Source organism: Pleurodeles waltl, chromosome 4_2, assembly GCF_031143425.1.
Source record: "Pleurodeles waltl isolate 20211129_DDA chromosome 4_2, aPleWal1.hap1.20221129, whole genome shotgun sequence".
NCBI classification, from domain to species: domain Eukaryota; kingdom Metazoa; phylum Chordata; class Amphibia; order Caudata; family Salamandridae; genus Pleurodeles; species Pleurodeles waltl.
The window spans coordinates 1,045,483,285-1,045,555,373 of NC_090443.1; the positions used below are offsets into that span (position 1 = coordinate 1,045,483,285).

Consider the following 72,089-nt stretch of genomic DNA (forward strand, 5'->3'; position numbering starts at 1 on the left):
GCTGGCGGTGCGGGGACAGTGATGGAGGGACAGCTGGGGGTGCGGGGACAGTGATGGAGGGACAGCTGGGGGTGCGGGGACAGTGATGGAGGGACAGCTGGGGGTGCGGGGACAGTGATGGAGGGACAGCTGGGGGTGCGGGGACAGTGATGGAGGGACAGCTGGGGTTGCGGGGACAGTGATGGAGGGACAGCTGGGGATGTGGGACAGTGATGGAGGGACAGCTGGGGGTCCGGGGACAGTGATAGAGGGACAGCTGGGGGTTGCGGGGACAGTGATGGAGGGACAGCTGGGGGTGCGGGGACAGTGATGGACAGCTGGGGGTGCGGTGACAGTGATGGAGGGACAGCTGGGGTTGCGGGGACAGTGATGGAGGGACAGCTGGGGATGTGGGACAGTGATGGAGGGACAGCTGGGGATGTGGGACAGTGATGGAGGGACAGCTGGGGGTGCGGGGACAGTGATAGAGGGACAGCTGGGGGTGCGGGGACAGTGATGGAGGGACAGCTGGGGGTGCAGGGACAGTGTTGGAGGGACAGCTGGGGGTGCGGGGACAGTGATGGAGGGACAGCTGGCGGTGCGGGGACAGTGATGGAGGGACAGCTGGGGTTGTGGGGACAGTGATGGAGGGACAGCTGGGGGTGCAGGGACAGTGATGGAGGGACAGCTGGGGGTGCAGGGACAGTGATGGAGGGACAGCTGGCGGTGCGGGGACAGTGATGGACAGCTGGGGGTGTGGGGACAGTGATGGAGGGACAGATGGCACTGGCGGTGTGGGGACAGTGATGGAGGGACAGCTGGCACCTGGGGATGTGGGGACAGTGATGGAGGGACAGCTGGGGATGTGGGGACAGTGATGGAGGGACAGCTGGCACCTGGGGATGTGGGGACAGTGATGGAGGGACAGCTGGGGGTGCGGGGACAGTGATGGAGGGACAGCTGTGGGTGCGGGGACAGTGATGGAGGGACATCTGGGGATGTGGGGACAGTGATGGAGGGACAGCTGGGGTTGTGGGGACTGTGATGGAGGGACAGCTGGCGGTGCGGGGACAGTGATGGAGGGACAGCTGGGGGTTGCGGGACAGTGATGGAGGGACAGCTGGGGGTGCGGGGACAGTGATGGACAGCTGGGGGTGCGGTGACAGTGATGGAGGGACAGCTGGGGTTGCGGGGACAGTGATGGAGGGACAGCTGGGGATGTGGGACAGTGATGGAGGGACAGTTGGGGGTCCGGGGACAGTGATAGAGGGACAGCTGGGGGTGCGGGGACAGTGATGGAGGGACAGCTGGCACCGGGGGTGCGGGGACAGTGATGGAGGGACAGCTGAGGGTGCGGGACAGTGATGGAGGGACAGCTGGCACCTGGGGATGTGGGGAGAGTGATGGAGGGACAGCTGGCGGTGCGGGGACAGTGATGGAGGGACAGCTGGCACCTGGGGATGTGGGGACAGTGATGGAGGGACAGCTGAGGTTGTGGGGACTGTGATGGAGGGACAGCTGGCGGTGCGGGGACAGTGATGGAGGGACAGCTGGGGGTGCGGGGACAGTGATGGAGGGACAGCTGGGGGTGTGGGGACAGTGATGGAGGGACAGCTGGTGGTGCGGGGACAGTGATAGAGGGACAGCTGGGGGTGCGGGGACAGTGATGGAGGGACAGCTGGGGTTGCGGGGACAGTGATGGAGGGACAGTGATGGAGGGACAGCTGGGGATGTGGGTCAGTGATGGAGGGACAGCTGGGGGTGCGGGGACAGTGATGGAGGGACAGCTGGGGGTGCGGGGACAGTGATGGAGGGACAGCTGGGGATGTGGGGACAGTGATGGAGGGACAGCTGGGGTTGTGGGGACTGTGATGGAGGGACAGCTGGCGGTGCGGGGACAGTGATGGAGGGACAGCTGGGGGTGCGGGGACAGTGATGGAGGGACAGCTGGGGATGTGGGGACAGTGATGGAGGGACAGCTGGGGGTGCAGGGACAGTGGTGGAGGGACAGCTGGGGGTGCGGGGACAGTGATGGAGGGACAGCTGGGGGTGCAGGGACAGCTGGGGGTGCGGGGACAGTGATGGAGGAACAGCTGGGGGTCCCGGGACAGTGATGGAGGGACAGCTGGGGGTGCGGGGACAGTGATGGAGGGACAGCTGGGGATGTGGGGACAGTGATGGAGGGACAGCTGGGGTTGTGGGGACTGTGATGGAGGGACAGCTGGCGGTGCGGGGACAGTGATGGAGGGACAGCTGGGGGTGCGGGGACAGTGATGGAGGGACAGCTGGGGATGTGGGGACAGTGATGGAGGGACAGCTGGGGGTGCGGGGACAGTGATGGAGGGACAGCTGGGGGTGCAGGGACAGTGGTGGAGGGACAGCTGGGGGTGCGGGGACAGTGATGGAGGGACAGCTGGGGGTGCAGGGACAGCTGGGGGTGCGGGGACAGTGATGGAGGGACAGCTGGGGGTCCGGGGACAGTGATGGAGGGACAGCTGGGGGTGCGGGGACAGTGATGGAGGGACAGCTGGGGGTGCGGGGACAGTGATGGAGGGACAGCTGGGGATGTGGGGACAGTGATGGAGGGACAGCTGGCGGTGCGGGGACAGCGCCCTCTCCCTGTAGTCAGGGTCCGGTCAGCTGACACTCAGTCATAGCAGGGGACGCCCCGCGGTGCCTGGCAGTGGTGGAACTACAAGTCCCAGCAGTCTGTGCGCGCCGGGCCGCTGCCAGGGCCGCCCGGGCCGTGAGTCAGCGGGAGCCGCCGGCGCAGGGTGTCTGGTTGCAGCGGGAGGGCGGGGGCTGCTGGCGGACTACATCTCCCAGGGTGCCCCGCGCGGAGGGTGGTCCAGCCCCGCCCAGGCCAGGTGCAGAGGGCGCGCGCCGAGAAACTTTCAGCTTTTTGTTCTGCTGCCGCGCGCTCTGCAGGTGAGTGATCTTCTGTCCCTGGGGGGGGCACCGGGCCGTGTGCAGGACCCCCCCGGGGGTGGCGGAAGGTGGGGGCGGGGTGATCACGGGGAGTGTTCTTGGACTCCGGGGTGGGACACGGAGGGAGTGGGCCCCGGTGCCCCCACCCTAGAAAATGCGGGGGGAGGGGGGAGTACATGGTTCATGGAAAAATAATACCGATCGGCCTCTTTAGGGAACTTCCGAGCAAAACCCTAAACTACGGCCCCGTGCAAACAACTAATAAACTACGGCCCCGTGCAAACAACTAATAAACTACGGCCCCGTGCAAACAACTAATAAACTACGGCCCCGTGCAAACAACTAATAAACTACGGCCCCGTGCAAACAACTAATAAACTACAGCCCCGTGCAAACAACTAATAAACTACAGCCCCGTGCAAACAACTAATAAACTACGGCCCCGTGCAAACAACTAATAAACTACGGCCCCGTGCAAACAACTAATAAACTACGGCCCCGTGCAAACAACTAATAAACTACGGCCCCGTGCAAACAACTAATAAACTACGGCCCCGTGCAAACAACTAATAAACTACGGCCCCGTGCAAACAACTAATAAACTACGGCCCCGTGCAAACAACTAATAAACTACAGCCCCGTGCAAACAACTAATAAACTACGGCCCCGTGCAAACAACTAATAAACTACGGCCCCGTGCAAACAACTAATAAACTACAGCCCCGTGCAAACAACTAATAAACTACGGCCCCGTGCAAACAACTAATAAACTACGGCCCCGTGCAAACAACTAATAAACTACGGCCCCGTGCAAACAACTAATAAACTACGGCCCCGTGCAAACAACTAATAAACTACGGCCCCGTGCAAACAACTAATAAACTACGGCCCCGTGCAAACAACTAATAAACTACGGCCCCGTGCAAACAACTAATAAACTACAGCCCCGTGCAAACAACTAATAAACTACGGCCCCGTGCAAACAACTAATAAACTACGGCCCCGTGCAAACAACTAATAAACTACGGCCCCGTGCAAACAACTAATAAACTACGGCCCCGTGCAAACAACTAATAAACTACGGCCCCGTGCAAACAACTAATAAACTACAGCCCCGTGCAAACAACTAATAAACTACGGCCCCGTGCAAACAACTAATAAACTACGGCCCCGTGCAAACAACTAATAAACTACAGCCCCGTGCAAACAACTAATAAACTACGGCCCCGTGCAAACAACTAATAAACTACGGCCCCGTGCAAACAACTAATAAACTACGGCCCCGTGCAAACAACTAATAAACTACGGCCCCGTGCAAACAACTAATAAACTACGGCCCCCCGTGCAAACAACTAATAAACTACGGCCCCGTGCAAACAACTAATAAACTACGGCCCCGTGCAAACAACTAATAAACTACGGCCCCGTGCAAACAACTAATAAACTACGGCCCCGTGCAAACAACTAATAAACTACAGCCCCGTGCAAACAACTAATAAACTACGGCCCCGTGCAAACAACTAATAAACTACGGCCCCGTGCAAACAACTAATAAACTACAGCCCCGTGCAAACAACTAATAAACTACGGCCCCGTGCAAACAACTAATAAACTACGGCCCCGTGCAAACAACTAATAAACTACGGCCCCCCGTGCAAACAACTAATAAACTACGGCCCCCCGTGCAAACAACTAATAAACTACAGCCCCGTGCAAACAACTAATAAACTACGGCCCCCCGTGCAAACAACTAATAAACTACGGCCCCGTGCAAACAACTAATAAACTACGGCCCCGTGCAAACAACTAATAAACTACAGCCCCGTGCAAACAACTAATAAACTACAGCCCCGTGCAAACAACTAATAAACTACGGCCCCCCGTGCAAACAACTAATAAACTACGGCCCCCCGTGCAAACAACTAATAAACTACGGCCCCGTGCAAACAACTAATAAACTACGGCCCCGTGCAAACAACTAATAAACTACGGCCCCGTGCAAACAACTAATAAACTACGGCCCCGTGCAAACAACTAATAAACTACGGCCCCGTGCAAACAACTAATAAACTACAATACTGGGGGGGGGGGGGGGGGGGGCGGGAGTAAATGCATCATGGAAAGAAATACCAAACTGCCTATTTCAGGAACTGCAGCACCGCGGGAAGAAATAGAATTACAGCGCAGGGCAACAAATAAATAACTACTGTGCAAAAACCTAAACTACAGCCCCCCGTGAAAACACGAACAGCACCGCGCGTTAAAGGATAAATACAGGACGACAAAATACCCCCCATCCGGCCCCAGGAAATGCACCCGCCGAGGAGAGCGCTGTAGACTGAATATAGCGCCCACTCCTGTAGCACCCCTCGTTCTCGTGCGCCCCCTGTCTGGGCTTTAGAGGGACACTTGCCCCCCAAAGGGCGGGGTCTTGTGGGGCGCGGGGTGTGGACTCGGACTTGGTGTCTTTCACTTCCCTATCAACGGTGTAAATTTAAAAGTGATGTAAGGAGGGTGGGCAGGTCGATACTCAATGGTACAAGACGTCCAAACCCTTTGGGGTCAAGTTCTGACCCCCAAATTCAAGCATAGCAGTAGTAAGTTAGGGCCCTAGCTCACAACACCACCACCAGGCGCACCCCATGCCCCCAACCCCGAACCTTTACACCGCCAGACACCCCTGCCCCCCAAAAATAATACCGCCAGGAACCCCAGGCCCCCAACAGGACAGTGGTCGCACCCGATGTCCAGAGTGAAAAGTTAGGGTCCCCTGGGCCTGTCCACAGCCACCGAGCTAACAAGGGGCCCAGCAGTGCCCCCCCATGGCCCACTTAAGGCTGCACCTCATTTGACTGTTTAACACAGGGGTGCTTGTACAGTAGGATTCGGGGTAACCCCTGCGTGCCCCTGCTGGTGGTGCCAGGCACCAAGTCTACGCCAGCCTGTGCACGCAGCTCTCCTCTGTGGTGTTATACACTCATTGCTTAGCGCCTCACCTGCACATAGCGCCTGGTGCTTAGAGGGGCAGACAGCCGGCTTTTCTGATCCCTAAGCAAAGCGTGATGCCCTAGTTCGAGGCTCTCATGGTTTGGACAATTACTTCTCTGCACCGAAGTCCCACAGGAACCTGTCTCCAGGCTTCTTAGCAAGTTTGGTAAATGGGACACAAATTCTACCAAAGTGCCTCGTGCGAGACGGCGCAGGATCACCAGGACAGTTTAGAGCAAAAGGTCGCCTTATTAGGATAGTTAAGCAGCTGAAACCTCTGTGCATTTCTGCAGATGTCATAACCCCACCTCACTAATACATTTCTTCAAACTAACTCCCCGCCACAGGCCTGCACCCCAATATGAAAACCCCCAAATCCTGTCTCTCCATTCACTGATCTTTCACATGAGACCCAACCATCGCTCCCCTCTGCTCCCTGTGCCAACATCTGCCATGCAAGGCCCCCAACCCTCCCGGCCTAGTGTGTGCTCCCCATGCGTTTCTGCCACCCTGGAAAACTCCTGACAGAGCATGTTTCATGACCCTCCACCCTTTCATCTGGTCTTTAAACTTGTTTGCCAAGCGGGCTGTCGCCTCAATAGCCTGACCGCTGCCCAAGCGGGCTGTCGCCTCAATAGCCTGCCCGCTGCCCAAGCGGGCTGCCCCTTCAATAGCCTGCCCGCTGCCCAAGCGGGCTGTCCCCTCAATAGCCTGCCCGCTGCCCAAGCGGGCTGTCCCCTCAATAGCCTGCCCGCTGCCCAAGCGGGCTGTCCCCTCAATAGCCTGCCCGCTGCCCAAGCGGGCTCTCGCCTCAGTAGCCTGCCCACTGCCCAAGCGGGCTCTCGCCTCAGTAGCCTGCCCACTGCCCAAGCGGGCTGTCCCTTCAATAGCCTGCCCGCTGCCCAAGCGGGCTGTCCCCTCAATAGCCTGCCCGCTGCCCAAGCGGGCTGTCCCCTCAATAGCCTGCCCACTGCCCAAGCGGGCTGTCCCTTCAATAGCCTGCCCGCTGCCCAAGCGGGCTGTCGCCTCAATAGCCTGCCCACTGCCCAAGCGGGCTGTCGCCTCAATAGCCTGCCCGCTGCCCAAGCGGGCTGTCGCCTCAATAGCCTGCCCACTGCCCAAGCAGGCTGCCCCTTCAATAGCCTGCCCACTACCCAAGCGGGCTGTCCCCTCAATAGCCTGCCCGCTGCCCAAGCGGGCTGTCCCCTCAATAGCCTGCCCGCTGCCCAAGCGGGCTGTCCCCTCAATAGCCTGCCCGCTGCCCAAGCGGGCTCTCGCCTCAGTAGCCTGCCCACTGCCCAAGCGGGCTGTCCCTTCAATAGCCTGCCCACTGCCCAAGCTGGCTGTCGCCTCAATAGCCTGACCGCTGCCCAAGCGGGCTGTCGCCTCAATAGCCTGCCCGCTGCCCAAGTGGGCTGCCCCTTCAATAGCCTGCCCGCTGCCCAAGCGGGCTGTCGCCTCAATAGCCTGCCCACTGCCCAAGCGGGCTGTCGCCTCAATAGCCTGCCCGCTGCCCAAGCGGGCTGTCGCCTCAATAGCCTGCCCACTGCCCAAGCAGGCTGCCCCTTCAATAGCCTGACCGCTGCCCAAGCGGGCTGTCGCCTCAATAGCCTGCCCACTGCCCAAGCAGGCTGCCCCTTCAATAGCCTGCCCACTGCCCAAGCGGGCTGCCCCTTCAATAGCCTGCTCGCTGCCCAAGCGGGCTGTCGCTCCGTCAGCCTTAATGTCGATAGCGCCATCTGGATACGTCCGACTTCCTCAACCAGTCAGGCATTTCAAGCAAATAGGGCTTGTTTCCCATAAAAGAGAGTTGATCCCCCTCCTGCCTGTAGGACATGAAATGTTTTTCAATATCTCTGAGCTCCACCACTTGTACCCCGCCTTGACTTAAACGCTGCATTTATCTGTTGACCTTACGCCTTCTTTTTCAACTGCATTGTAATTTGCAGGTGCACACCCTCCTGGCCACCAAGGATGTCCAAAGCCCACCCATCCCCGACCACATTCTCCCTGTCATGTCCAGGTCTTTCTTCATTTATTTTATTAAACCCAAACCTGACGGTTGAAATAGATCATTCTCACCCAAATGAACGATCAGGACACGGACACAAAGTTAACAAATGTGCTAATCGTGGCAAAGGTTTACTCCACTTCCGCACCCCACCATTCAGTCTTAAAGTCCATTGATCTAGCAAATGGCCGATGATAGATATTGAAAATATTGCCAAAGATGCTCTACCACACATCCTGGGATCAAAGGAAGACCAAAGATGTTGAATTCACTGAGACCCCTTTAGCCGCCGAAGGTAACACAGACAACACGCAGCTGACCATCTACCCAGAGACATAACTTTAATGTGTACCCCAACCCGCTAGCTTCTGGTGCTGCCCAATCCTGAAAGAATGAGTACCAAAATCCTGTGGATTCTTCCCCAACTTCGGCAGTACGTTCCTCATTAGTGCCGCCACTTGTGATGCTAAAAACCTACTCCCATCCTCATGACAAAAAAAGCCTTCCCTTGTTTCTCCCGCTGCTGTAAATTGTTCCCGTACCTCTACGAGACACACGCTGCCCTGTATTCTGTTCAGCCGAATCTTTACTCCCTTCACTGTTTGATCGGCCTTGGATGTCCTCAAGAAAAGATGAAATTGATTTGACGATGCTTCTTGGTCAAACCTCAAAACAAACCTTTCCCCATAAGTTCTGAAATTCTGAATGCTCCGAAAAATAACGGTAACACACTTACCCTAAATAGCTGCATCTCCGAACCAGAGTAAAATGTTTCACACAAACGCACCAACCTCAACATCGTCACAGGTTCTCGTTGCAAACTTACTCCCCCTGCTCCTGTCCCTGCAATAGTCCCCTGCCCAGTTCTCTGCCGTTGGTTGGTATCCCCAGAAAAACATTCCACAGAAACCTATCCCAGGTAGTTTTCCTTCAATGCTGAAATTTTCCTATCAATATTCCCATGATGAAATGTACCAGAGGCAACACATCTTGACCTCTCTTACCTGCACCACTGCCCAAAAACTCTTCCCAAGCCTCCCCGTAACCGTTCTGGTACAAGAAGCACTAAAATTCTCAACAAGTTCCAAAATCCTCTCTCTCACAGTTCCTAGGTCTTCTCTGGGGACAGAACCGTGGAATCTCAGCCACTTTGAACCAGACAAGGCATCTGCAATATTATTGTCCATTCCTGGCACCTGTTTGGCTCTTAAGACAATATTGCACATTAAACTCCTGAGCATGAAATGTTGAAACACTTTAAGCAATTTTCTGTCCTTGGCTTTCTGATCATTCACCAGCTCAACAACTGTATAGTTATCAATATGAAAAATCACTGTTTTATTGGCGAGTTCCGTGGCCCACAAAGCAGTAACTAACAGCAGAGAAAATAATTGAAAAAAGGCAGTGCTCCTCTGTAGGAAGTTGGCTCTGTATGCGCTATTTCAAAGTAAGGAATAGCATGCACAGAGTCCAAGGGTTCCCCTTAGAGGTAAAATAGTGGTAAAAATAGATAATACTAATGCTCTATTTTGTGGTAGTGTGGTCGAGCAGTAGGCTTATCCCAGGAGTAGTGTTAAGCATTTGTTGTACATACACATAGACAATAAATGAGGTACACACACTCAGAGACAAATCCAGCCAATAGGTTTTTATATAGAAAAATATCTTTTCTTAGTTTATTTTAAGAACCACAGGTTCAAATTCTACATGTAATATCTCATTCGAAAGGTATTGCAGGTAAGTACTTTAGGAACTTCAAATCATCAAAATTGCATGTATACTTTTCAAGTTATTGACAAATAGCTGTTTTAAAAGTGGACACAGTGCAATTTTCACAGTTCCTAGGGGAGGTAAGTTTTGATTAGTTTTACCAGGTAAGTAGGACACTTACAGGGTTCAGTTCTTGGTCCAAGGTAGCCCACCGTTGGGGGTTCAGAGCAACCCCGAAGTCACCACACCAGCAGCTCAGGGCCGGTCAGGTGCAGAGTTCAACGTGGTGCCCAAAACACATAGGCTAGAATGGAGAGAAGGGGGTGCCCCGGTTCCAGTCTGCCAGCAGGTAAGTACCCGCGTCTTCGGAGGGCAGACCAGGGGGGTTTTGTAGGGCACCGGGGGGGACACAAGCCCACACAGAAATTTCACCCTCAGCGGCGCGGGGGCGGCCGGGTGCAGTGTTAGAACAAGCGTCGGGTTCGCAATGGAAGTCAATGAGAGATAAAGGGATCTCTTCAGCGCTGCAGGCAGGCAAGGGGGGGCTTCCTCGGGGAAACCTCCACTTGGGCAAGGGAGAGGGACTCCTGGGGGTCACTTCTGCAGTGAAAGTCCGGTCCTTCAGGTCCTGGGGGCTGCGGGTGCAGGGTCTTTTCCAGGCGTCGGGACTTAGGTTTCAGAGAGTCGCGGTCAGGGGAAGCCTCGGGATTCCCTCTGCAGGCGGCGCTGTGGGCGCTCAGGGGGGACAGGTTTTGGTACTCACAGTCGTAGAGTAGTCCGGGGGTCCTCCCTGAGGTGTTGGTTCTCCACCAGCCGAGTCGGGGTCGCCGGGTGCAGTGTTGCAAGTCTCACGCTTCTTGCGGGGAGATTGCAGGGTTCTTTAAAGCTGCTCCTTTGGATAAAGTTGCAGTCTTTTTGGAGCAGGTCCGCTGTCCTCGGGAGTTTCTTGTCGTCGTCGAAGCAGGGCAGTCCTCAGAGGATGCAGAGGTCGCTGGTCCCTTTGGAAGGCGTCGCTGGAGCAGAGTTCTTTGGAAGGCAGGAGACAGGCCGGTGAGTTTCTGGAGCCAAGGCAGTTGTTGTCTGCTGGTCTTCCTCTGCAGGGGTTTTCAGCTAGGCAGTCCTTCTTCTTGTTGTTGCAGGAATCTAGTTTCTAGGTTTAGGGAGAGCCCTTAAATACTAAATTTAAGGGCGTGTTTAGGTCTGGGGGGTTAGTAGCCAATGGCTACTAGCCCTGACGGTGGGTACACCCTCTTTGCGCCCCCTCCCAAGGGGAGGGGGTCACATCCCTAATCCTATTGGGGGAATCCTCCATCTGCAAGATGGAGGATTTCTAAAAGTCGGAGTCACCTCAGCTCAGGACACCTTAGGGGCTGTCCTGACTGGCCAGTGACTCCTCCTTGTTATTCTCATTATTTTCTCCGGCCTTGCCGCCAAAAGTGGGGGCCGGGGCCGGAGGGGGCGGGCAACTCCACTAGCTGGAGTGTCCTGCGGTGCTGTGACAAAGGGGTGAGCCTTTGAGGCTCACCGCCAGGTGTTACAGCTCCTGCCTGGGGGAGGTGTTAGCATCTCCACCCAGTGCAGGCTTTGTTACTGGCCTCAGAGTGACAAAGGCACTCTCCCCATGGGGCCAGCAACATGTCTCTAGTGTGGCAGGCTGCTGGAACCAGTCAGCCTACACAGATAGTCGGTTAAGTTTCAGGGGGCACCTCTAAGGTGCCCTCTGTGGTGTATTTTACAATAAAATGTACACTGGCATCAGTGTGCATTTATTGTGCTGAGAAGTTTGATACCAAACTTCTCAGTTTTCAGTGTAGCCATTATGGTGCTGTGGAGTTCGTGTAAAACAGACTCCCAGACCATATACTCTTATGGCTACCCTGCACTTACAATGTCTAAGGTTTTGCTTAGACACTGTAGGGGCACAGTGCTCATGCACTGGTACCCTCACCTATGGTATAGTGCACCCTGCCTTAGGGCTGTAAGGCCTGCTAGAGGGGTGTCTTACCTATACTGCATAGGCAGTGAGAGGCTGGCATGGCACCCTGAGGGGAGTGCCATGTCGACTTACTCATTTTGTTCTCACTAGCACACACAAGCTGGTAAGCAGTGTGTCTGTGCTGGGTGAGGGGTCTCTAGGGTGGCATAATACATGCTGCAGCCCTTAGAGACCTTCCCTGGCATCCGGGCCCTTGGTACCAGAGGTACCAGTTACAAGGGACTTATCTGGGTGCCAGGGTGTGCCAATTGTGGAATCAAAAGTACAGGTTAGGGAAAGAACACTGGTGCTGGGGCCTGGTTAGCAGGCCTCAGCACACTTTCAATTCAAAACATAGCATCAGCAAAGGCAAAAAGTCAGGGGGTAACCATGCCAAGGAGGCATTTCCTTACACAACCCCCCCCCCCACCAAACGAAAGAGGATGAGACTAACCTTTCCCAAGAGAGTCTTCATTTTCTAAGTGGAAGAACCTGGAAAGGCCATCTGCATTGGCATGGGCAGTCCCAGGTCTGTGTTCCACTATAAAGTCCATTCCCTGTAGGGAGATTGACCACCTCAACAGTTTTGGATTTTCACCTTTCATTTGCATCAGCCATCTGAGAGGTCTGTGGTCAGTCTGAACTAGGAAGTGAGTACCAAAGAGGTATGGTCTCAGCTTCTTCAGGGACCAAACCACAGCAAAGGCCTCCCTCTCAATGGCACTCCAACGCTGCTCCCTGGGGAGTAACCTCCTGCTAATGAAAGCAACAGGCTGGTCAAGGGCATCATCATTTGTTTGGGACAAAACTGCCCCTATCCCATGTTCAGAGGCATCTGTTTGCACAATGAATTGCTTGGAGTAATCTGGAGCTTTTAGAACTGGTGCTGTGCACATAGCTTGTTTCAGGGTGTCAAAGGCCTGTTGGCATTCTACAGTCCAGTTTACTTTCTTGGGCATTTTCTTGGAGGTGAGTTCTGTGAGGGCTGTCACAATGGATCCATATCCCTTCACAAACCTCCTGTAGTACCCAGTCAAGCCAAGGAATGCCCTGACTTGAGTCTGGGTTTTTGGAGCTGCCCAGTCCAGAATAGTCTGGATCTTAGGCTGGAGTGGCTGAACTTGGCCTCCACCTACAAGGTGTCCCAAGTAAACCACAGTTCCCTGCCCTATCTGGCATTTGGATGCCTTGATAGAGAGGCCTGCAGATTGCAGAGCCTTCAAAACCTTCTTCAGGTGGACCAGGTGATCCTGCCAGGTGGAGCTGAAGACAGCAATATCATCAAGATAAGCTGCACTAAAGGATTCCAGCCCAGCAAGGACTTGATTCACCAACCTTTGGAAGGTGGCAGGGGCATTCTTTAAACCAAAGGGCATAACAGTGAACTGATAATGCCCATCAGGTGTGGAGAATGCTGTCTTTTCTTTTGCTCCAGGGGCCATTTTGATTTGCCAGTACCCTGCTGTTAAGTCAAAGGTACTTAAGAATTTGGCAGCCCCTAAATTGTCTATTAGCTCATCAGCTCTAGGAATGGGATGAGCATCTGTCTTGGTGACAGAGTTGAGACCTCTGTAGTCCACACAAAACCTCATCTCTCTCTTTCCTTCTTTGGTGTGAGGTTTGGGGACTAAGACCACTGGGCTAGCCCAGGGGCTGTCAGAGTACTCAATTACTCCCAATTCCAGCATCTTGTGGACTTCCACCTTGATGCTTTCCTTAACTTGGTCAGACTGTCTAAAGATTTTGTTTTTGACAGGCATGCTGTCTCCTGTGTCCACATCATGGGTACACAGGGGTGTCTGACCAGGGGTTAGGGAAAAGAGTTCAGCAAACTGCTGCAGGACCTTCCTGAAGTCAGACTGCTGTTGGCTAGAGAGGGTGTCTGAGTAGATCACTCCATCTACTGAGCCATCTTTAGGGTCTGATGAGAGGAGATCAGGGAGAGGTTCACTCTCAGCTTCCTGGTCCTCATCTGTCACCATCAACAGATTTACATCAGCCCTGTCATGGAAGAGCTTAAGGCGGTTCACATGGATCACCCTCTTGGGGCTCCTGCTTGTGCCCAGGTCCACCAGGTAGGTGACCTGACTCTTCCTCTCTAGTACTGGGTAAGGGCCACTCCATTTGTCCTGGAGTGCCCTGGGAGCCACAGGCTCCAGAACCCAGACTTTCTGCCCTGGTTGAAATTCAACCAGTGCAGCCTTTTGGTCATACCACAACTTCTGGAGTTGTTGGCTGGCCTCAAGGTTTTTACTTGCCTTTTCCATGTACTCTGCCATCCTTGAGCGAAGGCCAAGTACATAGTCCACTATGTCTTGTTTAGGCTCATGAAGAGGTCTCTCCCAGCCTTCTTTAACAAGAGCAAGTGGTCCCCTTACAGGGTGGCCAAACAGAAGTTCAAAGGGTGAGAACCCTACTCCCTTCTGAGGCACCTCTCTGTAAGCGAAAAGCAGACATGGCAGGAGGACATCCCATCTCCTTTTGAGTTTTTCTGGGAGCCCCATGATCATGCCCTTTAATGTCTTGTTGAATCTCTCAACAAGGCCATTAGTTTGTGGATGATATGGTGTAGTGAATTTATAAGTCACTCCACACTCATTCCACATGTGTTTTAGGTAAGCTGACATGAAGTTGGTACCTCTGTCAGAAACCACCTCCTTAGGGAAACCCACTCTGGTAAAGATACCAATGAGGGCCTTGGCTACTGCAGGGGCAGTAGTCGACCTAAGGGGAATAGCTTCAGGATACCCAGTAGCATGATCCACTACTACTAGGATGTACATATTTCCTGAGGCTGTGGGAGGTTCTAATGGACCAACTATGTCCACACCCACTCTTTCAAAGGGGACCCCCACCACTGGAAGTGGAATGAGGGGGGCCTTTGGATGCCCACCTGTCTTACCACTGGCTTGACAGGTGGGGCAGGAGAGGCAAAACTCCTTAACCTTCTGGGACATATTGGGCCAGTAGAAGTGGTTGACTAACCTCTCCCACGTCTTGGTTTGTCCCAAATGCCCAGCAAGGGGAATATCATGGGCTAAGGTCAGAATAAACTCTCTGAAACCCTGAGGCACTACCACTCTCCTAGTGGCACCAGGTTTGGGATCTCTTGCCTCAGTGTACAGGAGTCCATCTTCCCAATAGACCCTATGTGTTCCATTTTTCTTGCCTTTGGACTCTTCAGCAGCTTGCTGCCTAAGGCCTTCAAGAGAGGGACAGGTTTCTTGTCCCTTACACAACTCTTCCCTTGAGGGTCCCCCTGGGCCCAAGAGCTCAACCTGATAAGGTTCCAGCTCCATAGGCTCAGTTCCATCAGAGGGCAGAACTTCTTCCTGAGAAGAGAGGTTCTCTTTTTGGTGTTGTGTTGCAGCTGGTTTCCCAGCTGACTTTCCTTTTCTCTTGGTAGGCTGGGCCATTTTTCCAGACTCCAGCTCTACTTTTTCACCCTGTGCCTTGCACTGTGCCCTAGTCTTGACACACACCAGTTCAGGGATACCCAGCATGGCTGCATGGGTTTTCAGTTCTACCTCAGCCCATGCTGAGGACTCCAGGTCATTTCCAAGCAAACAGTCTACTGGGATATTTGAGGAGACCACCACCTGTTTCAGGCCATTGACCCCTCCCCACTCTAAAGTTACCATAGCCATGGGATGTACTTTAGTCTGATTGTCAGCGTTGGTGACTGGATAAGTTTGTCCAGTCAGGTATTGGCCAGGGGAAACCAGTTTCTCTGTCACCATAGTGACACTGGCACCTGTATCCCTCAGGCCCTCTACACTTGTCCCATTAATTAAGAGCTGCTGCCTGTATTTTTGCATGTTAGGGGGCCAGGCAGCCAGTGTGGCTAAATCCACCCCACCCTCAGAGACTAATGTAGCTTCAGTGTGACACCTGATTTGCTCTGGGCACACTGTTGATCCCACTTGGAGACTGGCCATTCCAGTTTTAGCTGGATGGGAGTTAGAAGTGGTATCTTTCTTGGGACAGGCCTTGTCTCCAGTTTGGTGTCCAGACTGACTACAGTTTCGACACCAGGCCTTTTTGGGATCAAAGTTTTTACCCTTGTACCCAGGATTGTTTTGTGAAGAGGCTCTGGGCCCACCCTCCTGTGCAGGTTTTTGGGGGCCTGTAGAAGACTCTTTACTATTTTTATTTTTGGCTGTCTCACCACCTTTCCCCTGGGGAGGTTTTGTGACCCCTTTCTTTTGGTCACCCCCTGTGGAAGTTTTGGACACCCTAGTCTTGACCCAATGGTCCGCCTTCTTTCCCAATTCTTGGGGAGAAATTGGTCCTAGGTCCACCAGATGCTGATGCAGTTTATCATTGAAACAATTACTTAATAGGTGTTCTTTCACAAATAAATTGTACAGCCCATCATAATCATTTACACCATTTCCTTGAATCCAACCATCTAGTGTTTTTACTGAGTAGTCTACAAAGTCAACCCAGGTCTGGCTCGAGGATTTTTGAGCCCCCCTGAATCTAATCCTATACTCCTCAGTGGAGAATCCAAAGCCCTCAATCAGGGTACCCTTCATGAGGTCATAAGATTCTGCATCTTTTTTAGAGAGTGTGAGGAGTCTATCCCTACACTTTCCTGTGAACATTTCCCAAAGGAGAGCACCCCAGTGAGATTTGTTCACTTTTCTGGTTTCACAAGCCCTCTCAAAAGCTGTGAACCATTTGGTGATGTCATCACCATCTTCATATTTAGTTACAATCCCTTTGGGGATTTTCAACATGTCAGGAGAATCTCTGACCCTAGTTATGTTGCTGCCACCATTGATGGGTCCTAGGCCCATCTCTTGTCTTTCCCTTTCTATGGCTAGGATCTGTCTTTCCAAAGCCAATCTTTTGGCCATCCTGGCTAACTGGATGTCCTCTTCACTGGAGTTATCCTCAGTGATTTCAGAGTTGTTGGTCCCTCCTGTGAGGGAACCAGCATCTCTGACTATGATTTGTGGAGTCAGGGCTTGAGAAGCCCTGTTCTCCCTAAGTAGGACTGGAGGGGGGGAATTTCCCTCCAAGTCACTATCTTCATCCTCTGTGTTGCCCACAGAGGGGTTGGCTCTATCATACTCTGCCAACAGCTCCTGGAGCTGTGCTTTGGTAGGTCTGGAGCCCATTGTTATTTTTCTTATGTTACAGAGTGACCTTAGTTCTCTCATCTGGAGATGGAGGTAAGGTGTGGTGTCGAGTTCCACCACATTCACATCTGTGCTAGACATTATGCTTCTAAAAGTTGGAATACTTTTTAAGAAACTAAACTGGTTCTAGAATCTAATTCAAACTTTTACAAACTTTTAAACTCTAAAAGAAATGCTAACAGGGACTAACACAAGGCCCTAGCAGGACTTTAAAGAATTTAGAAAACTTTTCAAATTGCAAAAATCAATTTCTAATGACAATTTTGGAATTTGTCATGTGATCAGGTATTGGCTGAGTAGTCCAGCAAATGCAAAGTCTTGTATCCCACCGCTGCCACCAATGTAGGAAGTTGGCTCTGTATGTGCTATTTCAAAGTAAGGAATAGCATGCACAGAGTCCAAGGGTTCCCCTTAGAGGTAAAATAGTGGTAAAAATAGATAATACTAATGCTCTATTTTGTGGTAGTGTGGTCGAGCAGTAGGCTTATCCAAGGAGTAGTGTTAAGCATTTGTTGTACATACACATAGACAATAAATGAAGTACACACACTCAGAGACAAATCCAGCCAATAGGTTTTGTATAGAAAAATATCTTTTCTTAGTTTATTTTAAGAACCACAGGTTCAAATTTAACATGTAATATGTTGTTTGAAAGGTATTGCAGGTAAGTACATTAGGAACTTTGAATCATTTCAATTGCATGTATACTTTTCAAGTTATTCACAAATAGCTATTTTAAAAGTGGACACAGTGCAATTTTCACAGTTCCTGGGGGAGGTAAGTTTTTGTTAGTTTTACCAGGTAAGTAAGACACTTACAGGGTTCAGTTCTTGGTCCAAGGTAGCCCACCGTTGGGGGTTCAGAGCAACCTCAAAGTTACCACACCAGCAGCTCAGGGCCGGTCAGGTGCAGAGTTCAAAGTGGTGCCCAAAACGCATAGGCTTCAATGGAGAGAAGGGGGTGCCCTGGTTCCAGTCTGCCAGCAGGTAAGTACCCGCGTCTTCGGAGGGCAGACCAGGGGGGTTTTGTAGGGCACCGGGGGGGACACAAGCCCACACAGAAATTTCACCCTCAGCGGCGCGGGGGCGGCCGGGTGCAGTGTTAGAACAAGCGTCGGGTTCGCAATGGAAGTCAATGAGAGATCAAGGGATCTCTTCAGCGCTGCAGGCAGGCAAGGGGGGGCTTCCTCGGGGAAACCTCCACTTGGGCAAGGGAGAGGGACTCCTGGGGGTCACTTCTGCAGTGAAAGTCCGGTCCTTCAGGTCCTGGGGGCTGCGGGTGCAGGGTCTTTTCCAGGCGTCGGGACTTAGGTTTCAGAGAGTCGCGGTCAGGGGAAGCCTCGGGATTCCCTCTGCAGGCGGCGCTGTGGGGGCTCAGGGGGGACAGGTTTTGGTACTCACAGTCATAGATTAGTCCGGGGGTCCTCCCTGAGGTGTTGGTTCTCCACCAGCCGAGTCGGGGTCGCCGGGTGCAGTGTTGCAAGTCTCACGCTTCTTGCGGGGAGATTGCAGGGTTCTTTGAAGCTGCTCCTTTGGATAAAGTTGCAGTCTTTTTGGAGCAGGTCCGCTGTCCTCGGGAGTTTCTTGTCGTCGTCGAAGCAGGGCAGTCCTCAGAGGATGCAGAGGTCGCTGGTCCCTTTGGAAGGCGTCGCTGGAGCAGAGTTCTTTGGAAGGCAGGAGACAGGCCGGTGAGTTTCTGGAGCCAAGGCAGTTGTTGTCTGCTGGTCTTCCTCTGCAGGGGTTTTCACCTAGGCAGTCCTTCTTCTTGTTGTTGCAGGAATCTAGTTTCTAGGTTCAGGGAGAGCCCTTAAATACTAAATTTAAGGGCGTGTTTAGGTCTGGGGGGTTAGTAGCCAATGGCTACTAGCCCTGAGGGTGGGTACACCCTCTTTGCGCCCCCTCCAAAGGGGAGGGGGTCACATCCCTAATCCTATTGGGGGAATCCTCCATCTGCAAGATGGAGGATTTCTAAAAGTTAGTCACCTCAGCTCAGGACACCTTAGGGGCTGTCCTGACTGGCCAGTGACTCCTCCTTGTTATTCTCATTATTTTCTCCGGCCTTGCCGCCAAAAGTGGGGGCCGGGGCCGGAGGGGGCGGGCAACTCCACTAGCTGGAGTGTCCTGCGGTGCTGTGACAAAGGGGTGAGCCTTTGAGGCTCACCGCCAGGTGTTACAGCTCCTGCCTGGGGGAGGTGTTAGCATCTCCACCCAGTGCAGGCTTTGTTACTGGCCTCAGAGTGACAAAGGCACTCTCCCCATGGGGCCAGCAACATGTCTCTAGTGTGGCAGGCTGCTGGAACCAGTCAGCCTACACAGATAGTCGGTTAAGTTTCAGGGGGCACCTCTAAGGTGCCCTCTGTGGTGTATTTTACAATAAAATGTACACTGGCATCAGTGTGCATTTATTGTGCTGAGAAGTTTGATACCAAACTTCTCAGTTTTCAGTGTAGCCATTATGGTGCTGTGGAGTTCGTGTAAAACAGACTCCCAGACCATATACTCTTATGGCTACCCTGCACTTACAATGTCTAAGGTTTTGCTTAGACACTGTAGGGGCACAGTGCTCATGCACTGGTACCCTCACCTATGGTATAGTGCACCCTGCCTTAGGGCTGTAAGGCCTGCTAGAGGGGTGTCTTACCTATACTGCATAGGCAGTGAGAGGCTGGCATGGCACCCTGAGGGGAGTGCCATGTCGACTTACTCATTTTGTTCTCACTAGCACACACAAGCTGGTAAGCAGTGTGTCTGTGCTGGGTGAAGGGTCTCTAGGGTGGCATAATACATGCTGCAGCCCTTAGAGACCTTCCCTGGCATCCGGGCCCTTGGTACCAGAGGTACCAGTTACAAGGGACTTATCTGGGTGCCAGGGTGTGCCAATTGTGGAATCAAAAGTACAGGTTAGGGAAAGAACACTGGTGCTGGGGCCTGGTTAGCAGACCTCAGCACACTTTCAATTCAAAACATAGCATCAGCAAAGGCAAAAAGTCAGGGGGTAACCATGCCAAGGAGGCATTTCCTTACATCCTCCATTCTTTCGTCAATGCCACAGACCATTGTTGCAGAATCCACCTACCTTTCCAAACGGACCAAAACCATCTGAACCATTATGCATCTGAAAATTGCTGAAAGTTTCTAACAATTTGCAGGGTACTGCGTAACACATAGCTAACCCCTTATCTACATAGAGGAGACCATCACATTGTAAACCCAACAAAGAGTAGTCAAGAGGGTGAACAGGAAGAAGCCGAAAAGCATATTTGATGTCACATTTTGCTAGTTCTGTACTTTCTTACCAACACCGTAACTACGTCCACTGACGTAAATTGTACAGCGGCATCTTCTTTTGCAATTAAATCATTTACTGATGAGCCCTCTGGTCAAGACAAATGATGAATCATTAAATCACCCTTATATATTTTTAGGTACTAAATTCAAAGGTGATAGCATGAGGTCCTGCGTTGGCCAAAAATGAAATGTGCCCTCCATTCCCCCTTCCAATACCTCTTTCTCCATTTTGTCCCTCACCACCTGAGGTTGTTCTCTGGCTGATTTCAAATTATCAGCAAACATCCTTTGCCTTGGTCCCTTGTTACTCAAGTGAAAACCTCCCAGAAATCCCCATTCCAACATCGTCTCCTCTCTTTTGGGATTAAAAAGCAAGCCATGAAATCAAGACATCTACCATAATTTGTGTAAAAGCCCTTTTTTGCGAGGTTGAAGTTGTCAATCCTGCCACTTTCCTTGGCCACTGAACCCAAACAGCATTTGTTCTCCAAAAACGTTGTAGTACCGCCTGCGTCCCTCCTCGTTTAGCACATTGATGTTTGAACATACAGGAATTTCTCTGGTAGTATCCCCGGTTGAAACTCCAGCATGCTCTGAGGTTAGTCCCATTAACTCTACCCCATGTCCCCACCACAAACACCCTTTAATCAATCTTGGAGTTTGAGGTGAGAGTGGTGTGTATCTTCTCTTCCCGCGATGTCGGGGTGGTTGCCCTACACTTCCTCTCTTCAGCCCATTTTTCACAGGTCGTGAAAATCCTGACCAGGGACTGGTCACCATTTCTGGACTAAGTTTCCAGAATCATCTCCATGTCGTCCTGCTGGTCGCTCTATCCTGCAGGAACTGTGGTCCTGTTTCTTTCTGCCGAACCTCCCACACCTCTTTGTGAATCTCTCCTGACTCGGGCACCCATATCCACCTCCCTTGTGAATCTTCACTAGATTTGTGTGCGCCCCCTCTTCTGACCTCAGCTGCGCCACTCGTTCACACCTGCAAGGTACTGGCGCACTGCTCACATCCCGCGCTCTCCGTCCTTTCTTCCCACCTGAAAATAGTTGTACTGCCTCAGATCCTACCTTTCCGTATACCAGGGATTGGGCAGACCTCTTACCCCCCATTTATCTGGTGCTTTACGCCTGCTTCTCCTTACCTGGGCCCCCCCCATACTAAAACCAGCCCGAGTGAAGAAACCATACTCGTGCAAATTGACTGGTTAGTGCCACCTGCTGATCAAATTCAGGGAACACACTTTCTGATGCTAGCGGTCCCAAGTAGCATGGCGCCCTCTTCAGGCGGGGTTGACTCTGTTCTCCTGTGTCTGGCCCCAGCCGCCGCCCCTTCTCGCTCCGTCCGAGCTGGATGGGCGCTCCCCTTTACCCCTGGATGTGCAAGCTTGTCCGTGTTTGGCCGGTGTTGAGGATTCCATGTGGCCCAACAGAGGTAAGGGCAACTCTGCTTCAGCCTCCGCACACTGCAGGGGCTCGCGACAGGCGTATTGCTTTTCACAGCGTCCATCCGCTTCATTTTGGATTTTTATTTCGGAGCAAGGCGGGCCAAAGCAGCAGCCGCTACCCTGCTCGCCGCCTCCCTTTTAGGTCTAGCAAGGCCAACCCAGGCCTGCAACAAAACACCTGGGTTTGTCAGGTCTTCCTGACCTGTCTCGACTGGAACCTTTAGAGCCTCCCGTACTGCGAGCGACTAACGTACCACAACTCGTGGTCCAACGTACACCTTGCGACCAAGGCAAAAATGACATTTTTTGTACCTTATCCCTACCCTTGCTAGTAAAAGGACCCACTAAACTCCTAACCACCAGGACCACAGCGCCGTGACACCAACCCTTACTACCTCACATCCCTAAATGTCTCTTAAGCCACGCCCCTGACACCGAGTCATCCAATCTAGCACCACCTGAGACCTGGTCTTCATCACCCCTCCACTGAGGCACCCAGGGCGGGCATCTAGAGCGATGCCATCCCCGGGGCCCAACATTTTCCCATTCAGCCTTTATTAGACATATTTATGTCCCAGAAACCCTAAAGTTAACGAAATGTGGCAGGCAGGTCACAGTTCATTCAACGTGTTTGGCAGATTAAGTAATTTTTCGATTTTCAGTTTTTTGAGAGAAAAGAAAAGCCACAGCGTTGTTGAGTGTGAAGGCACGGATTCTGGGTCTGTGTTAAAAGTGCGTTAACATGAGATGAGCTTGAATTGTGAAAATTTGCCTTCTTCGTGGCTGAATCTCAGTTTGCGAAACTATTTACAGCTGTCACATTTGTTCATTGACATCAGAATTGATCCGAATGAAATGAGAGGGTAGAATCCGAATTTCCTGATATAAAAATAATGTGCCACACTAGTCCAGAGTGTAAAAGAGAGCTGGCAATGCTGGCAGGTCTGGCTTGTGAATGAAAGTGCTTCTTGTGTCACTGATGGGTTTAGGCACTCAGTAGGTCATTACACCTGTACTCAGTCACTCATTGTTGCGCTCATGTATTCTAATCATCAACCCAGTGACTCATTCTTGTGTTCTCCCTCCGACCCAATTGCGCTACAACACACACAAATGCAGCAACATATGGAATGATATACATTCATCATTGCTACCCTTCTTCCACCTGTGCTGCTACCAGAGAAAGACCAGTGCTATAAACTGAAATGATCTAAAACACTTTCATAGCATTACATTGTCATGTACCCCTAAAATTTCAAGGTCAGGCATGTGGATAAAATAAATGATCACAGCTGCGTGGAGGGCAAGAACTTTTTTCTTTGGAAGCACACAACTTCTGCCCAATCAAAATGCATTCCTGGTTTCCTTTACGTGGGTGGAGTCAAAGCCCCTCTCAAGTGATACTCCCATAACTGTCAAGCCAGACCATAAAAAGGGGTAAGTTGTATTGGCAAAAATCCCCTAAACGGAAAAAAAGGAAAATGTTGGCTTTTTCAGCCAGTTCTCTGCTGGCCTGCAACTGACCCTCCCTGCTCCCAGTTTCGACCTCCTCAGTCCTGACTGGCTGGAGGGTTGCCTTCTTGAAAGGGGCATGAGGCCTGTCTAGCCATGGGACTCCCAGGAGCCACTGGTTCAAGACTTCCTTCTGCGTTCACCGACCCTTTCTGGCCAGAACATGGTGGCCCCTGTGCACACACACACACACCCGGCCTACCCTGTGACTGCCTCCGCCCCACAAAGCACCCACACAGATGCATGTGTGTGCACACATTCTTGTGACACACACCAGTTGAGCTTCAGGGTTCCTTCATGTTATTGTTAATTTATCCTTTATAATAATTCATGAGCTGCCAGCTGCTGATTAATTATTCATAGGGCATCCCTGTGCTGAGCCAGTGACTCCCTGTGTTTCCAGATACTGAACAACGGCCTTGGATGTGGCAGCGACCCACAGTCACCCGTAAATAGTGCACAACAAAGTCATCTGCCTACTTTCTAGCTCCCTTCAGCACCCACATGCATGTGCACATAGTCCCCCACCTACAAACTGACACGTGTAATGCACCACATACAGCGAGTCTGTGTATCTGAGAAAGTGTGTGAGCTAGTGACGACACATTACATTTAGGTGTGCCCAGGCACTCACTAGTGATCAAGGACGTGTGACTGGATGCACACACATGTGGGTGTGTGCATCCATGTGGGTGTGCCTGAGTAAAAGCCCTCCTCTCTGTCTTCCCCTTGGAGATTATTAGGGCCAGTGCATGCTCTGTATATTGTGTGTATGGTGCATGGATGTAGGCCATGGAATGCACATGTATGTGCTGTGTATGACACGCATGCTGTCCATCGCGTGTCCAGTGTATACACAAGGCATGTCAGTGGCACACATGAGGTATGCCTGTACTGTGCAGAGTGCTCAGTCTTGGACCCTTTATGTCTTTAAACTCATGGCACATTGTGCAGGCCAACACCTGATCACGCATGGCTTGTGATGTCAGGTGCGTACTATGCACATGCCAGCATTTTCCCTGTAAGTATCATGTATAGGACAAGGCTGTATACTGGCTTCGATCATTGACTGAATCCATGTATTGTGTGTATGCATCAAACTGCCCTTGTGTGCTGTACGTAGGGCAAGGCTACAGGCCATCCACGGAGACCTGCACATTCTGGACATGTTCCACGCTTATGTATTACGTACTGCACAGTAAATGTGCACTGTGCATAGGGTACGGCCAGAGGCCACCCTTCCCAGTATATAGAGGCCACTCCCTGTGTGTGGTATGTAGAGGGTGTAGCTGCAGGTTGTGTTATGTATGTCTTTTCTTAGGGCTCACACGTCAGCTGTGCCATGTGGAAACTACACAAAGTGTTGTGGAAACAATGCACACAGTACATGCATGACCTATTTGTGCAGTGCAGAAGACAGGAATAAATGCCATGTCCTGCACATAGTACATGCATGACCTATTCTGTGTGTACAGTGCACTGGGAGTGGGTGAAGGCCAAGCCCTGTACAGAGTACATGCATGTCCTCTTCTGTTTATACATTGCACAGAGCATGGGTAAATTCCAAGTCCTGCTCACAGTACATGCATGACCTGTTCTATTTGTACAGCAAACTGGGGATGAGGGAATGCCATGTCCTGCAGACAGTACATGCGTGGCATGTTCTATTTGTACAATGCAGATGGCTTGGGTGAATGCCATGTTCGTCACACAGTGCGTGCATGGCCTCATCTGTGTGTACAGTGCATGGGAGAAGGCCAAGCCCTGCACACAGATGCATGCCCCCTTTTCTTTGTACAGGGCATCAATAAATTCCAAGGCCTACACACAGTACATACATTACCTATTCTACTTGTACAGTGTACAGGGCATGGCTGAAGGCCAAGCCCTGCATACAGTAAATGCATGTCCTGCTCCATTTGTACATTGAACAGAGCATGGGTGCAGGCCAAGACCTACACACAGTTCACGCATGACCTGCTATATTAGTACAATGCACAGGGCATGGGTGAAGGCCAAGCCCTGAACACAGTACATGCATGTCCTCTTCTGTTTGTACAGGGCATGGGTGAATGCCATGTCCTGCACACAGTACAGGCATGACCTGTTCCATATGTACAATGCACAGGGCATGGGTGAAGGCCAAGCCCTGCACACAATACATGCACTGTAGCATGTGCAGGCCAAGCCTATTTTTACATGGTTGCAGGCATTGTCCTGTTTAAAAGACACATAGGGCCTGATTACAACTTTGGCGGAGGGTGTTAATCCGTCCCAAATGTGACGGATATCCTGCCCACTGTATTACGAGTTCCATAGGATATAATGGACTCGTAATACGGCGGGCGGGATATCAGTCACATTTGGGACTAATTAACCCCCTCTGCCAAAGTTGTAATCAGGCCTATAGTGGCAGGATGGCACATAGGAAGATTGCACAGTGCTTACGTAGCATCAGGTCATGACCTCTACATCAATGCCCACAGGGCATCGCCAGATGCTTTGCACCGAGCATGACCTCGAATAATACCAGGCGTGCACTGAGTAAGGAACAGGAACTCACACGTGCTCCTAAATACTGCAGGTGTGTCCCAGCGCAAACCTTGTAGAGCCCTTTTGTACCTGTATTGCACCCCAGGCTTCTTGCAGCCACATCTCTGCGTACCCCTTACCACTCCACATAAACACACACACCCCACAAGGTCTGTGGTGGAGGATGTGTTTTCCCTCTGCACATCCTCTGGGATGTAGCTGAGCAAGTACGTGTTTTTTGGTCGTTTTCTGGATGTTTTTTTACTGTAGTTATTGTCTCCTCTCGATTTCTGAGGCTGTAGGTGCAGCGGTTGGGACCGCCACATGTGAAATGGTACACAGGAAGCTATGCATTCAGAGGGCATTGTGTGTTTGTGGTTCACATCTAATTTCATGCGAGGACAGGGGCAGCGAGTGCATCATGGTGGTGGTACTGTTGGAGTGTAGTGCAATGGGCGAAGGCTGGAAAGCCCCCTTATTGGCTGATTTCTGGGGTTCTCTTATTTTTGGTCATGACCTTAACATCACACAAATGTAGCTTTTTCAGTAACTAATAGTGAGGCGAAAATAACAAGAGGAGCGATTTGCCTTATATAGAAATGCACTTTTTACAAATGATGTCTTTTGGGTGATGTGGCAGGACTGTTGTCTTCTCAGTGAAGGGGGAACCCCTTGAGGCGAGAGCTGGGATGATTGGGTGATACGGTTACTTTCTAGAGGTGAGGGCTGGAGTGGTTGAATCACACAGTTCCTTTGTAGAGGTGAGGGCAGGAGTGGTTGAGTGAGACGGTTACTTTCTAGAAGTGAGGGCTGGAGTGGTTGAGTGATACAGTGACTTTCTAGAGGTGAGTGCTGGAGTGGTTGAGTGGTACGGTTCCTTTCTAGAGGTGAGGGCAGGAGTGGTTAAGTGATACAGTTCCTTTCTAGAGCTGAGGGCTGGAGTGGTTGGGTGATACGGTTCCTTTCTAGAAGTGAGGGCTGGAGTGGTTGGATGATACGGTTCCTTTCTAGAGGTGAGGGCTGGAGTGGTTGAGTGATACGGTTCCTTTCTAGAAGTGAGGGCCGGAGTAGTTGGGTGATATGGTTCCTTTCTAGAAGTGAGGGCTGGAGTGGTTGAGTGATATGGTTCCTTTCTAGAAGTGAGGGCTGGAGTGGTTGAGTGATATGGTTCCTTTCTAGAAGTGAGGGCTGGAGTGGTTGGATGATACGGTTCCTTTCTAGAGGTGAGGGCTGGAGTGGTTGAGTGATACGGTTCCTTTCTAGAAGTGAGGGCAGGAGTAGTTGGGTGATATGGTTCCTTTCTAGAAGTGAGGGCTGGAGTGGTTGAGTGATATGGTTCCTTTCTAGAGGTGAGGGCTAGAGTGGTTGAGTGATACGGTTCCTTTCTAGAGGTGAGGGCAGGAGTGGTTGGGTGATACGGTTCCTTTCTAGAGGTGAGGGCAGGAGTGGTTGGGTGATGCGGTTCCTTTCTAGGGTTGAGGGCTGGAGTGGTTGGGTGATACGGTTCCTTTCTAGGGTTGAGGGCTGGAGTGGTTGGGTGATACGGTTCCTTTCTAGAGGTGAGGGCTGGAGTGGTTGAGTGATACGGTTCCTTTCTAGAGCTGTGGGCTGGAGTGGTTGGGTGATACAGTGACTTTTTTAGAGCTGAGCGAGCTGGAGTGAGCGGTGGTCTCCAGAGTTTATAACGAGGGCTGCAGTGTTTGTCTCCAGTGACAAGGTGGCCCGCTCCAGCTAAAGGCTGCAGTGGGTGTCTCTCTTATCATTGTGGTGTCCTGATTGTTAAACTCCTGTGAGTACTGTTCCAAACTTGTGAGAAGTGCTTTGGTTGTCTCCAGAAAAGGATGTATATTCTGTAACTTGTGAGGACGGGAAGAGTTACAGGTGATCTTGCCCCTCTCTCGTGAACTGAGAGATTGACTATGGCCTCCTAGCAATCTGCTGTCCTCCTGCAGTCCACTGTCTTTGGCGGTGGCCTCCACTGAGTGATGTGATCCGCTGCGGGTAAAGAGTTGTGTTGTATCCTTGTGGTGACGAGACTAGACCTGGATAAGCTTTGTTCTCAGAGACTCGCTGTCCTAAAAAACTGTAAAAAAAACAAAAAAAAAACAAAACTTTGCACTCGTATAGCGCACTACTCACCCGTTAGGGTCTCAAGGCGCTGTACGCATACCGCTGTGGAACCCCTCCTGGCTTTTTCCTGTGAGGTGCCCACTTCTGGGCACCCCCAGGGTGAAGCCAGGCATCCAAGCGCTGTGAGGGCCGTTGTGGAGATTAAGCAAGCTATTGCCCAGAGTTACAGAGTGGGACCCATTAATTAGATGAGGCACTGAGGCGAGAATTATCTGGTCCAAGGGAATTGAGCCCAAGACCCGCTGAGGTGGGAATTGAACCCTGGTCCCGGGCCAGATCTCTGCATCAGGGTCTGCCGCTCTAACCATTGTGCCACACTTCTCCTACACTTACTCCCATCCCCGCTGCGATCATTGTATCTGGTGGACGCCTCTGGGCGCTGCAGACGTACCACAGTGGTGCGCCTCTTGTGTCTTGTGATGCATTTTCCATCTGCTCTAACTCTCTTCTCTTGATCCCCAGGTTCCTTCTCCCGCTGTAGACTGGTATCTCGTTGCACAATGTTCTCCTCAAGTTCTCTCTGCTCCCAGAGACGTGGGCTTCTGCTTCAAGCTTGCGTCGCTGCCCTTCTGGTCTGCACGATCTCTCACATCCCCTCTGTGGCCGCACAGCCCAAGACTCAGGCTCGAAATGGAGGGGAGGCCAGGTTCCCTGAGTTCCTGAACCGGGTCTCGCGGACTGTGCGGGAAATGGTGGTGTATGTCACGGGAGAAGAGACGCTGCGCTCAGTGACTGAGGTGAGCTCCATTTGCAGTATCCGGTCCATTCACTTACACGGGGATCGTGTCTGAAAAAATGCAATTTTATATGTCTGTCTAGAACAAAATGTTGTTTCTTCTTTCTTTGCATTACTGCATTTTGTGTTCTATTCCATTTGATCTCTACATACTTATGGTTTTGGAAATTATTTGTGTTTCATCCCATGAGATAACTTGGGATTGACGGAAAATGTGCTTTGCCTCATAGGTTTCAAGAGGCCTTCGCAGAGTTCTTTTGTAAGAGCCCCTGGGATGGTTCTGCTGGGGAGCCTTGCGTCACTAGGGCTAAAATCTGGTGCCTTGTGTTTTTGTGTATTTTGATAGATGTTCAGGACCGTTCTGTCAGGAGAGGAGCTTTGTATATGTTTCTAGATTCCTGGTGGAAGTTTTTGAGAGTTAACCTTTTCATGGTTTGTCAAAGTGGCCCTTTGTTGTGAAGAATTTTACCCATTTTAAGGAAAGCCGGAGAAACTTTGTTTCGTCCCAGGGATGTACAAGAGCTCACCTTTTCGTGCTGATATTCCCTTGTGATGGGTCCCTTATTATGAAAGCTCTTCATTACTTCACAGTAGAGGTTTTGGAGAGTTCATTCACAGCATATTCATTACATGCATGAAAATCATCTAAATACAGATTCAATGTTGGAAACTCATCAAAACCAAAATCATCTAATTCTTTTGCAAAGAATGAAAGAGAAGTTGTTCACAAAATCAGGGGACTGTAGGGCACAGACGGGGAACATCAGTTGCTGGGACATTATAGAGACTGTTTTGCCTTTTAGGGCCAGACAGGGTTCTGCAGATAGAAGTTACTGATCTAACCTACATCATTAGAGACGAGATTCCATCAATTGACACTTGAAGTAAGATGTTTTGTGACATAATCAAGTAGGTGTTGGTGCAGCTGCACAGTGAGTGTGCCTAAAGAATTTCCAAATAGTGAAAAAGCGAACAAGCGCAAAGAATGCATGTTTTAAAGGAAGCATTTAAAACTCAGCAAATCATAGGAGAGGAGTCTGACGGTATGAAGCTCCTTCAGAGATCCGGCTGACTTAGGTACTGGTGGAAAACCAATCTGGTGAGAAGACCGAGCTTGGCTTCACCGATGAAGAATGCCTGTGATAGCAATGTCCTCTCACCTTCACCACGTAGCAGCTGGACTCACCGGGATCATACAGGTTCCACTTCCACAAAAGTCACCATCTGTCAAGGACCATCCTCTTTATTTGGTTGACTTCAAGAAGAGAGAACATCTGGTGGGAGCAGCAATTGCAGGAAGGTCTGAAGTCTTCTCATTTACTTTTGGCAACAACTGGAACTGAGATCCCTGTCGGCCAAGTTACATGTTCATGAGAACAGCTCAGCTAATGCAAGCAGTCAACATCCCGACGACTGCTAGGGTTCAAGGTGAAATGTTAGTTACCTTTGAATAACTTTCAAAGTGACTGCTGGTTGGAGATGCCATGTAGCACCGCTAGTCCTTTGGAGATGAGGGAATGTTGCACTTTGAACCCGGAGCACCAGTCCTGAATCAGTGTGTTACTTTATAAAAAACTAGAATTCTCTCACTGATGCTGTGTGTGGCAAATCGCGTGCTGTGAATGTGTGTGTGAATGCATGGGATTGAGTATGCATGTGTGTATGTCTGAATATATGTATATATGTGTGTGCTGTAAATGTGTGTGAGTGCATGGGAGTTAGATTGCATATGTGTGAATGTATGAATATATGTGCATATGTGAGTATGTGCTGTGAATGTGTGTGAATGCATGAGATTGAGTATGCATGTATGTATATCTGAATATATGTATATATCTGTGCTGTAAATGTGAATGCATGGGAGTTAGTGTGTATCTATGAATATATGTGAGTGTGCACTGTTAATGTGTGTGAATGTATGTGAGTTAGATTGCATGTGTGTGAATGTATGAATATATGTGAGTATGAGCTCTGAATGTGTGTGAATGCATGAGATTGAGTATGCATGTATGTATATCTGAATATATGTATATATCTGTGTGCTGTAAATGTGAATGCATGGGAGTTATTGTGTATCTATGAATATATGTGAGTGTGCACTGTTAATGTGTGTGAATGTATGTGAGTTAGATTGCATGTGTGAATGTATGAATATATGTGAGTATGAGCTCTGAATGTGTGTGAATGCATGAGATTGAGTATGCATGTGTGTATGTCTGAATATATGTATATATGTGTGTGCTGTAAATGTGTGTGAGTGCATGGGAGTTAGATTGCATATGTGTGAATGTATGAATATATGTGCATATGTGAGTATGTGCTGTGAATGTGTGTGAATGCATGAGATTGAGTATGCATGTGTGTATATCTGAATATATGCATATATCTGTGCTGTAAATGTGAATGCATGGGAGTTATTGTGTATCTATGAATATATGTGAGTGTGCACTGTTAATGTGTGTGAATGTATGTGAGTTAGATTGCATGTGTGTGAATGTATGAATATATGTGAGTATGAGCTCTGAATGTGTGTGAATGCATGAGATTGAGTATGCATGTATGTATATCTGAATATATGTATATATTTGTGTGCTGTAAATGTGTGAATGCATGGGAGTTAGTGTGTATCTATGAATATATGTGTATATGTGAGTGTGCACTGTTAATGTGTGTGAATGTATGTGAGTTAGATTGCATGTGTGTGAATGTATCAATGTATGTGCATATGTGAGTATGAGCTCTGAATGTGTGCGAGTGCATGAGATTGAGTATGCATGTGTGTATGTCTGTATATATGTATATGTGTATATGTGTGTGCTGTAAATGTGTGTGAATGTATGTGAGTTAGATTGCATGTTTGTGAATATATGAATATATGTGAGTATGAGCTCTGAATGTGTGAATGCATGAGATTGAGTATGCATGTGTGTGTCTGAATATATGTGTGTGCTGTAAATGTGTGTGAATGTATGTGTTAGATTGCATGTGTGTGAATGTATGAATATATGTGAGTATGTGCTGTAAGTACTTACTGAACAACCTTAGCCAATTACCACCGCAATATCAAAAGAGCCAGAAAGCTCCCCCTTTCCTATGAAATAAATGTATCCGGCAGTTCCTGAAAAGAGTTATTTAAAGTTCTAAACTCTTCCATTAACCCCAGGAATGTATACAGAGTATGCAGGCATCACAAGCACTATGTGATCCTTTAGCTAATCATTTTGAAGACAAAAAAGGCTCTATTTAAACTTTCCAACCCAGAGGCCTCAGCAAGTGATGAATCTACCCCTGATGCACCGCGTGTGAGCTGTACTGCTAGTCTGGGTGGCTTCACCCCGTTTACACCTGAACTAATCCAGATTGTGCTCGCCTCAGCTAAATCAGCCCCCCCTTGACATCTGGCCCACAAGTTCCCGGCATCGTTGTCTAATCAACTCACCCCTGCTGTTTGCACCCTGTTTAATGTATCTATTAAATGTGGAAAAATGGCTTCAACTTGGAAAGCGGCACAGGTTATACCAATTAAAAATAAAGCAAATTTGACGCCATCCGATCTTACGAACTATCAAGCTATCTCCTCGCTTCCCTTAATGGGTACGCAGCTGGAAGGCCCGGTGAGTAGGCAACCTATAGACCATTGAAGTGAATAAGCTTCTAGGCCCATCACAATTGTGGTTCTGGCCATTTCATGTCACTGAGACAGCCCTAGTGGCAGTCACAGATTACATAAGACATCCCCTTGATGCAGCAGTCCAGGTCTGCTCGTGCTGCTAGACTTGTCTACAGCGTTCAACGCTGTGTCACTTTCCAGATTGCTCCAAAGGTTAAGGGAGTTTGGTATCCATGAAACAGCCCTACGATGGTTTGAGGACTTTCTCTCAGATGGAGCACAGACTATCACCCTAGGTTCTTTTAAATCCTGCGCCATGCTGCTTGACAAAGGGGTGCTAGAGAGCTCGCTAGGAGCTGAGGATAACTGGGAGTCCAAACACTTGTGCTCCCCAGAAACTCTCTAGCACCATGAAGTGGAATTCCACCCTCCCCACCAGAATATGACGGGCTCGAATGCCCATTGCAGCGTGTGAATCTTTCTTTATGGTCGTGTTTCTGACCCTTCGCCCAGAGTAGACCAGCGTTCTTCCATCTCAGGCTACAAGCCAGGTGACCCAGGCTCAAGCTAGTCAGATGACAAAGGAGAGGGTGCCATCTCCCACCATTGCACCCTGATGACCTTCTTAACTTCTCTCCATCGTCTCCTCTTTAGCCAACTCTAAGACTTGGTGTTGTACAGCTTATTACTCCTGTGTGAGATGCTGAGGCACTCACCCACACAGATACCAGGCTGCACCGTGTGGGGTGTGTTGTGGTAATGGTAGGTTTGTGCCTCCAGTCTCTTTGGTGAGTGTTTTCATGTCGCACGTGATGACCACCAGGCTGTGGTTAGCTAGTCATAGGATGCAGTCACTGGCGGGCTGATGGGTGAGGATATGTAGGAAATAGAGACACACATCATAATTGTAATAAGGACTAAAACATAGAGAAAGCCCCAGACTAGCCACAGGGGCACCAGGTTTTGTTTCTGTTTGTGAACATGCATGCCCCCTCCGTAAAGGGGCATTTTAGCAGCACCATTAAGTCAAGTGAAATCTAAAGTTTATTTCTCATATTAAGTGACACATTTCTGAGTTTGGTTCATTAGGTTTCTTAGTATCATTATTTTTGTCTTAGTCATTTTGTAAGCATGTTTGTTGTCTTCTGTGGCAGTCTGAGCATGTTTTGAAATAATACAGGTTGCTTTTATGGAAGATTTACTAAAATGAAGTCTCTAAGTCGCGGATTTAAAACAAAAACTATCGGCATCTCATTTACAGCTAAAATATTAATTAATGACCTTAAATACTCCCCGACCTGTTGTTATTGGTAAAGAACCTAAATGTAAAAGTCTGGGATTTGCCCATTAGGGGTACATGACAAACTGCTCGTTTACGTAGATTTTGTGTGGCTCTCAGGCCCACTCCCTACCACGTCCTCTGCTGATGGTAGTCTGGGGGTGCAGGATTCTCAATTTAAGAAATACCCTTCTATTTTAGTATCCATTCGAGAACAACTACACACACACAGAAACGTATCTTCTACATCTAGGATTGGCGAAAACAGATGATTTTAGCTAAAATGCAGTTTGCATTTTTTATTTGAAAATATGGAAAGTAAAACCTCTCTTCAAGTGACAGAGCCCAAGTATAAAAAATCAAGGATTTAATAAATTAGGTTATCCTGCGAAACATCCCAGCCAACCTCCTAGACCGGGCAAAGTTATAACATTTCCAAACAGTACATTCTCTTCAGAACTATGTTAGATCTAGAATAGATATGACCTACTTACATTCTACATCAACTATTGGCTAATATTTTACATAGGTTGCCACACCCTTCTATTTTAGTGTCCATTCAAGAACAATTACACATACGTAGAAACGTATCTTCTTGACCCAGGATTGGTGGAAACAGATGATTTGAGCTAAAAGGCTGTTTGCATTTTTTATTTGAAAGTATAAAAAGTAAAACCATAAACTTGTCAATGTTTTGACTTTACCTGAATATATCTGTAATTAAACTGATCTGTTTCAAAGTGGAAAATCCAGCGTAGCTCCCTTTCCACCTATTGTAAATCTAAGTTTGTTTACTTCTCCAACTTTGGTCCTAGCATAATTAGTGGCCAAGTGCCTGTTAATGGTTTTAGACGCATGTCATCCCTTTTTTAAGAGCAGTTTTATGTATGGTAGATAGTTTGGCAGTTGATGTTTTTGCGGACGCGTTTCAGGAGCATTATATCCTATACACTCAGCTCTTGCTTATGATTAGATGGATTTCTTGTCAGTTCCACCTCTTTATTGGTGGCTTTCCTTCCTGTTCTTTGGTTGCCTCTCTTCTGGAGCATGGCTTATTTACTGTTGCTTTTGGTTGGCTAAGGTGTAGCCTTTCTCCTCTTTACTTTGTCCCCTCCCTCCCCTCGTCTCTTCCCTAACACTCGCCATCCCAACGGTCCTCGTTGTGCACCGAATGGCTGCTCTGGTGATGCCCCAGATGTTGTCCCAATGAACCATCCAGTGCTGCTACTCCCCAAGGTGCTATCAACTATTGGCTTTGCCAATGCTGGAGGCTTTTAAACCCCTGCAGCATTGGCAAAGCTAATAGCAGCGACCGGCCATTATAGAAAACAATGAAGCGTAGGTTTCTATACTTTCAAGATGGTGACTGCTGGTTTCAGGCAACACAGCAGCCATCTTGAAAGTATAGAAAAGAAGACTTCCAGTACTTTTAACATGGCCATTTGGGCACTGGCAAAGATCAGTCTGGTTGCCTGCTTAACACTGGCTTCCTCAATGCTTTTCTCAATTTGCATTTACTTGTTACTGTATATTTTGATCTCTATAAATGGCCAGAGTTTGGTGCGACGCATGGTTTACTCTTACAGCTCACCATCCAAGAACTGAGTACGTTTGACAAGTCGTCCCGGTCTGGCTGAGGTACTTGAGGAATTCACACATCGCTATACATACTTCTACCTGTTCTACCACTACTGACAAATTTACCTGTTTCTGCAGGTTCTTGAATATTAAATAAAGATAATCACATTTAATTTGAGTTCTGAAAATCTTCTGTGCGGTGATCACGGAAACACTACGCCTGACAAAAATATAATTATATACAAAATTCAGTTGACACAATGAGGTGTATGTTTAGCCCAACTTTAGGACACATAGGGCCTAATTACGACTTCGGCGGAAGGGATTACTCTGTCCCAAATGTGACTGATATCCCGCCCGCCGTATTATCAGATCCATGGGATATAATGGACTCGTAATTCGGCAGGCGGGATATCCGTCACATTTGGGACGGAGTAATCCCCTCCACCGAAGTCATAATCAGGCCCATAGTCTTTACAAAAAAGAGCAGAAGCCAAGTGGCACCTGTCCAGGACCACATTGCAAAGTCACAGGAATACTTGGAGTGGGATCTACACAAAACCTCTACGGAAGCAAAGCAGGGTTTAGGGATTGGCTTCTTCACGCATAACACCAACTGTTGGAGCGAGCGCCGGTCTGTGCAGGGAATGTACACTGTCCCGCCGGGCAACATTCCACCCAAACCTGAAATGTGAGTGTTCATTGCTCTTGGCCGAGCTTGCCACCCTCAAACGTGATCAGACTCTATGGTGCTGGAGGCTAAATATTCACAATTTCATGCCAAGCCTGCATGCCTTGGAGAAATGAGAGCCTGCCAGCAGCTTGAGATGAGGAGTGGTGAACGTACGTACGTGGAGTAAATTCTGGACTTTGTTAGTGATGCAGCGGAGTAAGTAATGTCTTTAAGCTAGGGTTGGTTATTTTTGTTTTCTTCATTTAGCCATAGTGTGCTTTGTCTGTATTTTGTAACAGACACTGTTGTGATAGCATCTCTTTAACCTCACACTGCTATTTTGTTTTTTTGTGATGCGTTATTTGCACTATCATCACTACAGTGAAATAAGCAAAATAATAAATGATTGCTTTCGGTGTACAATGTATACAAGAGATGAGGAATTTAATTTAGCGTGTCTCCGTGCACTTCTGAGGTATAAGATAGCCCGTTGTGCAGGCAGAATGCAAGGTGGGGTGATAGACCAAACAGACAATAGCATAAGATGAGAGAGACCATCTTGATGGACCCAAATCCCACCCGTTGTATATTTTAGAGAACTGTTAACACTGAGTGTGGAAACCACTGCTCTGTGAAACCACACCTATCTAGCATTGGCAATGCCAATAGGTCTTACTTATGCAACAGCTATTGACTTTGCCAATGTTTTAGCCATGTTGTACACCAGCTGCTTTCAGCATGGCTAAATGTTGGTGGCATAGTGTCGTGGCATGGAGCCGATTGTTGTGTGGAGTGGCATAAAGTGGCACAGCATAGAGTGTCATAGAGTGGAGTGTCAGAGTAGATTGTTGTGGAGTCGAGTGGCGTAGCATGATGTAGAACGACGCAGGGTGCTGTAGAGTGGAGGGGCATAGGGTGGAGTGTCATAGAGTCAAGTAGATTGTGAGTGGAGTGGCGTAGAGTGGAGTAAAGTGTTGTGATGTGACATTTGTACCTAAAGGCCACCAGCATTGAGGTGTCCACTACACTGCTGGCAAGCCCTCCCACCCATTCCCAGCACTCACCATGGAGGGATCTCCGTGACCTGGAGGGATCTCCTAGAAGCCCTTTCTGAAGGCCTCAGTGCACTTGCTAGCAGGTGACCTTTGTCCCCCAGTGCAGCTGTTTGAAATATACCCCTGTCGTACTGTTAGAAAGTGATTGCTTTTCTTGGGCGGTAAGGTACAGACTTTAAGAGCTGCTGAGAACTGTGCAGGGATGGAATTTATAACAGATTGTGCCAAGGTTAGCACTATAAAAGAAACATTTTGGAAAACTAAGTAAGTAAAAAGCTTGTAAAGCGTGCCAATGCCTGGGGGCCTCTTGGCGCCAGCGTCTGAGAAAGAGCCAACAAAACAGTGACTTATTTGGAGAGAGTGAGAAGAACCAGGTTTGTAAATTGAGATAAATTTGACAGGGATCCTAATTGCAAGGTTAGGGCATTCCATAGTTTATAGGCAGAATAGGATAAACTCCTGCCACCCCATCAGGCTTTAGTAATTCTGGGTACGGCCACCAGCTTGGCTGAGCTTGACCGAATATTGCAGCTGGGCACATAGGAAACATTCCGGACCGGTCTTGTAAAGAGCTTTATGGACCAGGCAGAGTGCTTTGAATTTAATCCTCTCTCAGTTTTGGAAACTGGAGTAAATTTAGGAATTTTCATGAGCAGCCGAGCTGCTGCATTTTGAAGGGATTGCAGTTTTTGAGGAAAACGCTTCTGAATACCAATATACAGAAGGTTGCAACAATCGATCTTTGAGCTGACGAGTGCTACAATGACCATTCTCTGCAAGCCTGGGGGGATAAAAAGGAAGATCAAGTTCTTAGCATTAAGAAACAAGAGGAGGTAGTTTGGTTGATTTGATCAGAAAAGCAGTTTCCCATCAAACATGACTCCTAAATTCCCAGCTTTCTGCACTGGTGAAGGGAGTGGGACTCGGTTGCAAGGCCTCCAGGAGCTGTTCCAAAAGGTAGCATCATTTCCAAAAAGTAATATCTAAGGCTTGTCTGAATTCAATTTACGACAGTGTTACTGCATCCAACACACTATTTGTGTCAAGCATTTGTTATACTTTTTGGCTGCCTCAACATTGTACGAGACAAAGACTACAATTTGCGTATCGTCTGCATAAGAAATAACAGAAAAATGGCAAGTGCGGAACAGGTTGGCCAGTGGAGTGACATAGGCATTAAAGAGTGTAGGGCTCAGGATAGATCCTCTGGGAACCCCACACAGAAGAGAAAAGGTTTCCGATATGAAGTCACTAAGGGTGACCACTTGCCTTCTGTCGTGCAGAAGGGAACTGAGGATGGCGAGCGCTGAATCTTTGATGCCAATGCTGTCGAGCCAGTTGATAAGTAATGAAATGTTGACTGTATCAAACGCGGCCGACAAGTCGAGAAGTATCAGCGCAACTGTCCCTCCCTTATCGACTGTCATTCTTATTTCTTCAGTGGCTGCTACCAAGGCTGACTCAGTACAGTGATTCTGTCTGAAACCATCTTGGGAGGAGTCTAGGAGATGATTGTCATCTAAAAAGGACATGATCGCCTCATTCATTGCCTTTCTCCAGTATCTTGGCCGGAGAGGTGAACGTGAAATGGGCCGGAAGCTCTTTGCACCTTGAGGATCAAGAAAAGTTTTTTTTTTTTTTTTTTTAAAGAGTACCAAAGTGTTTTTTCCATGCTTCTGGGAAATGTCCTGCTGCCAGTTTTTTATTCGACAGTAGTGAGATGAACTGATACTGTGTGGGAAACTCCATGTAAAACATGGGGAGGGCAGGGTTCGGAAGACGCACCAGATTTGGTTGATTCAATAAGTTTAGCTACTTTCTCCTCGAAGAGGGGGTAATCTTAGCAAAAACACTTGAAGCCATGCCCGTATTAGCTTCCCCGACATCTGGGGATGTCGCAAACTGGGCATGGGCATCCATTAAAGAGACTTTATGATGAGAGGTAAAATCTTGATCTATAAGATGTACTTTAGACTGAAAAAAGTTTGAAAATGTATTGCAGAAGGATTGATCAGGACTGATTATTGTTATAGTTGGATATGTATTTTACTGGGTTAACTAGCTTCTTAGTAGAGTCTTTCGCTGTATTGATTTCGTCTGTAAAGTATCTTGATTTTTCAGAAATGATTGGAGATTTACAGTTGGGTCCCTCCCCCTGTGCTGCCTTACGTACAAATGGTCCAGTTCAACTAATAGATCTAAAGGTTGCCCGATGGGTTGTAAAAGTGCAGAAACTGTTTCACACGTTTTCTTCCACTGTCAAGCATATCACAAACAAAGAGCACTTTGGCTCATCCTGCTTTTTAAACAATTAGGAGTTAGATCCTGTCCCCATGCTGAGAGAATTTTAAAAAGCGATTCGTCCGTCAAGATAGCTCTACCAGTGGCAAGTTTTCTCGAGTCTATCTGGAGGTTGAGATTAGCAAGTTTAAGGGATAAAATGGTGTAGTTATTGTTTAGTACTATTTATGTATATTTATCTGACTTGGATGTATGATTGTAGCTTCTTTTTGTACAGGACATGGATTTTGGCTTGGGTCCTTATGGATTATTTATAGACCTATGGAACTGTTCCCTTATTTTATGCCGTGAGAATTTTAAAGCGAAAACAATCCACCCAGACAGTTTTCTTAATGGGGGGAAAAAGGGGAAAATTCTTGTATTATTATGATATCTGAGTTCAGCAACTTCAAGCAGCAAGAGTGGGGAACTCATTTTTAGACTTATCTATTTATATTTTTCAAATTGGATGTGTGATTGCTCCACAGTATTCAGATATTGGTGTATTATATTTTTTAACTAGTGCTGATTTAGGGAATTATTTTCATTTTTGAGTATTGCCTTTCATTATATTAAGTGATGTTTATTTGACTGCTTATTTCCTGTTTGTTTTTTAAAACCTGTCTTGTTCCTTTTAATTGTACTTTTACCTTATTTTTTTTTATCACCTCCGTGCTTTTAGAAGTCCTCTCTTTCTTTGTTGTGTACTGTACTTTAATGGTTTGTTTTTACTCACCGAAATAAAGTTAAATGATGATGATTTACAGTTGTTAATGAGAGATTTGTATTTGATTTCTTTTCTTCAGGGTAGTAATCTGTCTTCCACCTTCATTCTTGAACTCTACATTTTTGTTCGGGTTTTTTTGTAAATCCAGAGAGTGCCAAGGAGCAGACTGTGTCTTCCTATGTTTTATTACAATTTTTTCAGGACCCAGTACTGTGACTGTGGAGTCAATTACGATTAGCAAAATCTTTAGTGGCTGAATCTATCTTACCTCCTAATATCAGACTGGAACTCAAGAGGGTATTATTGAGTCATCGTCCTGCGGGTGGTCCAATGTTTCTGCTAAAGATGTCTTCGGTAGGAGATGTTTTTCAGTGTTCCACTGACCGGAAGCGAAGTTTGCGCTATGTAAACCCTTCGTCTTCCATATATTCCTCATCCATCGTGCCTGCCTGTAACCAGTGCCTGCCTGCGGGTTGTTGACCTGTCCCTCATGGGGGCCCAAGTGGAGCGTTTTGCTCCGGCTGTCTGTGTGCAGTATGTGTGTCCCTGACCTACCATGTGTGTGGTGACAACATAGATCTCTTATGACCCGGATCCAGTGCATGCACTTGGCTTCTCTGTATGTGATGGATCCCTGGACACCTCTTCCACCACCCACAACAAGAAATCAGTGGTTACGCGTGTGCTCTGTTCTTGTCCGCGCCTCTCTAGTACACGCTGAAGCACAGCACCGCACGGCAGGATAGAAACCCCACACCAGTCTCTCATGCATGACACGAAACGCCTCTCACCTAGATGCCACTGCAATGGAGTGGTCCCCCAGGCATGCAGTCCCATGCTTTCCATCTACCGGGGACGTTTAGAAAATCATGGTGTGAAGCAGTCTATAGGTGCAACTAAAATACAACAATCACACCTTTCAAGCGAGTTCTTGTAAGAGTGATGGCAAACGAGCTTCTAGTCACATAACTAATGGTGCCGGTTACCAGTCTTTTTAATTCCTTTTTAAGATCCTTAGATTTTGTTTATCTCGTGTTTTTTTTTAATCATGTTTTTGGTCAAAGCTGCTATCCTGTGTCTCTGTGGGATCGGTGTGGAGTTAGCCCTAAAACTCAACCTGGGCTTCCGCTAACACTGGTTATGATATTGAAAGTTTGATGCCCTTGGGAGAGTTGGTAGTGGGGCGGATAGGAGGGAAGGGGGGTCTTGTGGGATGAAAGTCTGTCTGTCCTCCATCAGCTGGTTAGTGTCTTTGCTTTATTTCTGGCCAAATGTGAAATACAAATGACGAGATATAGATATGAGTTGCAAGCTGAGCAACATAAAAGCTAGACAGGGTAAGTGCCCAACCATGAAAAGGTAGCTGACTTACACAGCAATACGACACAACCGTGGGGATTGTCAAGGTATCTGCATAGTCAGCCTTGGAGGAATTTTGAAGTTAACAATATTTTGTTAAATGCACTGGCCTCTGAAAGTTCAGGTCCTCTGGAGTAATCCAGCACTTCAACCCTGGTTCTAATTTAAGATGTATCCACTGCCCCAAACCATGTTTTTGCTCCTTTGGACCAGGGTTTGTATTGCAATGTATTCTGATAGGCTGCAAGGAAGCCTCCAGTCACCTGCCTCAGAATGTCTCTCTCTGAAAAGTGTTGTTACTCCAGCAAGAGGCAGGGTTTATATGGAGCCTTCCAATCCCCTGAGAAGGTGGCCTCAGAGGGCTTCCTGTGAGAGTTTCTGTAATGCTTGTAAAAGCAGAAAGAAGGTTTGCTCGTCGCTTGAGGGCAGTGGGTGTTTTCTTGGAGACCTTTAGAAGAGGCCCCCATCTTTGTGACCATTTAGAAAAAGCTGAGATTTGCTGTTTGGCTTGTTGGCTTACATTGATTCAGCCATAGTGGGAGCAAAATAAGGTACCTCAAAGTCTGGACACCCCAAAATTTTACCTCAATCAGAGTTCCCACATTGACTGGATCGGATACAATGTTGAACCTCAATCTCTTGAAGCAACGTGTCCATGTGGTAAGGCACTTCCTAAAACATCAAAATCAGAGGTACAATTCCGGCCATTCTAGATCAATAAATAACTTAAAGGCTTTCATTAGAGAATTCAAAGATAAGTGCCATCAAGGCATTTAGATGCAGAGTTACAAGGAAGGGCAAAATCAGGAATTCCATGTTGGGCAGCAAAATCAGGAAAGAATCGGAGAGCATCCCTAGTAAACCAGGAAAGTCTTCGGTTTCACCCCCAACATTTTGAGTTTTTATAAATTATTCTTGCATATAAAATTGCAGAAAAGTACAAGATCACTATGGTCTGAGCAAAGGTATCCTTTCATCATTAAATCAGAGCAGATGTGAAACAAACGTCACACTGCCTTAGACCTAAGCACTCACCCACCACATGAATAATTATTCAGCACCCTCTGTGCTCATCTCATTCTGAAGATGCAAGAACATAACTACATACATATATAAAAAAATGTAAATGGACTACAGTCAGCACAGCTCAAAAGACTTGTGAAATGTTCCAAATTGTAGCAGAACAGGGGCAAATTAATCAATTACGGAATTTCAATAACAGAAAAATTAAACTACTGCATCTCAGCGTGAGTGTGTACTGCAGAGCTGGAGAGGAGATGGGTAGATGAGGAAAAAACAAGATGAGTGACAGAGCTGACTTCCATCTTAGACATGATGGTGTTTGCATTACAATGTGTCCTATTTAACATACCTCAGAAAAACACACTTGTACACATTATAGAAAAGTTGTTTCAAAACAATTGCACTCTACCCGAGTATATGTGCAATATTGAGTGTAAAAATAAATCCTGCAGAATATTAATAATGCACAAAAATATGAATCCTTAAAAATGTCTCACACTAAGGTAATCCTCATGATTGTTTACAAAAGCATTGTGATGAATAATGGTTGTAAAACTAGTGACTGCAATGAAACCTGGGGGCGTTGCAACCCTGACTAGATGGGCCATGACTTCTCGAGTCCACCTTTCTGTGTACAAAGCTGTCCGTCTCTCAGACTTCTCTGTGCGTTCCCAAGTATCTGTAGTGTTGTAGCGGGCAGGCCTGGAAGGACCATATGTCTCTGGTCCCACTCGAAGGACATTCATTGTGTTCAAAGGAGGTGGGTTTGACCGTAACAGGATTTTTAATCTGGAGAAACGTGTTCAGTTTATACCATGGGTACTCGCAAATATTTTCCCAGGGGCCAAAACGTTTGGTCTGTGACGCGCCTGGGGGCCGCATTGATGCCAGGGCAGTGGCGGTCGGGTGGGGGTGGCTGGGGGTATTGGTGGCAAGGTAGGTGTATGAGAAGGAAATGATATATATCTAGTGGCTGAAATAAACAATGGAAAACCAGAAAACCTGGAATGAATCCCGGCTTACCCACTTTTCCATACTGTGTGATCCTAGGTAATTGTTTAGTCTCACTTCACTCCTTTTTCTGCATTATCACATTTAAGATGACCTCGAAATACATGATTCATGGTGTGCGCTGCACAAAACCGGCTTCTATGTTTGATTTAATAAACTATAATGTTGTTAATGTATGATAGGAACACAGGCCACCTATAAAGTGCCCATACCAAGTGACTGGCCTCTTCAATTTACTATTGGTTGTGTTCCCAGGATAAGGGAAATAATTAATGTTTAAAAATTTATGTTTCCAAATGTATGTTTGAAAACTATCACTTTTAAAGGAATACTTCTCAGTGCACTGATAAAATAAATTGTACTAAGGCAAAAAGGTTCTGCAGGTTAACTAAATACACGTTTTTAATTTTAAAGAGACTGTCTTAGTTTTACACTTGTGCTGCAAGATGTCTTTAAAAATGAAGACGTTTCTAAAGTTAAGTGCAGGAGTACCTAGTTACTTCCTTTCTTTAACACCAATTAAGTTTGAAATAAATGATTGTGTGAGTATTTAATATTTTTGTTAGTGCAGAATCGAGCAAACAGCTACCCAGTGCTCCTGTTGCCCCGGGGGCCGCATGTAAAGGTCAGAGGGGCCGCACTTTGAGTATCCATGGTTTATACGATCCCGCTGCTGCAGTTTTCTTAGGTTCCCCAATTCCTTCCAATTCTTACTTACACACCCCTCCTCTCTACTCACCTTGTTCTCATATTCCTGTGGCCACAGTCTCCTCTGGTTCTTGCGTGCGTTTTCTCACAAATTCTTACATTCTCCTTTACCTTGTCTGCTTACAGATTCTCGTGCTTTCAGTATACTTTTTAGCTCACTTTCTTTCTCCCATTCCGCAAGTTGTCAGTTTCTTGCTTCCCATATTCTTTCCTCTGTTGCTTGCATTCTTTCAGTTCTGAAGTTCTTTTTCTTCTTGTTTTACTCTCAGGTTCTCTCCAATCTAATCTGGATTCTCTGCACCGGGATCTCCCACGGCTTGATCACGATCTCCGGCCTCCTCCGACAGCTCCTGGATGTTGTTGGTCTCGATGGTGAGTAGAAGACGTATGCCTTACTCTCTGGACCTTGCAGGGGGGTGGAGTAGAGTTATTCTGCAAATCTAGGTCTGTTGGATTAGGCTTGGAGAGTTCTTTTAATTGCAAAGTTTGTGTGAATGTATGAGTTTCTTGAGGACATGGTGGCCAGTGGCAGGGGATGGAACTCCTTTGGCTTGTGGCAGTTTTCTTGTAATGTAAGCAATGTGTTGAGGCTGTGGGTAGTAACTTTGCCACGGTACAGGTGCTGCAGGGTGTTGAGGGATATGGACATTACTTCTCATATCATAAGGAGGCGTTGAGAGAAAGCCCGGGAAGTGGATCTTTCGTTCATTAACGTAAGCCGGACATAATGTGTCCCTTCCTCCTCCGCATTCAATTTTGAGGTAAAGCAATGTGTTCCACCGCATAGGGATTGATCACATATCTAAAGTCTCAAGGGTTGGGATTGGCTTGAGAATCTAAGCCATTAATCATCTGTAGACAGTATCCTAGATAAAGCAATAATTGCTGTAACTAGTAAAAGCATGTTATTGTCTTGACGGCAAAAGAATTCCTGCACAGACCAACATTGAAATACAAAGTAATGCTATTAGTGCAAGAGTATCGCAGTCGCGTCGGCACCAGAGCAAGAATACAAATGAGAAGGCAGGAAGTCACTCTCTGTTCTGCCTTTGGTAACCTCAGAAAATCTTTGAGAACAGAAGTACAGCAGCCGCTCCTCCCCCAACCACAGAGCTGACTCGAAGAGCGAGAAAGCCTTTCCTGCTCTGCGGTCTGTAGATGTGCTAAGTAAATAGTGTCTCAGTGCAGAGATTGCTTCTGTGCCCGGCAAACCCCCTTGGGAAGTACTTGTAAATACGCAACGTGACCAATGCCTTCCTCGTCTCTGGCGCACGCAAAGCAAACAAAATGTAACAAATTCTTGCACTCCGTAAACCAGCAAAAACGATCACAATCTGCTAAACCAGTGGTTCCCAACCTGTGGCCTGGGGGTCCGTGAAGCCTCCTCTGTGACCTACGACTGCTTAGAAAATGGAATAATATTAACAGATTAGGTCCCCATCTTTCAGTAATGACTCAGTGGGGGTTCCCGGGATTCGAATGATGAATCAGTGGGGGTCCCTGGGTTCCAATAATGATAAAGTGGGGGTCCACAGAAGTCAAAAGGTTGGGAACCACTGTGCTAAACCATCGAGGTACTGACCAATGGCCCAGCTGCCTTTCTGTGGCAAAACCATGGAGAAGACAAGAGCACTTAAATTACAAATACAGATGGACAAACATTACATGCTGGATTCCTTCCCGTAAGAGATCCTTCCAAGATGCAGCAAAAAGAATTGCCTGGAGTCTGGTAGCCAGTGGCACCCTCTGTATCCCTGACAGTAGAGGTACCCATCATCTCATTGTCCTGAATCTGTTGGCATCATTGCATAGGAGAGCCCAGCAGACCCTTGTGCCCACACTCTCCTCTTGCTTGGACAACAGACACATGGTAGTAAACGGGCTGCTGTTAATCCAGTTTGACACTTCCAGACACCCCCTTCTCTATTGATGTGTTCCCGCAGGATCCAGCCATACCGCTACGGTAATCAGCCTGTTCATGGAGCTGAGGGGTCTGTACCCGCCAGGGCTTGATGAGGCCATGCTCCAGTCCACCCATGATACGTAAGCCGGTGTGCCCTGAACAAGTAACATTCACGGTGTGAGCACCTACCTCAGCTTCATCTAATCGTGGTTGTGCATTGTTGAGTCTTCATTAATAGTCATAATGGCGGAGCGCAATGGTACTGCCCTGGTGCGTGACCTCACATCCCGCAGACCCTCTTCTCCCCTGTCCCCATTTTTTTTCCCCCACGGGACCCGCTAGCACACTTCCTACTCCTACTAGCCGAAAAAGGTTCTCCGATATATGCAACCAGATGCTGAAGCTTACAGAGAGGGCCATCGTGAATACCAAGGAATCATATGACAGATTTTCCAGCTGAACCTATGATATGAAAAAACAAAATAGGAAAAACAACATAGGCGTGAAAACCCAAGCTCAAATACTCAAAGCAGAGAAACTGGTAAGTGAACCAGGAACTAGAAAATGTAGGAAGTGTTCTTTGAAAATAAATTTGACAGAGATATGACCCATTGGGATAGGGCCATGTTAGTAAAATCTTTGAAAAGTGCATCTTCACAATAGTGAGAAGGAATATCTATGCAAACATTGGGATGTGACTGTGGGATGTAGGTGAATCCACACTGTAAATCTGTGGTGCTGGTCATGGACATTCGGCGGTGCACCATGTTCAAATGGGACTGTCTGCAGCCACAAAGCGAGGTGGTGATCCATCACTTGTTTGCAGGTGTCAGTGAATCATTTCAAAGAAGTGAGCTTAGTGGCTGTATTGATCTGTACGGGGAACCCACCCGTCCTAGGAAGCCGCCAGCAGACAGTCCTGTGCTAAGATGTAACTTCATCAAGGCGCTTTCTCTTTGTTTTTAGTCCTAGTTTTCCACCAGGCGCTCCTTCTCAGTTTGTTTCCAGCCCCCCGCTTACCACCCTCACGGATGTCATTGTAAGCTAAAGCTTGATATGTTACCCGTCAGACTTGGAACTCTTCAATCCATTAAAGAGGAGGCCATAAGAATGATTTTCGTCCCACATGTTCCAGAACATAGAAGACCCATTGAAGAGGCTGACAAGAAGTGTTTCCCTTCTGCACATCCCATGCTCTGAAACTTCCCTTCACTGACACTTCCTGTTCCCAAACTCCCCCTCCCCTCCCCCATTTCAAACATGAACTAAACTCTTGCAGAACCTACCAATTGCTGCATCCTGGGCTTTGTATGCCTGCCAGATTCACTCTCCACATATTTCCTCCCTTCTCGTAATTGTTTGTAACTTTGTGCACCTATCCTGACTGATCGCCTGCTCTTCCTTGGTGTGGCTGCCTTGACATCATCACTGCTAGTTACTGATCTCTGCTAGAACTTGGCCACAGTAACCAAAACAAATGACAATCCCACACCAAAATGTATATGGCTCTAGGCTTAAGCGATACATTTGAAGGCAGATTAGTAGATGTGTAAGTGACTTGGTAAAACTGTCCGGCATCATTTATTCTCTGACAGGTCAGGAAACAAGAATAGAGGTCCAGATTGCAGAGTTTACTTCCAGAATAAACTGGAAGAGCAGAGGGATATGAGGAGTGGCACAGTGGTGTTAATGATCCATATTGGTGTTTACAGCACAGGTTAATTCTGCCCTTTCCCTCTCTTTTCTCCCTTTCAGGTAAAGAGATTTCCAGCTTTATAGGGCTGTCCCCTGAGCAGGTCCAGCACATCCTGCTGTGGGCAACCTTGGCCTTCCTGGGATACTGGATGATGTCTCTAGTGCTGGGCATGGTCCTCTCGCTGCTGGCCCGACTCCTCTGGGGCTTGAAGATCTTCCTCTTCCTCTTGGCCTTCTTCTACCTGGTCACAACTGTTTCAGACCCCCACCTGCTCGCCACGTCGCTCATGGGCCTGGTCGGGCTGTATGCTCTGTTGGGTTGGGCGAGCTCAGGCAGCCGGAGTAGCGGAAAGCTGGAGGCCAAGGTGCGGAGCCTGGAGAGGCAGGTGGAGGACCTGCGTATGCGGCAGAGACGCAAGAAGGATGACTACTGAGTGCCTGGAGAGGGTCCAGCGCTGGGGTGAGAAACAAAGTCTGGGGCACCACATGAGTGTTGTCGACCCAGCCCGATACCCAGAAAGGACACTCGGAACCTCCAAACGTACCAAAGAGAAGACTGGCAGGACATTGCTGCGGCATCAGAACCTTGTGCTGCCGTGTCACATACTCTATTTTGTTTCTTAGCTTCTCTTTCCAACAGTCTCTTAACTCTTCTATTGTCTTTTGTCGGTCATTCCTATCTTCTTGTAATGGTTCTTCTCTCATCAGTCCTCAGCTTTTCCTCTTCCTTCTGTTCATTAGGTCTCTACCTCTAAAGCATCTCTTCACTGTTAAAACTTTCATTTTCCAGTTTAACTTCTGCGTTACTTGCATGTTTCCATTTCTCCTCTTTGCTTGTTGCTTTATCTCTTGCCTGTGATCTTTTTTACTTTCGCGTTTGCAAATCTTTCTCTCCTCCTGATTTTGGTTTCTTTTCTTTCTCATATCCCTTGCTGTATATTCTCTATTTTCCTCCTTTACTCTCTGTTTATCATTTGAACATATGAATCGTCCCCTTAGTACCATTTACCCTCTCAGTCCCTTCTCAGTGTCCTTATTTCTTGTCTTTGGTTTCTTTCTCCCTTGTTTCCGTATCATCCGTTCACTAGCGCCACCACCACCTTCCCTCGCTGTCTTTTGCTTTAAAATACCAGCCCCGCCTGCTCCCCGTTTGCCAGACTTGCAGTTGTCCTGGATGTAGTTTGTGTGAATTCCACCTTCTAGCATAGCAGTTTCTGAACTTCACATTTTATTCTACCAAAGATGAGACTACAACAGTCTGTGAATACATTTTACACAATATTTTTGAGAAACTATTTTGCTATTCTGCACAAAATAAATCCCATATTTCTAAAGATGTCAAGTTTTGCAACTGTTTGGTGAGATGCAGCTAAGATCATACGAACCCTCCCTGCAGAGCTGGTGAAAAAGCAGAGATTGTAGGAGATTGTAGAAGCTGGGGATAATGTTGCATTTTTTATTTGGGTGATCTAGTGTAAAGCTACTGGTGATGGGAGAAGGTGAACTATTGCAGAGGTCTGATACAGGCAGAGGGAGTCAGTGGGTGCAGCCGTGGTTTACTGGTCCGGGGGGGGGGGGGGAAGCAATCATTCAAGTTGCAGGGATTCTATGATGAAACTAACTGCTTATTGGGCAAAATATGTGAACAGTGGTATACAGGGCATCATTCACACGAGAAAATGTAAAGGTTAATCTAGGATATAGGGTGTAATATCCATATATAAACACACACATATACATACATAGGTATAGTTAGAATAGCTGTCCCAAAGGGAAAGTGTTTTTATTGTTGCTAATAACTTTGGCCCCATTTGACGAACCTCCACAAAACTTTCTGAAAATGTGCAACTGACTAGTTTATGCTTGGAAAGTTTCAGGGTGATCAAGCGGGGGCTGTGACAAACGGGGGTGGGGTGGTCCCAAAACGCAATACCCCTACATTTTCCAAATACTCCTTCAAGAAGCATTACTGCAAAAACTGCCAGAAGGAATTACATCAAATTTGTCAGGAAGTTACATCTTGATACACAGATTGTACTTTGTGTCACTTGGTGTAAATCCATTCAGTAGTTTTTGTTTAGCAATTAAGGGTCAGAAATATTTGCATAGTTAGACCGTTGGGTCCTCGAGAGATTCCTGCAGGAGCGCCAATTAAAAAATAGGAGTGTTCTGATTGGCTCAGGGAGCTTTATTTCCCTTGGACCAATTCGCTCCTGCGGAAGTCAGAGTCCTGTGGGAGCGAGCACTCGTATTGGCTGCCAGCTACATCAGAAAAATGTTGCTGGCTGCCATTCCAGGACTCATGGACTTGGTACCCTGCCCTGAACTTTAAAAAAATAAAAGTGATATAAGTGGGAAGGGTAGTGATACTGTGCCCCCCTAGACCCCATGGGATTGAAAAAGTAACCCAAAGAAAATAGCAGTCAGGGCAGCGTTCTTCAATTATAGGCCCCAGCCCCCTCTCCATCGCCCCTGGGCCACATTGTTCATTTAAGGGCAGGGGGCGCATGACCACACTCCCCAAACCATTATAGGCCCAGGGGAGCCCACCCTCTGGCCTAATTTTTTTAAGGGAAGTGGTGCGCGAGCCACCCCACTGAGCCATTATAGGCCTCGGGCCTGCATTTCATAGGGTAAGTGAGGCGCACAGCTTCCCTCCCTGAACCATAACAGGCCCTGGGAAGCCCACTCCTTGGGGTCTTATTTTATAAAGGGAGAAGTGCATGGTCCCCTTCTCTGAGCTATTATATGCTCCTGCCACCACCCCGCAATCCCCCCCTTCCCTGGGCCAAAACTTCAAAAAGAGGGGAAGAGGGGCCACACAGCCACCCTCCCCAATCCTTTAAATGACCCTGGGGAACCCATTCCGCAAGGCTGCTATTTAAATTAAAACGGAGGGGGCTGCACATCCCCTCTCCCTGAGTCAGTAATGGCCCTGGGGATCTTATGCTTCGGGGCCAGTTCACTTGCTGTGTCCTGGCGAGCCCACCCCTGGGACACAGCAGTTTCCCTGCTCCCTGCCCACACTGGCAGGGAAACTTGTCTTTGCTCTGTGGGACCATTTTTAAAACGTCTGCCAAAATGAGAGCAAACACAAAGTCTGCTCCCAGCAGACGGCAGCTTCAAAAATGCTCCAGCAAGCTGGAAGCAGAGTCTTGATCTGTTTCCCTGCTTGTATTCCTGTGGACAGGGAAACAGATCTGATTGCTCCCGCCTGGAGGAAGCAGCATAAATAGCTGCTCACTGTAGTCTGGAGCAAAGCCGGCTCCCACAGCACGCAAGGAGCCGTCTGGGGCCACGTGGGCCCTGGGACTCCCCCCTGCAAGCCCCAGTGAGTGTATGGTATGTGTCCTAAGTGGGTACCAGGGCACCCACCTATATTACACCTAGGCCCCGAGGGGTGGGTTCCCTGGGGCCAGGATAGGATCTGGGAGGACAGACCCCCTCCCCTTTTAATAAAACGCACCAAGTCAGCTACAAGCTCTGCCTGTTTTGCACAGCCTTTTCTATGTTAGTAGTATGCAACTGTGTTCCTGCCATTTTCCCAGGCGGATGCATCGTGTGTTTTCTCTACAATTGCACGTTGAAAGCAATCCTTGATGGAGGTGAATGTATCGTTGATTTATTTGAGCGCAATCTCTTCTGTAGTGACTGTCCAAGATGAGTAGGTTCTTTCTTGTCTCCTGGTCTGAGGGCGAAGTCCCCAGTTCTCCCTTTTTATTGCTGTGGAGTATGCAAAGGTGACAAATCACCTACAAGCTGCGCCCGTTTGGCCTGCCCCTTTCACATTAGTAGTATGCAGCTGCATTCCCGCCATTTTCCAGGCTGATGGACAGTGTGTTTTCTCTACAATTGCAGGTTGAAAAATTATCTGACTTCCTTGATAGAGGTGCATGCTGCGTTGATTTATTGGAGCAAAATCTATTCTGCAGTGACTGTCCAATAGGAATGGGTAAAGTCCACGGTTCTTCCTTTTAATTGGTGAGGAGTGTGCAGAGGTGCCAAATCACCTACAAGCGCTGGCCTGTTTGGCCCCACCCCTTCCACATTAGTGAAAAGCAACTATGCTGCTGTGGCTGAGCCCCTGCTCTGCACTGCCAAAGGCCATGGGCCGTGTGGGGTTGGCTGTCTGTGGAGGGTTTACCGCGGGGCCTTGGCCGAGACAAATCCCGCTGCGCCCTCCCAGAAGCCCGGGCACATGGCTTAACTTATGATAATAGTAGATTGCTTTATGTTAAAATAACACTAGAAAATCACTGGATTAAAAAAAAAAGGGTTTAAAGTACCGCTATAGTTAGGTGTGATAAAAAGATCTGTTTTTGTTAAAAAAAAAAAAACAAAAAAAAATAACATTGACTGTAAAAAAACAGATTTAAGTAACGTTATACTTAGATGAATAGGTCAGAGACAGCATTGTTCTGAACTAAACAAAACCCTGAAATGTACCAGTTACAGTTAGGAGAGCTGACTATAACTTGTACCCCGCCATGCACTACTTATGACCTTTGTATGAAATCATTTGACATCACTGATGACATCATCCAAGCTTCATTTGTAGACATTATTCTATAAACGAGGATGGCGGTAGATGCCTGAAAATCAGTACAAAATAGCTCAGAATAATATAAAGCATCATTAATGCCGTTATAAAGACAACTCCCTTAGGGGTAGCAGGCATACGTTAGGTGCATCACCCTATACCATACAATTCACAGCTGCCACATAAACAATCAACCACAGATATATGGGAAACCCTTATTCCACACACTGTTCAATAGCCATACAACTGTTCAGAGAAAGCCTAGTCCTCAAGATACTGAACGTCTGTTCCAACATTAATGCCTTACTTCAGACTGCTTTTATCTGTATCAAACCCTCACAGTCACCCAATCTACAATGAGAAATGAAGTTGATATGAGTTGAAAAGTGGGTACTGTAATCAATGTTTACTCTTTGCAGAGAGTTTTCTCTGGACAACACTGTTTGCAGACAGTGAAACTCTCATGAGAAATACATCACAGAATATTTAAAAGTATCTACCAAGAACAGTGTACGCTCTATGCAAAACATATTTAAAGTGACACTATTTGCTTAAAATAACCAAGATCGGAATGTGCTAAAGTTCATACTACCTGTAACATTCATACTGTGGTGAAAAGTTTACCATCCTCTGAAGCTAAACAGGCACATGTACATAGGTTAGTACCTGGTGCACACGGACTTCTATTATATGTCGAAACTGTCGTGCTGAGACGATTCTGTCTAACAACTCGAGGCTGCTTATAATACTTCATATCTACTAAGTAGAATCTTTACCTTGTTGGAAACCTTTTCTGCAGAGCCAGAAAACTTGTGTGGAACGTAGTGGAAAGAAGTTATCACCTGCACACAGGGTTACTCTTCAATACAAACCTCTGCCACCTGCGGTGCATTCAAATCTCATCCGTATTAAAAACACACCCAGTATCTGGACCCAAGCTGTACAAAGTTTGGTAGAAAAGTAATATGGTAGTTACCCGCCACTTTGTAAATTATAAAACAAAATAGCACAAGCATTGGATGATGTCATCAGTGACATCATTGATAATGTAATTTAAAATGTCATCAGTGATGTAATATATGAGGCCATAAGCAGTGCATCGCGGAGGTGTAAGTTTTATAGTTAGCTCAGGTAACTATAACTGGTGAAACGTTAATGTTGTCACAGACATTCATCTAACTAAAATGTTACTTTAACCTTTGTTTTTTATTAGTGAATATATATATATATGTTTGGATGTATAACCTACTGGCGGTTGCTAGTTGGTAGTTATAGTTAGGACTATGTTTCCATGAAAAAAGCATTTTTGACTTGCCTATATCTTTGACGCCGTTTGACGAATCTTCACGAAACTTTCCCCAAAAAGTGTGCCGGTGATTCTTTTTGCGCATTGAAAGTTTCGGGGTGATCTGTCAAGCGTGGGCCGAGAAAAAGGGGATGTCAAAAAAGGTGCGTTTCCCACATGTTAATTCTCATAGGAGTTTTGAACATGACTACACCAAATTTGGCAGAAAGTTGGCTTTTGATCTGCAGATTACGCTTTTTGTTATTTGGTGTAAATTGGTTCAGTAGTTTAGGAGACATTAAAGAAAAACAAATTTGTATACCTAGGGCCGCTCCAACGACTTGTCAAATAATAATAAGCTTGTGCAGAAATCTGCAGAGCACTGATTGGCTGCCAACACTTCAACCAGGAAGTATTGGCAGCCATCTTGGGACTAGGCTTCAGCCGAGTCCCTGAAAAAAATTGAAAAGAAAAGGGGTTCCAAGGTTGGGACACCCTGACAGCTTAGCTCTGGTGCTGGGGTCTCAGAAGGACCTCGCCAGGGCAAAAAAAGAAAATAAAAATTTAGCATATTTGCGACGACGTTGTGAGTTAGCACCAAAAAAGAATAAAAACAAAAAACAAGCACGCTCTCCCGTGCTTGTTTTACTAAAGCCCCTGGGTTGGCCAGGTCCCGGGGCATATCAAAAATAAAGGAGTGTGGTGCACGAGGGCCCCTTCCTAGGACTTATTTGTGCCCTGGGGATGGCCACCTCCCCAGGGCTTATGATCATTGGTATGCGGGGGGCCTGCGTGCCCCGAAGACCACCGCCTCCCTGGGGCAAAATTGCTTGGTTATAGTGGGGAGGGTGTCCTGCAGACCTGAGCCTCGGGGACCGCCACCTCCCTAGGGCTAACATTCAATTATATGTAGAGGGCTGCATGGCCACTCGCAGCCCTAGGAAACCCCACTTCCCCGGGGCAATTAATTCACATTAAGGGGAGGCCACACAGCCCCCCTGCACCCTCGGGACCGCCACCTCCCTGCGGCTTACATTCAGTTATATGCGGGGGCCGTGCCCTACCACTCCAACAGCTACGGGGACCGCCACTTCCCCGGGGCTGAAAAAGATAATGAAAGGAGTCTGTTGCGGACCCCCCGGGGACCAACTCCCCCAGGCTAAATCCAAACAATGGTGGGCCGCACGGTGCCCCTCGTGGAGTCAATAATGGCATTGGGGACCGCCACGGGCCGACTCCTGCTATGTCCTGAGCCACCCAGGGCATAGCTGTTTGATCTGACTTGGCGGGAGCTTTGACAGCTGCCAAGTCAGAGCAAACATAAGACCGCTCCCTGCAAGCAAGAGCAGTCAAAGTGCTGGAAGTGGAGGTTTCATCAGTTTCCCTGCCTGAAGAAATGCAGAGAATCAGAGGAAGCGGTTGCTGTCACAGACAGGGAGCTTCATGTTTAGCAGCTCCCTGTCTGTGACAGTAATGCCGGCTCCCGCAGGAGGAAGGGAGTCTGCTGGAGCCTTGAGGCTCTCCCCGTGGTCCCATTGCACACTGGGTGCCCTAGAGGGCACCCAGGGCAAATGGGCAAGGGATGGGGTCCCCGAGGCTGTGGTCGGCACGGGGTGGGGGGACGCGCAGCCCCTCTCAATTTAGTGAAGGCTGGGCCCCAGGTAATGGAGTCCTCCATTTAATAGAGGTCCCCCGGGTACGAAATAGGCCAGGGGAGGGTGCTGTGTGGCCCCCTTCCCCATTGAATAGTGGTGGTCCCCAGGGGATGGGGTCCGCCAGGGCTAAAATCGGCTGGGGGAGAGGGGCCACGGGCCCCTCTCCTGGACTCTGGCCATTCACCTAATGAGGTAGCACTTACTAACCAGTAAAAAAGTGCTCCAGTTGGATAGATGTTTTGTGCAAGACAGTGGACTCTTACTGGTTAAATGAACAGGTGAGCTTCCGATCTGTCCATGATGCGCATTTCACAGAAATTAAACCTCAACCTCACTTACAAATATAAACGTAGCAGATGCCCCAGTTGAAGCTCTGCTTTTGGAAAGGACGAATGGCTCTAACTACTGGGCTTGGTGAATGCAAAGTAAGTGTGTTTACTTCACAATTCCATGATGTAAAAACAATCTGAAATTCTTTGTGGAGGTGAATGCATCTTTCATCTACTGGAGCGCAATCAGACACTCTCACACCCAGACAGACACCCTCTCACACCTATTCTCCTACCCAGAGAGACAGGCCCTGAGGCCAATCCCCGCAGCGCACAGCCAAAGACCTTGCACAGCGTGGGTTTGGGTTGTTAGGGGCGCAGCACAGGGTTGGGTGTTCAAAGGGGGTTGGCCGCAGGCCCTGCAGCCAATCCCGGCGGTGTTTAGATTAACCTATAGTAATGAAAATTACTTTAAATTTAAACAAAAAAAAACATAGAAATGTACTCAAAAGACCAAAGGTTACAGGGACGTTATAGCTAGGTTCAGAATTTACTTGCACAAAACCAGAGAAATTCAGCAGTCGCTCGTCTTTTGAGAATGGTTGCATCGTGACGGTAAAAACACCCTTCCAATACTGTCCACAGTGCCACTCCCAAGTACTCTTGGACAGATCAACACACAGTTTGTATCTTGTGCCTTCCCCCAGACCACAACAAGGCTTCCTGCTCTGCCTGCCTTGCCTTCAGTTCAAAGAAGACCATCTGCAACCGTTGAGATTGACATCTTGTACGATGCGCGATTGAGCAACAAAGGGATGAGAAGAACCTGGATATCTTTGGGGAAGATGTTAAAATGGAGGAAGTTGAAAAGGAAATCGATGCCAGGCAGCCTGGACCATTCAGCCCATAGTCAGAGTCACAGGTGGAGCCAGAAGAACCAGGTCCACAGCAGGCCTTAACACAGACATGGCACCCATGCAGTGAGTACCGTCGCAGACCATGGCACTCACCGTCCTTCCAGGGCCAGGGCTTGGGGCCCTCGTTCGCTGTCGACCGGGCTGTCACTGCTGTCCAGCCATGGCCGGGACCGACTGAAATCTTCTAAGTCGACATCGGGCCCAACTCCAACACCGATGCAGCACCCCAGAACAAAACCTTCATCGATGTTCGCAGCATCTTCAACATCTGGAGGTGTATTAACACCGAAGGAGACCTTGCAGCTTAAACATACGTCCGTGCCAAAAATTGCAGGGGATCCAAACATCCATCAGCATTGAAAGTCCTATCATTCACCAAAACAAGCATGGAATCGAAACACCTGCGTACGGGAAAGCGCACTTCAAAGTCCAAAGAAGATTCGGGCTCCAAGACCGCTTTGAAGGCGAGATATCCGGTCCTTGACAGCGAATTGGGGGGTGCAGCAGCCTATTCTGGAACAGGTGCAGGAGGGGCTAGATTCTCAGCAATGACGCCTAGCAATTCATCCTCATGCGGAGAAAATCATCACCAAGTTTCCACTTCTTTTCCAGCAGACTCTTCCTCAAAAAAGACAACTCACTTTTGAGGAGCAACTAACAATAGAAACACCACCCAAGCACAAGAAGAGACATGACAGGGGTACAAGCTGCCTTCCACAGCCATCTGCTCTCCCTCCTCTTCCTCTTACAGCTCCACGACCTTGTCCGCCTATACCACCCCCTCCATCACAACACCAGTAACCAGGGGTCGTACCATTCATACTGCGGAATGGTAGCCCACCCCGTTAGACTTTGAGGATGTCCCCTATCCACAAGATACACAAGTGGACCCATGGGAAGATTATGAGGTGGGACCACCAGGACCCAGTGACCTGAATTTATATCCTGTGAAGCCTCCGCCCCCCCTAATAATACCCCCTCGTATCACAAAATTATTCAAAGGGCAGCACACTTCCATAAAGTAGACCTAGACTCAATCCAAGGGGAGGAGAACGTCTTACTAGAAACCGAATCACGTACGCAGCGAGCCACCCACTTTCTGCCCATGCCTGAAGGTATGCTAAGACCAACACAAGAAGCGTTTAATGAACTTGAAAAGGCTATGGTAGTACACCAAGATCAGATAATAAATATGAGCCCTCTCCTGCTGACCCACCATACATTACTGGCCACTACCCCATGACTCACTATTGGTTCATGCTGCATGCAAAAAATAGCAAACGGGCAAGAGACTGGAGATGCTCCACCCCCAGAAAAAGGGAGCACAGAATATGATGCAGCAAGAAAAAGGGTTGCAGCACAATCAGCAACCCATTTGGTGGGGCTACTAGCACGATACGATCATGCTCAGTGGGATGAAGTGGGGGAGCTCAGACGGCACCTACTGGAGCATTATCGGAAAAGGCCACAGGAATTATCAGAGGGGCAGACAATTTCCAACACATCTATTTGATGTGCCCTTGTCACAGCAAACACTGCGACAAGAGGAATTTCTTCTAGCATCCTCACTAAAAGGCATGCTTGGCTTAGAATTTCAGGATTTAAACCAGAGGTTCAGCAGCATCTGATCAACCTGCAGTCTGATGGAGAAAATCTTTTGGCCCACAGGTTGACCAGATGCTGAAAAAAATCAAAAAGGGTAAAGACACAGCCAAGGCAATGGGAGCATTAGAATCCCCATCGCCACGAACCAATTTACGTCGCTCACAATTTCGAAGGGGCTCCACCACCACATCCCCAGAGACACACACCTCTTACCAGAGGCAGCAACAACACACCCAGCTCACAAAGGCCTGTTAGGGGGTCACATAGAGGGAGTAATAACAGGGGCAGAGTAAAGGAAGAGCGGCTAAGTAAGCAACACCTAGCAAGTTGTGACGCCCTTTCCCTTCCTCCTGACTATTCACTACCTGTCGGGAAGACTGCAGGGATTCTTACCACAACGGTGCAACATCTCACCAGACCAGTGTATCTTAGACATTCTTCAACACAGGTATTGCCTAGAGCTCACCGCAACACCACCAAACAAACCACCACGCTCCCTGTCCCCATAACATCTGCATCTTCTCAAAGAGAAAGTAAAGGCTGTACTGCAAAAAGGAGACATAGAACCATTGCCACACTATCACAAGAGCACAAGAGTATACCTGCAGTACTTTTTCATCCCCAAAAAAGAATGGTTCTCTCAGGCCCATTCCAGACCTGTGGCCTCCCAACAAATACCTTAGGTCAGAGCATTTCCATATGGTTGCCCTCCAAGATGTCTTACCGCTCCTAAGACAAGATGACTTCATGACCGTCTGTTCTGCTTTCCTTCTCTTATCTTATGACCGAGCTTACAAAACCCCTCTGGAATACACTTCTGAGTTTAAAGAAGACATTTATTGTTATTATTACTTCACCACGAGGTTCCTGAGAGACGAAATTAGTAGTTTGGAAGCACACGTTCAAAAGTAGTCGCAGCAATGAAAGCAAAATATATCAAAGTACTTCTCAGTTGCAATGTACACAGCAAATACATGTGATTATATTATAGCATAACTTCAAAGCAAAGCATAAAAGTCAAAATTGGATCACCGTAGGGCCGATCACTGCTTCATCTTTCTGGGACCTGCAAGTTGATGACTCTGGTTCAACTGCGAGAAAGAGATTTTCTACCCAAACGGGGACAGGCAACTGACGCCCGTTCCTGTCTGAAGACAAGATATTTCTCGTTCGCTGTGGCCCAGGGCCATTGTTCCAAAAACGTGCCCCCTCCTTTCAGATTCTGGAAAGGAAGGCAAGCCTTTGGAGACTGGCCAGATCTCCTAGACCCCTCCTCTTTCCAAAGCTGAGCAGAAAGGAAAACACCAAATGTACGCTTTCTTATCAGCTAGACTTTGCTGTGAAAAACACAGCTTGGTCTGTCATGTGGAAAAACACAGCTCATCTGCAATGTCTCAACTGCAATGTGTAACTCCACGTTAAAGCCAATAGGCAGCTAACCTAAATACCAAATGTAATGTCTAACTCCACGTTAAAGCCAATAGGCAGCTGACCTACATACCCAATGTAATGTCTAATGCCATGTTAAAGCCAATAGGCAGCTAAACTGAATACAGAATGTAATGGCCAATGCCATGTTAAAGCCAATAGGCAGCTAACCCAAATACCAAATGTAATGTCTAATGTCATGTTAAAGCCAATAGGCAGCTAACCTGAATAATGTGCTACTGGTGAACATTGAGCAACTAATATGCGCAGTGGTGAAACACAAAGTCATTGGTCAAACACATTTAATAGCATCACACCGTCCTGGTTTCAAAGAACCCCTACTTCCATAAACTAAGCACATTGTGTTACCTCAGGTTCGTGGTAAGTGGCCAACATTATCAATTCAAGGTACTGCCCTTTGGGTGTCACCACTGTACCCAGGGTGCTCACAAAATGTTTGGCAGTGGTTGCGGCTCACCTCAGAAGGAGCAACATCAACACCTTCCCATATCTGGACCATTGGCTGATGAAGAGCTCCAGCAAACAAAGTCTTGCACACACGCAAAAAAACTTTAAACTTACTCCACAATTTGGGATTCACCATACACATCAGCAAATTCCACTTACAACCATTGCAAATTCAGCCCTTTCTAGGTCCAATATTAAGTTCCGTAAAAGCTTGTCCCGGCTCAGCTTGAATCCAAAGTTTTCAGGCTGTGCTACCTATTTTTCATCCAAATCATCACATAACAGTTTGCACAGTCATGCCCCTCCTAGGAATGATGGGATCCTGTATTGCCATTGTTCCTCATGCCAGGCTTCACAAAGGCCAGCTCTCTGCAGTGGTGGACCACCAAATGTTTACAGCTGGGCAGGCCTTTCCTGGACCCCATCCCGCACATGACCCTTACCACGGATGCATCCCCTACAGGCTGGAGAGCAAACATACGTGGTCCATGGGTTGTGGACTCCTTTACAGCAAACATTCCCTATAAACTACCTAGCGTTGTTAATGGTTCAGTTCGGATTCAAAATGTTTTTCTGTCACATTCATCAGAAAACAGCCCTAATCAAAACTAACAACACAACTGGCGTGTAGTACCTTCACAAACAGGGGGGCACACACTCACCCCAACTATCCACTTTGGCACAGAGTATTTGGCGATGTGCAATACACCACAAAGTACACCTTTTGGTGGAGTCTATATCAGGAGCAGACGACTTTGCACGCCTGTTCAGCAGGTTGCAGCAACAACTCCACAAGTGGAAACTCCTCCCTCAAGTCCTACTCCCTTCCAATGTTGGGAGCTCCCTGACATAGACCTGTTCACAACTTCCGAGAACACGTAATGCCCAAACGTTGGCAACAGATTCCCACACCCAGAGTCCAAAGGGAATGCATTATGGATGACCTTGTCAGAGATATTTGCCTACACTTTTTCACCTCCCTGACTACTTCCATAAGTGGTCAGGAAACTTGGGCAAAGTTCCCTCACCTAATTCTAATAGCTCCCACATGTGCCAGACATGCCTGGTTGACAACTGTCCTAGAGCTCCCTTGTGTATCTCATCAGAAGCTCCTCAACAGGCCAGACGTTCTCTCGCAACACCAGAGAACTCTTAAGGCATCCCTATCCAAAGCAACTCAACCTAGCGATTTGGCTCCTGAACTCCTAGAGTTTGGGCATCTTAATTTACCCCCTGATAGTAGGGATATACTCAGGGAAGCTCATCGCCCTACCTCTGGGGCTTGTTATGTAGCAAACTGGAAAAGGTAGGTACATTACTGCATTCCCAACACGTCAATCTTCTAAGACCACAAGTACAAGACATTGTCTGCTACCTTTTCCATTTGTAATGCTCAGGCCTTGCTTACACATTGATTTGCTTGCATTTAGTTGCAGTGGCAGCTTATCTAGAACACAGGCAACTCGCCTCATTGTTCAACTCCTTGATTTAAGCCGTCATTGACGGTCTCAAAGGAGTCCTCCCTCCCAGACTACCTTCAATCTCATCCTGGAATCCTAACACAGTTCTCACAGGGTTGATGGGGTCATGTTTCAAACCCCTCATTTCTTGTCCTTTACAATTTCTGTCCTGGAAAGTGGCTGCCATAGTCCCTATTACCGCACTTAGACGTGTGAGTGAAATCCAAGCATTAACTCTAGAAGAACCTTTTTTGAAAGTACATCCTGACAAAGTAGTTCTTCGCACCAATGCAGAGTTCTTACTTAAGATAATATCTTCTTTTCACCTCAACCAAACCATGGAACTTCCAGTGTTCTTTCCACATCCAACCACAATGGCAGAAAGGGCACTTCATACACTGGATGTTAAAAGAGCCTTAATGCACTATATAGATAGGACAGAAGCATTTCAGAAAACTCAACAATTGTTTGTAGCTTTCTCAAAACTGTAAAGGAACAGCTATCGCAAAACAAGGAATAGCTCGCTGGCTAGTCAAATGCGTACAAACATGCTGTGCTAAAGCAGAAAGACAGCGCATGACATCGCCCAGTGGCACATTCTACTAAGAAAAAAGTAGCTCTAATGGGTCTTTTAGAGAGCATCCCAATTGCGAACATTTGTAAGGCCACTACTTGATGTACACCACACACTTACTAAACGCAACTGTGTGGACGTTCTAGCAAAACAGCAGGCCCAAGTAGGGCAAGCTGTCCTATGTACACTTTTCCAATGTTCTGCAGCATGCCTTTGCTAACCTAAACCTTCTTAGGAAAATTGCTTTATAGTCTAGGTGTAGCATGTGTATCTACAGCTACACATGCCACAAACGGAATCTGTTACCCTGTACACATCTGTTTGCGGCATGTAGTGCTGTAGATTCACATGCACCACTCTCCTCCCTGGAAACCTTTGGCTTTTGTAGATAACACACCTAGTATATTCTTTTTTTCTTTTCCTATTACATGATCATCCCTGTGGGTTGCTTTACTGTTTATCGTACACCCGCTGGATGGGAAAAACAATCTGAAGATGGAGTCAGTGTTCATGCAGCATACTGCCGAAGGGTGGAGTCACTACACATCGTGACTTGAAAAAATTTCTTCTTACTAAAACAAGTTGTACATGTCCGAGCCCAACACTAGATGGCACGAGGATGCATAGCATGTGAATCTACAGCACTACATGCCATGAACAGATGTGTACTGGGTAAGCAAGGTATATTCCATATATTTGAAAATATGCCAAAGAATCCACAATGCCGCCTGGCCCCTTCCAAGGGTGGCTTGTGAGACTGGTGTGGAAACCTTGGTTTATTATTACAAAGCAATTCTTCCAGTCCAATCCAAGGAAGCAGAACACGAGCACAGTGGAATGAAAAAGCAGTGAGTTTATTTGATAGCTGTGGAGCTGTTCTGCTTTCCCTCTTATCTCATAACCGAGCTTACAGAACCTCTTTGGAATGCACTTCTGAGTTTAAAGAAGAGATTTATTGTTATTAATTCCCCACCCACAAGTTCCTGAGAGATGAAATCAGTAGATTGGAACCACACGTTCAAAAGTAGTCGCAGCAATGAAAGCAAAATATATCAAAGTACTTCTCAGTTGCAATGTACACAGCAAATATAGGTGATTATATCATAGCAGAACGTCAAAGCAAAGTATAAAAGTAAAAATTCATCACCGTATGGGCAAGACTGTAGGGCCTATATTTAGCCTCATCTTTCTGGGGTCTGCAAGTTGATGACTCCGGTCAACTGCGAGAAAGAGATTTTCTACCCAAACGGGAGACAGGCAACCGACGTCTAGCTCCTGTCTGAAGTCAAAGCAGATTCAATCTACCTCTCTGTAGCCCAGAGTCATCCTTAAAAGCAAACTCAGTGTGAGAACCGAAGGACCCTGGAGAGTGACCAATTCTCCCGAGCTCCCTCCCTCTCAGACTGGATTGCGAGGTAAACACAAAATCTACGTGCTCTTATCAGCTAAGGTCTGGTGTGAAGAAAACAGCTTGGTCCATCTTGTGGAAAAACACAGCTTGGAAAAACACAGCTCAACTGCAATGTCTAACCCCACGTTAAAGCCAATAGGCAGCTAACCTAAATATCAAATGTAATGTCATGTCAAAGCCAATAGGCAGCTAAACTGAATACAGAAAGTAATGGCTAATGTCATGTCGAAGCCAATAGGCAGCTAAACTGAATATCTAATGCCATGTCAAAGCCAATAGGCAACTAAACTGAACACAACATGTAATGTGCTACTGGTGAACATTGAGCAACTAATATGCGCAGTGGTGAAACACAAAGTCATTGGTCAAACACAATTAATAGCATCACAGGAGCTACCCGAGGCGTTTCGGAGACAAGACTTTTGGATCACAGGTCAAATAGTAGGAAGTACTCCATAGTTTTTAAAGTGAAGGTACAATTACATAGAAAAAGGACAAACATGTAAACTATGAATGAAAGCCAGACTTTTGCGGCGCCATCTTGAAATGTAGTCAATACTGGAATGCAACATCGTTTTTCATCCATAATGATTTAGTAATGAGATTTGGAGTGGGGGGACTGGGTGAAACTTAAAAGGCGGAAAACAGTGCCATCCGGTTTAATAATACTTCTGAGGATTCTAAGCATGCAGTCCTACTTCAACGCAGAGTATTGTTAGATGTCCTTGGGGTCCTGGCTTGTATTGTTGGAGTTTATGTGCCTTTTGTCTTACCTTGCAATGCAGTGTGTTTACTTGAGTCTACCCTATAGGACGCTTGCCACCGTGTTTTCTCTTAGTTACATCATTAAGTGTAGTACCTGCATTCTTCTAGGGTTAGCTGTCTGAGAGGTCCATGAGGGTGATTAACAGTTTGAGCGTCAGTCCCAGCCTCTCCTAAAGAAGGCGTGAATGAGTTGTTCCTTCGTGTTGAGCTAGCCACCGCCAAAACACTCTCCTAACAGGTCCCAGTTTCTGGATTTTGAACATGTAGATGGTTGGTACACTAAGTCCTCAAGCGTTGGTTGCAGTTTCTTCCTTAGCATTGTCTTGAATGTCTAGCCATCCATTGTTCTCTTACCTGAATTAATTTTAGTAGTTTAGTGCAAATGCGATGACCAGTCATTGACATAATTGGTGCATTTGGTCAAAAAGTGTTTGGGGCTGGTGGATCTATGTCTTATGTAGCTGTGATGTGAGGCAGTGTGCTCCAACCCCCCCTTCTGTTTTAAAAGGCTCCCTTGAGCCAACAAGCTGATTGGCATTTGGAGATGCGCCTGTGGAGTGGTACTGTGACCGGTGAAGACATTGCCAGCATTTCCAGCAACCCCAGATTAAAGTTTGTCGATCTCTACTGATGAAGGATAAAATCCAGAAACATATGTATGTGTCTAGAGATATACAGCACTATCTGCTCCAGCATTGGTGAAAAACAACAGTTATTTGTGAAGTAAATGCTAATTTTGTACCGCGTTCACCATAAAGCTTTGGGGCGAACTGCGCTGGGATGGGCGGCAGGGTGCTCCCAAACCTCCTTCTGAAGAAAGTTGGTTGCTAGTTTTTGTTCTGATGGTGTCAGGAAGTAGTGTGGATTTGCCTGTTTTTTGTTCTGCGTGTTCAGGAAGTAGTGTGGATTTGCCTGTTTTTTGTTCTGCATGTTTCAGGAAGTATTGTGGATTTGCTTGGTTTTTGTTCTGCATGTTTCAGGAAGTAGTGCTGATTTGACTGTTTTTTGTTCTGCATGTTTCAGGAAGTAGTGTGGATTTGCTTGGTTTTTGTTCTGCATGTTTCAGGAAGTAGTGTGGATTTGCCTGTTTTTTGTTCTGCATGTTTCAGGAAGTAGTGTGGATTTGCTTGGTTTTTGTTCTGCATGTTTCAGGAAGTAGTGTGGATTTGCTTGGTTTTTGTTCTGCGTGTTTCAGGAAGTAGTGTGGATTTGCCTGTTTTTTGTTCTGCATGTTTCAGGAAGTAGTGTTGATTTGCTTGGTTTTTATTCTGCATGTTTCAGGAAGTAGTGTGGATTTGCCTCTGTTGTTTCTTTGTCTTCTCATGATGTGGAATTTGCTTATCGGTAGAAGGGCAGGCCGGGTTGCCTTCTGAGTGAGGCAGGCTGTTTTGGAATTAATACTGTCCTTCATTGGCCGTGTATGTCTATTTAAATGTGGGCAATGTTGTTAGATGTTTTGTTTCATTGACAAGGCTTACAGTGTTGTGTAGGATTGCTCTGGGTGGTGCCAGAGAGATGTTGAGACATAAAGCAAGCAGAAATTGTAGCTTTTATCATGAAACCTGCTTGCAAGATAGAAGGTTTGAGCATTCGAGGAGGTGGAGCTAGAAAGGACCTTTTTTGGACAGTTTAGATTTGTGTGGTTGCATAGCTATTTTCTGGTTGTTGGTAAATCTAAGTGATTTAGCTGAATGGGCCAATTGAGAGGGTGTTACACAGAGGGGAGAGTATATGAAGCCAAGACTGTACAGGGAGAGGGTTATTTTACATAGAGGAGCAGGAACTCTATTTTCTTTGGGTTTACTCTAAGAGAACATGTTCACACAGGCTTTTAGTTTTATCAGGAAGGAATTTAGAGACTCAGTATTTGATCAATTGGTGAGTTTCAATTAAAGTTGGGCATCATCTGCGTATTGATAAATGCGCAGACCCTTTTCTTTGACCAGTGCTTCCATGTAAGTATGAATAAGTTCTGAGATAATATCAAGCCCTGCAGTTGTTAAACAGGAGGCCAACAAAATTCCATTAGAGCAAGTTGGGACTTCTATGCCTGTAATTTGTGGTGCCTTTGTGTTGGTGAGAGATGACTTGAGAAGAACCCACCCTCTGTTCTGATCTGGTGGGATATATTGCTCAAATATTGCAGGATGGAATTTTCTCTGACAAAATCTGGAAAATCTAGAACTTGACTCAGGAACTTATAGGGAACTCCTTTAACAACATTTAGAGAAATAATAGCTATGAATGCTCCTGAGAGTTTAAGCAAATCCATTATGTCAGCTGCTAACTCTACACATCCATTTTTGAAAACTGTGTGTGTGGGATTTTGTAGAATGTAGGTATGTTCGCTTTGAATACTTACGAAGATTCAAATTTATTTGTATGACTTTTCTCCAACGAAAATAAAAACTTGTTATGTTATGTTAGTAGCACTTATATAGCATGTGTACACCGGTCGGTTTTTTGATGCTCCACCGACAGACACATTACACACTGCTCACAGGTCAGTCATATGCTTGTTTAAAAAGCCATGTTTTTAGGAGTCGCCTGAACCTGGTGTAAGAGGGGGCTGTATAATCCTCTGCGAACTGTACGGTGCATGGAGGTAAGGCCAAAAGAAACCATCGGAATGGGTAAACATCAAGCTAATCTAGAAGGGGGACCAGAAATTTCAATAAACTTGTTAGAAGTGCTCTAATTTCACACCTCTTGCTCATCACAGGGAACTGTATATGAGAGGCCCTATATATACAGTATATATATATATATATGTGTGTGTGTGTATATGTAAATATATATATATATATATCTACAGATATATATATATATTCACACGTTTGGCTGTTATTGTACAGGCAGAATAATTTATAGGGATCATGGAATAACTGTACCCACATGAATGCTCTAATTCCCTTGAATTATTCATTTATGTGAATATCAAGAATATGAATATACATCACTAGACACATATGTATTATGGCCATCTTGGCTTTTTATTAAATGTGGAAACCATTCAGCTCTTACCTGTGTTGTGTATAGACGGCACATTCATAGGTATCGCGCTGACCTAGGAACCCTGTCTCATACATTGTTGCTCCTGTTCTGGTGGAGCTTGTTCTCACCCCTGCAGTGGCCTACTCTGGAACGCCTGTTCCTCTCCTTTCACTTCCTGTCCACCCCACATACAAGAGGTGGCGAAATTCAGTACTTGATCTTCAATTCCCATCCTGGGACCATATTATACAAAGTGCCCCAGGGCCGCAACGGGCGTTTGTGCCCACTGTGTACCTCCCTTGGGCAGTTTGCATTACAGAAGGGGCCGCAGACGCTTGTGCTGCCTTTTCTGTAATATAGATAGCGCTGGTGCACATATAGCGCCATTATTACCATCAGAGGGTGTTCCCTCTTTTCATGGGGGCGGGTCCCATGCAAATGAGGGAATCTCATTTACCTCTGCATCTGCGCTGTATTATATACGCAAGCACAAAGGCAGAGAAGCTATCAGGATGTGCACTCTCCGTGCGCCCCTTGATGGCAGCCCTCCGGAGGAAGTGAAGGGGGCCCAATGGACCACCCCAGACGTTCCCTTGCAGGCGGGTGCACCCAGCTGAAAGGGGATCTGTCCCCCCTCTTAAAAGTGTAGGCGTGTTGCTGCCTGCACAGTGAAATACAGATCGGGTGCCTTAAAGCGGCTTTGTTTTTTTAACTTGGATGCACTGGCCCCAGACTAGCGCAAGTTTGGGGCTGCCCTAGGGGAGCACAGCATTCAAACTAATGCAGCACTTTCTCCTTGGTTTTAATAGGTGCGCCTGGTGCAAACAAGGAAACTGCGCCGCATTGTATAATACTGCCCCTAGTGGAGATGATGAAGATTTCACAGCTTGACTGGGAGACGAGTCATTCACCTCCAAGATTCTGAGAATGTTGTTCAGGTTTGCAAGAAAAGCAAATTTGGTGCTGGGATTTGGATGAAATCCTTTGACACGAGCATTTACTAGATAAGGTGAACAGCCTTTTCTATTATTTTTCACAAGAAGAGCAATTTGGATACTGGGCTCAGATGCTGGGAATCCAATGGGTCAACATTGGGTTTCTTCACTAGTTGTTACTCTGGCCTGATTTTAGTGAAGGGGTAATGTACCGTCTTCAAGTTATGCATTGACAGTTTTGAGTTTTAGAGGGGCAATGTTTTGAGCAAGGTTTAGTTAAGCAGGCTGACATGAGGTCATCAGCATAAGATGAAGTGTTAGGTTGTGAGATTATTGTTCAGTAAGGATTGGAGGTGGCGTTTGTTCAGGATGTCAATTTCTTGACGGTTCTTGGTGGATGTTTAGAGGCTAGCCCAAGTTGTGTTTTATTTTTAGCTCTTAATGCATCTTAAAGATTTTCTGGCTGAAAAAGTTGATAATTGTGCATGTGATGGCTATTGATACTGGAGTGTTGGACTTATAGGTTGGATTCATACAATGTTTGATGGCTTGCAAGAGCTTTTTGGGATGGCTAGTTACTCTCTTGATTTGTACTTAGGAATATTTAGTTCTGTCCTGATAATGTTATGGTTTGTAGAGACTCCTGTGTTTGGAGTCTCCTGCATGTATGTACACATTTTCTTTTCATTTTTTTTTCAACTAATGTTAGCTTCAGTGGTTTAGCAATCATTGCAGGTTGATGTTTGCTTTGACAGAAAGTTCCACTGGTGTGTTCATAATTTTCATTGTTGCAGTTCTGGGGTCACTGCAGAGATCTTCTACTTCTAGAAGAGTATTTAAGTTCAAAGTTAAGATTTTAAAGTCTTCAGATTGTTCTGTAAGGGAGATGTCTTTTATTGATCTTTGTTGGCTTAGATGTACCTGTTCTCTGGAAACTAATTTGTTTTTTTGTGATGCTTATGGTCTATTGGGGGTCTGTGATTAGGTCTAAAGTATTACCCTTGTATGTTGAAAAAGTGGAAAGTTGATTGCAGTTGTGTAGGGAACATATGTCCAGTAATCTGGAACTGAGTAAGTTTTCCAGCGATGTTCCAATGAATGTTAGTTCCCTGGGATGATAGTAATCGAGTAGTGTGTTATCAACGAGATCATTAAAGTGATCTGAAAAGGTAGTTATTCCCTAGTGGGTGGTAGATGTCCACTGTGTAAGCTTGATTAAAATCAGTTTGAAGGTGGGGTTCTACTGTTGTACAGGGCCATTTATGTTTGTGAGTGTCGACTGGACTTCTACCAGTTTTAGCAGGCACATCTTTTGTTAGGATGCGCTATTCAAAAGTTAGAAGTGTGTGAAATTAAACTGAGGAGGATTCAGAGAGCCATGTTTCTGTGATAAAGAGGAGGTCTAAGTTGTGGGATAATACCTGCCATATGGGCAGAGCTGGCATTGATAAGAGCATACTTTAGGATTGTCTAGTGGTCTAAGCGTAGAGTACCATGTGGGAGGGCTAGTGGTCTAAGCGTAGATGTGGGAGGGCTAGTGGTCTAAGAGTAGGGTACCATGTGGGAGGGCTAGTGGTCTAAGTGTAGAGTACCATGTGGGAGGGCTAGTGGTCTAAGCGTAGAGTACCATGTGGGCGGGCTAGTGGTCTAAGCGTTGAGTACCATGTGGGAGGGCTAGTGGTCTAAGAGTACGGTACCATGTGGGAGGGCTAGTGGTCTAAGTGTTGAGTACCATGTGGGAGGGCTAGTGGTCTAAGCGTAGAGTACCATGTGGGAGGGCTAGTGGTCTAAGCGTATAGTACCATGTGGGAGGGCTAGTGGTCTAAGCTCCTCCAGTGTGCTCCAGACCTCTGCCATCTTGGAAACAGAGGTGCTGCTGGCACACTGGACTGCTCTGAGTGGCCAGTGCCACCAGGTGACGTCAGAGACTCCTTCTGATAGGCTCCTTCAGGTGTTGCTAGCCTATCCTCTCTCCTAGGTAGCCAAACCCTCTTTTCTGGCTATTTAGGGTCTCTGTCGCTGGGGAAACTTTAGATAACGAATGCAAGAGCTCATCAGAGTTCCTCTGCATCTCTCTCTTCACCTTCTGCCAAGGAATCGACTGCTGACCGCGCTGGAAGCCTGCAAAACTGCAACAAAGTAGCTAAGACGACTACTGCAACTCTGTAACGCTGATCCTGCCGCCTTCTCGACTGTTTTCCTGGTGGTGCATGCTGTGGGGGTAGTCTGCCTCCTCTCTGCACTAGAAGCCCCGAAGAAATCTCCCGTGGGTCAACTGAATCTTCCCCCTGCAACCGCAGGCACCAAAAAGCTGCATTACCGGTCCCTTGGGTCTCCTCTCAGCACGACGAGCGAGGTCCCTCGAATCCAGCAACTCTGTCCAAGTGACTCCCACAGTCCAGTGACTCTTCAGTCCAAGTTTGGTGGAGGTAAGTCCTTGCTCCCCACGCCAGACTGCATTGCTGGGAACCGCGACTTTTGCAGCTACTCCGGCCCCTGTGCACTTCCGGCGGAAATCCTTTGTGCACAGCCAAGCCTGGGTCCACGGCACTCTAACCTGCATTGCACGACTTTCTAAGTTGGTCTCCGGCGACGTGGGACTCCTTTGTGTAACTTCGGGTGAGCACCGTTTCACGCATCCTTGTAGTGCCTGTTTCTGGCACTTCTCCGGGTGCTACCTGCTGCTGAGAGGGCTCCTTGTCTTGCTCGACGTCCCCTCTACCTCCTGGTCCAATTTGCGACCTCCTGGTCCCTCCTGGGCCACAGCAGCGTCCAAAAACGCTAACCGCACGATTTGCAGCTAGCAAGGTTTGTTGGCGTTCTTTCGGCGGGAAAACACTTCTGCACGACTCTCCACGGCGAGAGGGATCCGTCCACCAAAGGGGAAGTCTGTAGCCCTTTTCGTTCTTGCAGAAACCTCAGCTGCTTCTGTCCAGTAGAAGCTTCTTTGCACCCACAGCTGGCATTTCCTGGGCATATGCCCCTCTCCGACTTGCTTGTGACTTTTGGACTTGGTCCCCTTGTTCCACAGGTACCCTAGATTGGAAATCCACTGTTGTTGCATTGTTGGTTTGTGTCTTTCCTGCATTATTCCTCTATCACGACTTCTTTGTCTTTGGGGGAACTTTAGTGAACTTTGCACTCACTTTTCAGGGTCTTGGAGAGGGTTATTTTTCTAACTCTCACTATTTTCTAATAGTCCCAGCGACCCTCTACAAGGTCACATAGGTTTGGGGTCCATTTGTGGTTCGCATTCCACTTTTGGAGTATATGGTTTGTGTTGCCCCTATCCCTATGTGTCCCCATTGCATCCTATTGTAACTATACATTGTTTGCACTGTTTTCTAAGACTATACTGCATATTTTTGGTATTGTGTACATATATCTTGTGTATATTTCCTATCCTCTCACTGAGGGTACACTCTAAGATACTTTGGCATATTGTCATAAAAATAAAGTACCTTTCTTTTTAGTATAACTGTGTATTGTGTTTTCTTATGATATTGTGCAAGTGACACTTGTGGTACTGTAGTAGCTTCACACGTCTCCTAGTTCAGCCTAAGCTGCTCTGCTAAGCTACCATTATCTATCAGCCTATGCTGCTAGACCCCCTATACACTAATAAGGGATAACTGGGCCTGGTGCAAGGTGCAAGTACCCCTTGGTACTCACTACAAGCCAGTCCAGCCTCCTACATTGGTTGTGCAGCGGTGGGATCAGTGCTTTGAGACTACTTACCACTCTTGTCATTGTACTTTTCATAAGAGAAAAATATACAAAACAAGTTCAGTGTGTGTACACATAGCTAAAAAGTTTTGCATTTCCTCTTTTCACTCTTTTCTAAAGTGCTGAAAAGTACTTCTAAACTTTCAAAAAGTTCTTAAAAGTTTAAAAAAGTTTTTTCTGTCTTTCCAAAAAGCTCTGACAATTTTTTTTCTCTTTTTCTATCACTTTAACTCTCTCTAAAAATGTCTGGTACAGGCCAAATGTTGACCTGTCTAAGATTACATATGATCACCTTAGCTGGAAAGGAGCAAGAGAGAGATTTGAGTGTAGGGAAGAATCCTTCCTTGGAATTGTTACTTAACATGCTTAGAGAACAAGATAAGGCTAAAAGTGCCCCATCTGTTGAAAAAGTAGCTAATGGTTCCCAATCTGATCCAGGGACTCCCCCAGGAAAAGGTTCAGGAAAGAAACTTCTTAGCCTGCCCATTACAAGACAGTCTAGCATAGTTGTTACTGAGGTGGAATCACATCATACAGATGATGTGCTCTCACATTACACTGTCAGCCAAGCTGTTAGGGTGCCCTCTGTAAGGGACAGGTCTCCTTCTGTTCATTCCCATCATACCTCTGTATCTAGGAATGTCCCTCCCACCAACCCTGATTACAGATTGTTAGAAAGGGAACTCAATAAGTTGAGGGTGGAACAAACCAGACTGAAGCTTAAAAAGCAACAGTTGGATTTGGATAGACAATCTTTAGAACTAGAGA

At 47.3% G+C, this 72,089-nt stretch overlaps 1 protein-coding gene across 1 annotated transcript; it reads left to right on the forward strand.

The window, feature by feature from the left end:
• Positions 1 to 2,826: 2,826 nt before the first annotated feature.
• On the forward strand, positions 2,827 to 48,625 carry TMEM109 (transmembrane protein 109). The gene is made up of 4 exons (XM_069233030.1): positions 2,827 to 2,907; positions 28,115 to 28,389; positions 43,961 to 44,063; positions 47,350 to 48,625. Exons 2-4 carry the CDS (start codon positions 28,153 to 28,155, stop codon positions 47,721 to 47,723), a joined length of 714 nt encoding a protein of 237 aa, XP_069089131.1. The 5' UTR covers positions 2,827 to 2,907; positions 28,115 to 28,152; the 3' UTR covers positions 47,724 to 48,625.
• The last annotated feature ends 23,464 nt before the right edge of the window (positions 48,626 to 72,089 follow it).

Bases quoted from the DNA above. Each gene is read 5' to 3' on its own strand.
- TMEM109 (XM_069233030.1), top strand. From the start codon at position 28,153: ATGTTCTCCTCAAGTTCTCTCTGCTCCCAGAGACGTGGGCTTCTGCTT. The intron at 28,390-43,960 runs GTGAGCTCCATT...TTTTACTCTCAG, and splicing joins CGCTGCGCTCAGTGACTGAG to GTTCTCTCCAATCTAATCTG. The intron at 44,064-47,349 runs GTGAGTAGAAGA...TCTCCCTTTCAG, and splicing joins GGATGTTGTTGGTCTCGATG to GTAAAGAGATTTCCAGCTTT.